The sequence below is a fragment of the Gorilla gorilla genome, chromosome Y (genome assembly GCF_029281585.2).
Source record: "Gorilla gorilla gorilla isolate KB3781 chromosome Y, NHGRI_mGorGor1-v2.1_pri, whole genome shotgun sequence".
Taxonomy (NCBI): Eukaryota; Metazoa; Chordata; class Mammalia; order Primates; family Hominidae; genus Gorilla; species Gorilla gorilla.
The window spans coordinates 52,379,578-52,451,666 of record NC_073248.2 but is presented as its reverse complement, the minus strand read 5'-3'; the positions used below and the strand labels follow the sequence as shown (position 1 = coordinate 52,451,666).

The following is a 72,089-nucleotide window of genomic DNA, read 5'->3' as shown; positions in this document are numbered from 1 at the left end:
ACGCAATGGGACGGGACGGGAAGGGACGGGACGGGACACGACGGGACGGAATAGAACGGAACGGAATGGAACAGAATGGATTCAACCCGAGTAGAATGGAATGGAATGTAATAGAATGGAATGCAATGGAATGGAATGGAATGGAATGGAATGGAATGGAATGGAATGGAATGGAATGGAATGGAATGGAATGGAATCAACCCGAGTAGATCGATGCGGAACATAGCAGAACGGAACTGAATGGAATGGAATGGAATAGAATTGAATTGAATCAACCCGAGTACAACGGAAGGGAATGGAATGGAATGGAATGGAATGGAATGGAATGGAATGGAATGGAATGGAATGGAATGGATTGGAATGATCAACCAGAGTTGAACGGAATGGAAAGGAATGGAATGGAATGCAATGGGATGGAATGGAATAGAATGGAATTGAATAAAGAAGAGTAGAACGGAACGGAATGGAAAGGAACGAAATGGAATGGAATAGAATGGAAATGAATCAACCCGAGTAGAACTTAATGGAATGGAATGGAATGGAAGAATGGAATGGTATGAACTCTAGTAGAACGGAATGGAATGGAATGGAACGGAATGGAATAGAATAGAATTGAATCAGCCAGTGTAGAACAGAACGGAATGGAATGGAACGGAAAGTAACGGAACGGAACGGAATGGAATAGAATGGAATGGAATGGAATAGTATGGAATTGAATCAACCGGAATGGAATGGAATGGAATGGAATGGAATGGAATGGAATGGAATGGAATGGAATAGAATGGAATTGAATAAACCCGAGTAGAATGGAACGGAAAGGAATGTAACGGAATGGAACTGAATGGAATGGAATAGAATGGAATTGAATCAACCCGAGTAGAGTGGAGTGCAGTGGACGGAAGTGGACTGGAGTGGAGTGGAGTGCAGTGGAGTGGAGTGGAATGGACTGGAATGGAATGGAATGGAATGCAATGGAATGGAGTGGAATGGAATCAACCTGAGGAGAATGGAATGGAAAGGACTGGAATGCAATGGAATGGAATGTAATGGAATGGAATGGAATCAACTGGAGTAGAATGGAATGGAATGGAATGGAATGGAATGGAATGGAATGGAATGGAATGGAATGGAATGGAATGGAATGGAATGGAGTGCAATAGAATAGAATTGAAAAAACCCGAGTAGAACAGAACGGAACGGAATGGAACGGAAAGTAACAGAACGGGACGGAATGGAATAGAATGGAATGGAATGGAATGGAATAGAATGGAATGATCAACCTGAGTTGAACGGAATGGAAGGGAATGGAATGGAATGGGATGGAATGGAATAGAATGGAATTGAATAAACAAGAGTAGAACGGAACGGAATGGAGAGGAACGAAATGGAATGGAATGGAATGGAATGGAATGGAATTGAATCAACCCGAGTAGAACGGAATGGAATGGAATGGAATGGAATAGAATTGAAACAACTCGAGTAGAACAGAATTGAACGGAATGGAACGTAAAGTAACGGAATGGAATGGAACGGAATGGAATAGAATAGAATGGAATGGAATGGAATGGAATAGAATGGAATTGAATCAACCCGAGTGGAACGGAACGGAACGGAACGGAAAGGAACGGAATGGAACGGAATGGAACGGAACAGAACGGAATGGAATGGAATGGAATCAACCCGAGTAGAATGGACCGGGACAGGATGGGACGGGACGGGACGAGACGGGACGGGACAGGACGGGACAGAACGGAACGGAATGGAATCAACCAGAGTAGAACAGAATGGAACGGAATGGAAGGAATGGAATGGAATGGAACGGAACGGAACGGAATGGAATAGAATGGAATTGAATCAACCCGAGTAGAACGACGCGGAACATAGCGGAACGGAACGGAATGTAATGGAATGCAATAGAACGTAATTGAATCAACCCGAGTGGAATGGAACAGAACGGAACAGAACGGAACGGAATGGAATGGAATGGAATCAACTCGAGTAGAACGGAATGGGACGGGACGGGACAGGACGGGGCGGAACGGAACGGAACGGAACGGAATGGAATCAACCCGAGTAGAACGGAATGGAATGGAATGGAATGGAATGGAGTGGAATGGAATGGAATGGAATAGAATGGAATTGAATCCACCCGAGTAGAACGGAACTGATTGGAATGGAACGGAATGGAACGGAATGGAACAGAACGGAACGGAACAGAACGGAATGGAATAGAATGGAATTGAATCAACCCGAGTAGAACGACGTGGAACGTAGCAGAACGGAACGGAATGTAATGGAATGCAATAGAATGTAATTGAATCAGCCCGAGTGGAATGGAACGGAACGGAACGGAACGGAACGGAATGGAACGGAATGGAATCAACTCGAGTAGAACGGAACGGGATGGGACGGGACGGAATGGAACGGAACGGAACGGAATGGAGTCAACCCGAGAAGAACGGAATGGAATGGAATGGAGTGGAATGGAATGGAATGGAATAGAGTGGAATTGAATCCACCCGAGTAGAACGGAACTGATTGGAATGGAACGGAATGGAAGAGAACGGAACAGAATGGAACAGAATGGAATGGAATCAACCCGAGTAGAACGCAATGGGACGGGACGGGAAGGGACGGGACAGGACACGACGGGACGGAATAGAACGGAACGGAATGGAACAGAATGGATTCAACCCGAGTAGAATGGAATGGAATGTAATAGAATGGAATGCAATGGAATGGAATGGAATGGAATGGAATGGAATGGAATGGAATGGAATGGAATGGAATGGAATCAACCCGAGTAGATCGATGTGGAACATAGCAGAACGGAACTGAATGGAATGGAATGGAATAGAATTGAATTGAATCAACCCGAGTACAACGGAAGGGAATGGAATGGAATGGAATGGAATGGAATGGAATGGAATGGAATGGAATGGATTGGAATGATCAACCAGAGTTGAACGGAATGGAAAGGAATGGAATGGAATGCAATGGGATGGAATGGAATAGAATGGAATTGAATAAAGAAGAGTAGAACGGAACGGAATGGAAAGGAACGAAATGGAATGGAATAGAATGGAAATGAATCAACCTGAGTAGAACTTAATGGAATGGAATGGAATGGAAGAATGGAATGGTATGAACTCTAGTAGAACGGAATGGAATGGAATGGAACGGAATGGAATAGAATAGAATTGAATCAGCCAGTGTAGAACAGAACGGAATGGAATGGAACGGAAAGTAACGGAACGGAACGGAATGGAATAGAATGGAATGGAATGGAATAGTATGGAATTGAATCAACCGGAATGGAATGGAATGGAATGGAATGGAATGGAATGGAATGGAATGGAATGGAATAGAATGGAATTGAATAAACCCGAGTAGAATGGAACGGAAAGGAATGTAACGGAATGGAACTGAATGGAATGGAATAGAATGGAATTGAATCAACCCGAGTAGAGTGGAGTGCAGTGGACGGAAGTGGACTGGAGTGGAGTGGAGTGCAGTGGAGTGGAGTGGAATGGACTGGAATGGAATGGAATGGAATGCAATGGAATGGAGTGGAATGGAATCAACCTGAGGAGAATGGAATGGAAAGGACTGGAATGCAATGGAATGGAATGTAATGGAATGGAATGGAATCAACTGGAGTAGAATGGAATGGAATGGAATGGAATGGAATGGAATGGAATGGAATGGAATGGAATGGAATGGAATGGAGTGCAATAGAATAGAATTGAAAAAACCCGAGTAGAACAGAACGGAACGGAATGGAACGGAAAGTAACAGAACGGGACGGAATGGAATAGAATGGAATGGAATGGAATGGAATAGAATGGAATGATCAACCTGAGTTGAACGGAATGGAAGGGAATGGAATGGAATGGGATGGAATGGAATAGAATGGAATTGAATAAACAAGAGTAGAACGGAACGGAATGGAGAGGAACGAAATGGAATGGAATGGAATGGAATTGAATCAACCCGAGTAGAACGGAATGGAATGGAATGGAATGGAATAGAATTGAAACAACTCGAGTAGAACAGAATTGAACGGAATGGAACGTAAACTAACGGAACGGAATGGAACGGAATGGAATAGAATAGAATGGAATGGAATGGAATGGAATAGAATGGAATTGAATCAACCCGAGTGGAACGGAACGGAACGGAACGGAAAGGAACGGAATGGAACGGAATGGAACGGAACAGAACGGAATGGAATGGAATGGAATCAACCCGAGTAGAATGGACCGGGACAGGATGGGACGGGACGGGACGAGACGGGACGGGACAGGACGGGACAGAACGGAACGGAATGGAATCAACCAGAGTAGAACAGAATGGAACGGAATGGAAGGAATGGAATGGAATGGAACGGAACGGAACGGAATGGAATAGAATGGAATTGAATCAACCCGAGTAGAACGACGCGGAACATAGCGGAACGGAACGGAATGTAATGGAATGCAATAGAACGTAATTGAATCAACCCGAGTGGAATGGAACAGAACGGAACAGAACGGAACGGAATGGAATGGAATGGAATCAACTCGAGTAGAACGGAATGGGACGGGACGGGACAGGACGGGGCGGAACGGAACGGAACGGAACGGAATGGAATCAACCCGAGTAGAACGGAATGAAATGGAATGGAATGGAATGGAGTGGAATGGAATGGAATGGAATAGAATGGAATTGAATCCACCCGAGTAGAACGGAACTGATTGGAATGGAACGGAATGGAACGGAATGGAACAGAACGGAACGGAACAGAACGGAATGGAATAGAATGGAATTGAATCAACCCGAGTAGAACGACGTGGAACGTAGCAGAACGGAACAGAATGTAATGGAATGCAATAGAATGTAATTGAATCAGCCCGAGTGGAATGGAACGGAACGGAACGGAACGGAACGGAATGGAACGGAATGGAATCAACTCGAGTAGAACGGAACGGGATGGGACGGGACGGAATGGAATGGAACGGAACGGAATGGAGTCAACCCGAGAAGAACGGAATGGAATGGAATGGAGTGGAATGGAATGGAATGGAATAGAGTGGAATTGAATCCACCCGAGTAGAACGGAACTGATTGGAATGGAACGGAATGGAAGAGAACGGAACAGAATGGAACAGAATGGAATGGAATCAACCCGAGTAGAACGCAATGGGACGGGACGGGAAGGGACGGGACAGGACACGACGGGACGGAATAGAACGGAACGGAATGGAACAGAATGGATTCAACCCGAGTAGAATGGAATGGAATGTAATAGAATGGAATGCAATGGAATGGAATGGAATGGAATGGAATGGAATGGAATGGAATGGAATGGAATCAACCCGAGTAGATCGATGCGGAACATAGCAGAACGGAACTGAATGGAATGGAATGGAATAGAATTGAATTGAATCAACCCGAGTACAACGGAAGGGAATGGAATGGAATGGAATGCAATGGAATGGAATGGAATGGAATGGATTGGAATGATCAACCAGAGTTGAACGGAATGGAAAGGAATGGAATGGAATGCAATGGGATGGAATGGAATAGAATGGAATTGAATAAAGAAGAGTAGAACGGAACGGAATGGAAAGGAACAAAATGGAATGGAATAGAATGGAAATGAATCAACCCGAGTAGAACTTAATGGAATGGAATGGAATGGAAGAATGGAATGGTATGAACTCTAGTAGAACGGAATGGAATGGAATGGAACGGAATGGAATAGAATAGAATTGAATCAGCCAGTGTAGAACAGAACGGAATGGAATGGAACGGAAAGTAACGGAACGGAACGGAATGGAATAGAATGGAATGGAATGGAATAGTATGGAATTGAATCAACCGGAATGGAATGGAATGGAATGGAATGGAATGGAATGGAATGGAATGGAATAGAATGGAATTGAATAAACCCGAGTAGAATGGAACGGAAAGGAATGTAACGGAATGGAACTGAATGGAATGGAATAGAATGGAATTGAATCAACCCGAGTAGAGTGGAGTGCAGTGGACGGAAGTGGACTGGAGTGGAGTGGAGTGCAGTGGAGTGGAGTGGAATGGACTGGAATGGAATGGAATGTAATGCAATGGAATGGAGTGGAATGGAATCACCCTGAGGAGAATGGAATGGAAAGGACTGGAATGCAATGGAATGGAACGTAATGGAATGGAATGGAATCAACTGGAGTAGAATGGAATGGAATGGAATGGAATGGAATGGAATGGAATGGAGTGCAATAGAATAGAATTGAAAAAACCAGAGTAGAACAGAACGGAACGGAATGGAACGGAAAGTAACAGAACGGGACGGAATGGAATAGAATGGAATGGAATGGAATGGAATAGAATGGAATGATCAACCTGAGTTGAACGGAATGGAAGGGAATGGAATGGAATGGGATGGAATGGAATAGAATGGAATTGAATAAACAAGAGTAGAACGGAACGGAATGGAGAGGAACGAAATGGAATGGAATGGAATGGAATGGAATTGAATCAACCCGAGTAGAACGGAATGGAATGGAATGGAATGGAATGGAATGGAATGGAATGGAATGGAATGGAATGGAATGGAATGGAATAGAATCAACCCGAGTAGAATGGAATGGAATGGAATGGAATGGAATGGAATGGAATGGAATGGAATGGAATGGAATGGAATAGAAGAGAATGGAATTGAATCAATCCGAGTAGAACGATGCGAAATGTAGCGGAACGGAACGGAATGTAATGGAGTGGAATAGAATGGAATTGAATCAACCCGAGTGGAACGGAACGGAACGGAACGGAAAGGAACAGAACGGAACGGAGTGCAATGGAACGGAATGGAATGCAATCAACCCGAGTAGAATGGAACGGGACGGGACGGGACGGGACGGGACGGGACTTGACGGGACAGAATGGAACGGAACGGAATGGAATCAACACGAGTAGAACGGAAGGGAACGGAACGGAATGGAACGGAGCAGAATGGAATGGAATGGAATGGAATCAACCTGAGTAGAACGGAACGGGACGGGATGGGACGGGACGGGATGGGACGGGATGGGACGGAACGGAACAGAATGGAATCAACCCGATTAGAATGGAATGGAATGGATTGGAATGGAATGGAATGGATTTCCATGGAATGGAATGGAATGGAATGGAATGGAATGGAATGGAATGGAATGGAATGAACAAGAGTAGAAAGGAATGGAATGGAACGGAACGGAATGGAATGGAATATAATGGAATTGAATCAACCCGAGTGTAATGGAATGGAACAGAATGGAATCAACCCGAGTAGAATGGAATGGATTGGAAAGGATTGGAATGGAATGGAATGGAATGGAATGGAATGGAATGGAATGGAATGGAATGGAATGGAATGGAATCAACCCGAGTAGAATGGAATGGAATGGACTGGAATGGTATGGAATTGAATGGAATGGAAAGGAATGGAATGGATTGGAATGGAATCAACCCGAGTAAAATGGAATGGAATGGACTGGAATGGAATGGAATGGAATGGAATAGAATTGAATAGAATCAACAAGAGTAAAACGGAACGGAATGGAACGGAGTGGAACGGAACGGAACGGAACAGAATGGAATTGAATAGAATGGAATTGAATCAACCCGAGAAGAACGGAATGGAATGGAATGGAATGGAATGGAGTGGAAAGGAATGGAATGGAATGGAATGGAATGGAAAGGAATGGAATGGAATGGAATGGAATGGAATGGAATGGAATGGAATGGAATGGAATTGAATTGAATCAAACCGAGTAGAATGGAAGGGAATGGAATGGAATGGAATGGAATGGAATGGAACGGAATGATCAACCAGAGTTGAATGCAATGGAATGGAATGGAATGGAATGGAATGGAATGGAATGGAATGGAATGGAATGGGATGGAATGGAATAGAATGGAATTGAATCAACCCGAGTAGAACGGAAGGGAACGGAACAGAATGGAAAGGAATGAAATGGAATGGAATAGAATGGAATTGAGTCAATCTGAGTAGAACGGAATGGAATGCAATGGAATGAACGAATGGAATGGTATGAAATCGAGTAGAACAGAATGGAATGGAATGGAATGGAATAGAATAGAATTGAATCAACCCGAGTAGAACAGAAAGGATTGGAATGGAATGGAAAGTAACGGAACGGAACGGAATGGAATAGGATGGAATGGAATGCAATAGTATGGAATTGAATCAACTGGAATGGAATGGAATGGAATGGAATGGAACAGAATGGAATGGAATGGAATGGAATGGAATGGAATGGAATGGAATGGAATGGAATGGAATGGAATGGAATGCAATAGAATTGAATTGATTCTACCCGAGTAGAACAGAATGGAACGGAACGGAACGCAATGGAACGGAATGGAATGGAATGGTACAGAATGAAACTGAATCAACCCGAGTTGAACGGAACGGAATGGAACAGAAAGGAGCGGAATGGAACGGAACGGAACGGAACGGAATGGAATGGAATGGAATGGAATCAACCCGAGTAGAACGGAACGGGACGGGACGAGACGGGACGGGACGGGACGGGACGGGACGGAACGGAATGGAAGGGAATGGAATAGAATGGAATTGAATTAACCCGAGTAGATCGATGAGGAACAAAGCTGAACGGAACAGAACGGAATGGAATGTTATAGAATGGAATGGAAAAGAATGGAATTGAATCAACCCGAGTACATCGATGTGGAAAATAGCGGAACGGCACTGAATGGATTGGAATGGAAAAGAATGGAATTGAATCAACCCGAGTAGAACGGAAGGGAATGGAATGGAATGGAATGGAATGGAATGGAATGGAATGGAATGGAATTCAATGGAATGGAATGGAATGGAATGGAATGGAATGGAACGGAACGGAACGGAATGGAATACAATGGAATTGAATCAACCCGAGTAGAACGACGCGGAACATAGCGGAACGGAACGGAATGTAATGGAATGCAATAGAACGTAATTGAATCAACCCGAGTGGAATGGAACAGAACGGAACAGAACGGAACGGAATGGAATGGAATGGAATCAACTCGAGTAGAACGGAATGGAATGGAATGGAATGGAATGGAGTGGAATGGAATGGAATGGAATAGAATGGAATTGAATCCACCCGAGTAGAACGGAACTGATTGGAATGGAACGGAATGGAACGGAACGGAACCGAACGGAACGGAACAGAACGGAATGGAATAGAATGGAATTGAATCAACCCGAGTAGAACGACGTGGAACGTAGCGGAACGGAACGGAATGTAATGGAATGCAATAGAATGTAATTGAATCAGCCCGAGTGGAACGGAACGGAACGGAACGTAACGGAACGGAATGGAACGGAATGGAATCAACTCGAGTAGAACGGAACGGGACGGGACGGGACGGAATGGAATGGAACGGAACGGAATGGAGTCAACCCGAGAAGAACGGAATGGAATGGAATGGAGTGGAATGGAATGGAATGGAATAGAGTGGAATTGAATCCACCCGAGTAGAACGGAACTGATTGGAATGGAACGGAATGGAAGAGAACGGAACAGAATGGAACAGAATGGAATGGAATCAACCCGAGTAGAACGCAATGGGACGGGACGGGAAGGGACGGGACGGGACACGACGGGACGGAATAGAACGGAACGGAATGGAACAGAATGGATTCAACCCGAGTAGAATGGAATGGAATGTAATAGAATGGAATGCAATGGAATGGAATGGAATGGAATGGAATGGAATGGAATGGAATCAACCCGAGTAGATCGATGTGGAACATAGCAGAACGGAACTGAATGGAATGGAATGGAATAGAATTGAATTGAATCAACCCGAGTACAACGGAAGGGAATGGAATGGAATGGAATGGAATGGAATGGAATGGAATGGAATGGAATGGAATGGAATGATCAACCAGAGTTGAACGGAATGGAAAGGAATGGAATGGAATGCAATGGGATGGAATGGAATAGAATGGAATTGAATAAAGAAGAGTAGAGCGGAACGGAATGGAAAGGAACGAAATGGAATGGAATAGAATGGAAATGAATCAACCCGAGTAGAACTTAATGGAATGGAATGGAATGGAAGAATGGAATGGTATGAACTCTAGTAGAACGGAATGGAATGGAATGGAACGGAATGGAATAGAATAGAATTGAATCAGCCAGTGTAGAACAGAACGGAATGGAATGGAACGGAAAGGAATAGAATGGAATGGAATGGAATAGTATGGAATTGAATCAACCGGAATGGAATGGAATGGAATGGAATGGAATGGAATGGAATGGAATGGAATGGAATGGAATGGAATGGAATAGAATGGAATTGAATAAACCCGAGTAGAATGGAACGGAAAGGAATGTAACGGAATGGAACTGAATGGAATGGAATAGAATGGAATTGAATCAACCCGAGTAGAGTGGAGTGCAGTGGACGGAAGTGGACTGGAGTGGAGTGGAGTGCAGTGGAGTGGAGTGGAATGGACTGGAATGGAATGGAACGCAATGGAATGGAGTGGAATGGAATCAACCTGAGGAGAATGGAATGGAAAGGACTGGAATGCAATGGAATGGAATGTAATGGAATGGAATGGAATCAACTGGAGTAGAATGGAATGGAATGGAATGGAATGGAATGGATTGGAATGGAATCAACCCGAGTAAAATGGAACGGAATGGACTGGAATGGAATGGAATGGAATGGAATAGAATTGAATAGAATCAACAAGAGTAAAACGGAACGGAACGGAAAAGAGTGGAACGGAACGGAACGGAACAGAATGGAATTGAATAGAATGGAATTGAATCAACCCGAGAAGAACGGAATGGAATGGAATGGAATGGAATGGAATGGAATGGAATGGAATGGAATGGAATGGAATGGAATGGAATGGAATGGAATGGAATGGAGTGGAAAGGAATGGAATGGAATGGAATGGAATGGAATGGAAAGGAATGGAATGGAATGGAATGGAATGGAATGGAATGGAATGGAATGGAATGGAATGGAATCAACCCAAGTAGATCTATGCGGAACATAGTGGAAAGGAACAGAATGGAATGGAATGGAATAGAATGGAATTGAATCAACCCGAGTAGAATGGAAGGGAATGGAATGGAATGGAATGGAATGGAATGGAATGGAATGGAATGGAATGGAATGGAACGGAATGATCAACCAGAGTTGAATGGAATGGAATGGAATGGAATGGAATGGAATGGAATGGGATGGAATGGAACAGAATGGAATTGAATCAACCCTAGTAGAACGGAAGGGAACGGAACAGAATGGAAAGGAATGAAATGGAATGGAATAGAATGGAATTGAGTCAATCCGAGTAGAACGGAATGGAATGCAATGGAATGAAAGAATGGAATGGTATGAAATCGAGTAGAACGGAATGGAATGGAATGGAATGGAATAGAATGGAATGGAATGGAATAGAATAGAATTGAATCAACCAGAGTAGAACAGAACGGATTGGAAAGGAATGGAAAGTAACGGAACGGAACGGAATGGAATAGGATGGAATGGAATGCAATAGTATGGAATTGAATCAACCGGAATGGAATGGAATGGAATGGAACAGAATGGAATGGAATGGAATGGAACGGAATGGAATGGAATGGACTGGAATGGAATGGAATGGAATGGAATGCAATAGAATTGAATTGATTCTACCCGAGTAGAACAGAATGGAACGGAATGGAACGCAATGGAACGGAATGGAATGGAATGGAACAGAATGAAATTGAATCAACCCAAGTTGAATGGAACGGAACGGAACGGAAAGGAGCGGAATGGAATGGAACGGAACGGAATGGAATGGAATGGAATGGAATCAACCCGAGTAGAACGGAACGGGACGGGACGGGACGGGACGGGACGGGACGGGACGGGACGGAACGGAACGGAAGGGAATGGAATAGAATGGAATTGAATTAACCTGAGTAGATTGATGAGGAACATAGCAGAACGGAACAGAACGGAATGGAATGTAATAGAATGGAATGGAATGGAATAGAATGGAATTGAATCAACCCGAGTACATCGATGAGAATATAGCGGAACGGAACTGAATGGATTGGAATGGAAAAGAATGGAATTGAATCAACCCGAGTAGAACGGAAGGCAATGGAATGGAATGGAATGGAATGGAATGGAATGGAATGGAATGATCAACCAGAGTTGAACGGAATGGAATGGAATGGAATGGGATGGAATGGAACAGAATGGAATTGAATAAACAAGAGTAGAACAGAACGGAATGGAAAGGAACGAAATGGAATGGAATAGAATGGAAATGAATCAACCCGAGTAGAACTTAATGGAATGGAATGGAATGGAAGAATGGAATGGTATGAAATCTAGTAGAACGGAATGGAATGGAATGGAATGGAATGGAATGGAATGGAATGGAATGGAATAGAATAGAATTGAGTCAACCTGAGTAGAACAGAATGGAACAGAATGGAACGGAAAGTAAAGGAATGGAACGGAATGGAATAGAATGGAAGGGAATGGAATAGTATGGAATTGAGTCAACCGGAATGGAATGCAATGGAATGGAATGGAATGGAATGGAATGGAATGGAATGGAATGGAACGGAATTTAATGGAATAGAATGGAATTGAATAAACCCGAGTAGAATGGAACGGCAAGGAATGTAAAGAAATGGAACTGAATGCAATGGAATAGAATGGAATTGAATCAACCCGAGTAGAGTGGAGTGCAGTGTACTGAAGTGGACTGGAGTGGAGTGTAGTGGAGTGGAGTGTAATGGACTGGACTGGAATGGAATGGAATGGAATGCAATGGAATGGAGTGGAATGGAATCAACCTGAGGAGAATGGAATGGAAAGGACAGGAATGGAATGGAATGGAATGGAATGGAATGGAATGGAATGGAATGGAATGGAATGGAATGGAATGGAATGGAACAGAATGGAATCAACTCGAGTAGAATGGAATGGAATGGAATGGAATGGAATGGAATGGAATGGAATGGAACAGAATGGAATCAACTCGAGTAGAATGGAATGGAATGGAATGGAATGGAAAGGAATGGAATGGAATGGAATGGAATGGAATGGAATGGAATGGAAAGAAAAGGAATGGAAAGGAATCGACTTGAATTGAATCAACCAGAGTAGAACGGAACGGAACGGAATGGAACGGAATGGAACGGAACGAAATGGAATGAAATAGAATTGAATTGAATCAACCCGAGTAGAATGGATTGGAATGGAATGGAATGGAATGGAATGGAATGGAATGGAATGGAATGGAATCAACCCGAGTAGAACGGTATGGAATGGAATGGAATGGAAAGGAATGGAATAGAATGGAATTGAATCCACCCGAGTAGAACAGAACTGATTGGAATGGAAAGGAATGGAATGGAATGGAACGGAACAGAACGGAACGGAATGGAATAGAATGGAATTGAATCAACCCGAGTAGAATGACACGGAACGTAGCGGAACGGAACGGAATGTAATGCAATGCAATAGAATGTAATTGAATCAACCCGAGTGGAATGGAACGGAACGGAAAGGAGCAGAACGGAATGGAACGGAATGGAATCAACTCGAGTAGAACGGAACGGAACGGGACGGGACGGGATGGGATTGGACGGGTCGGGACGGGACGGAATGGAACGGAATGGAATCAACCCGAGTAGAACAGAATGGAATGGAATGGAATGGAATGGAGTGGAATGGAATGGAATGGAATAGAATGGAATTGAATCCACCCGAGTAGAACGGAACTGATTGGAAGGGAACGGAATGGAAGAGAACGGAACGGAACGGAATGGAATGGAATGGAATCAACCCGAGGAGAACGCAATGGGACGGGACAGGACGGGACGGGACGGGATGCGACGGGACGGAATAGAACGAAACGGAACGGAACAGAATGGATTCAACCCGAGTAGAACGGAATGGAATGTAATAGAATGGAGTGGAATGGAATGGAATAGAATGGAATTGAATAAAGAAGAGTAGAATGGAACGGAATGGAAAGGAACGAAATGGAATGTAATAGAATGGAAATGAATCAACACGAGTAGAACTTAAAGGAATGGAATGGAATGGAAGAATGGAATGGTATGAACTCTAGTAGAACGGAATGGAATGGAATGGAAAGGAATGGAATAGAATAGAATTGAATCAGTCAGTGTAGAACAGAACGGAATGGAATGGAACGGAAAGTAACGGAATGGAAAGGAATGGAATAGAATGGAATGGAATGGAATAGTATGGAATTGAATCAACTGGAATGGAATGGAATGGAATAGAATGGAATGGAATGGAATGGAATGGAATGGAATGGAATGGAATGGAATGGAATAGAATGGAATTGAATAAACCCGAGTAGAATGGAACGGAAAGGAGTGTAACGGAATGGAACTGAATGGAATGGAACAGAATGGAATTGAATCAACCCGAGTAGAGTGGAGTGCAGTGGACGGAAGTGGACTGGAGTGGAGTGGAGTGGAGTGGAGTGGAGTGGAATGGACTGGAATGGAATGGAATGGAATCAAATGCAATGGAATGGAGTGGAATGGAATGAACCAGAGGAGAATGGAATGGAAAGGACTGGAATGGAATGGAATGGAAAGGAATGGAATGGAATCAACTCGAGTAGAATGGAATGGAATGGAATGGAATGGAATGGAATGGAACGGAATGGAATGGAATGGAATGGAATCGACTTGAATTGAATCAACCCGAGTAGAACGGAACGGAACGGAATGGAATGGAATGGAATGGAATGGAATGGAATGGAATGGAATGGAATGGAATCGACTTGAATTGAATCAACCCGAGTAGAACGGAACGGAACGGAATGGAACGGAATGGAACGGAATGGAACGGAACGGAATGGAATGGAATAGTAAGGAATTGAATCAACCCGAGTAGAATGGAATGGAATGCAATGGAATGGAATGGAATGGAATGGAATGGAATGGAATGGAATGGAATGGACTGGAATGAACCCGAGTAGAACGGAATGGAATGGAATGGAATGGAATGGAATGGAATGGAATGGAATACAAGAGAATGGAATTGAATCAATCCGAGTAGAACGATGCGAAATGTAGCGGAACGGAACGGAATGTAATGGAGTGGAATAGAATGGAATTGAATCAACCCGAGTGGAACGGAACGGAACGGAACGGAAAGGAACAGAACGGAACGGAATGCAATGGAACGGAATGGAATGCAAACAACCCGAGTAGAATGGAACGGGACGGGACGGGACGGGACGGGACGGGACTTGACGGGACAGAATGCAACGGAACGGAATGGAATCAACACGAGTAGAACGGAAGGGAACGGAACGGAATGCAACGGAGCGGAATGGAACGGAATGGAATGGAATCAACCTGAGTAGAACGGAACGGGACGGGATGGGACGGGACGGGATGGGACGGGATGGGACAGAACGGAACAGAATGGAATCAACCCGATTAGAATGGAATGGAATGGATTGGAATGGAATGGAATGGATTTCCATGGAATGGAATGGAATGGAATGGAATGGAATGGAATGGAATGGAATGGAATGGAATGGAATGGAATGGAATGGAATGGAATGGAATGAACCCGAGTAGAAAGGAATGGAATGGAACGGAACGGAATGGAATGGAATATAATGGAATTGAATCAACCCGAGTGTAATGGAATGGAACAGAATGGAATCAACCCGAGTAGAATGGAATGGATTGGAAAGGATTGGAATGGAATGGAATGGAATGGAATGGAATGGAATGGAATGGAATGGAATGGAATGGAATGGAATCAACCCGAGTAGAATGGAATGGAATGGACTGGAATGGTATGGAATTGAATGGAATGGAAAGGAATGGAATGGATTGGAATGGAATCAACCCGAGTAAAATGGAATGGAATGGACAGGAATGGAATGGAATGGAATGGAATAGAATTGAATAGAATCAAGAAGAGTAAAACGGAACGGAACGGAACGGAGTGGAACGGAACGGAACGGAACAGAATGGAATTGAATAGAATGGAATTGAATCAACCCGAGAAGAACGGAATGGAATGGAATGGAATGGAATGGAGTGGAAAGGAATGGAATGGAATGGAATGGAATGGAAAGGAATGGAATGGAACGGAATGGAATGGAATGGAATGGAATGGGATTGAATTGAATTGAATCAAACCGAGTAGATCGATGCGGAACATAGCGGAAAGGAACGGAATGGAATGGAATGGAATAGAATGGAATTGAATCAACCCGAGTAGAATGGAAGGGAATGGAATGGAATGGAATGGAATGGAATGGAATGGAATGGAATGGAATGGAACGGAATGATCAACCAGAGTTGAATGCAATGGAATGGAATGGAATGGAATGGAATGGAATGGAATGGAATGGAATGGAATGGGATGGAATGGAATAGAATGGAATTGAATCAACCCGAGTAGAACGGAAGGGAACGGAACAGAATGGAAAGGAATGAAATGGAATGGAATAGAATGGAATTGAGTCAATCCGAGTAGAACGGAATGGAATGCAATGGAATGAACGAATGGAATGGTATGAAATCGAGTAGAACAGAATGGAATGGAATGGAATGGAATAGAATAGAATTGAATCAACCCGAGTAGAACAGAAAGGATTGGAATGGAATGGAAAGTAACGGAACGGAACGGAATGGAATAGGATGGAATGGAATGCAATAGTATGGAATTGAATCAACCGGAATGGAATGGAATGGAATGGAATGGAACAGAATGGAATGGAATGGAATGGAATGGAATGGAATGGAATGGAATGGAACGGAATGGAACAGAATGGAATGGAATGGAATGGAATGGAATGGACTGCAATAGAATTGAATTGATTCTACCCGAGTAGAACAAAATGGAATGGAACGGAACGCAATGGAACGGAATGGAGTGGAATGGAACAGAATGAAACTGAATCAACCCGAGTTGAACGGAACGGAATGGAACAGAAAGGAGCAGAATGGAACGGAACGGAACGGAACGGAATGGAATGGAATGGAATGGAATCAACCCGAGTAGAACGGAACGGGACGGGACGAGACGGGACGGGACGGGACGGGACGGAACGGAACGGAAGGGAATGGAATAGAATGGAATTGAATTAACCCGAGTAGATCGATGAGGAACAAAGCAGAACGGAACAGAACGGAATGGAATGTTATAGAATGGAATGGAAAAGAATGGAATTGAATCAACCCGAGTACATCGATGTGGAAAATAGCGGAACGGCACTGAATGGATTGGAATGGAAAAGAATGGAATTGAATCAACCCGAGTAGAACGGAAGGGAATGGAATGGAATGGAATGGAATGGAATGGAATGGAATGGAATAATCAACCAGAGTTGAACGGAATGGAATGGAATGGAATGGAATGGAATGGAATGGAATGGGATGGAATGGAACAGAATGGAATTGAATAAACAAGAGTAGAACAGAATGGAATGGAAAGGAACGAAATGGAATGGAATAGAATGGAAATGAATCAACCCGAGTAGAACTTAATGGAATGGAATGGAATGGAAGAATGGAATGGTATGAACTCTAGTAGAACGGAATGGAATGGAAAGGAATAGAATGGAATGGAATGGAATGGAAGGGAATGGAATAGAATAGAATTGAATCAACCCGAGTAGAACAGAATGGAACAGAATGGAACGGAAAGTAACGGAATGGAACGGAATGGAATAGAATGGAAGGGAATGGAATAGCATGGAATTCAGTCAACCGGAATGGAATGCAATGGAATGGAATGGAATGGAATCGGAATGGAATGGAATGGAATGGAATGGAATGGAATTTAATGGAATAGAATGGAATTGAATAAACCCGAGTAGAATGGAATGGCAAGGAATGTAACGAAGTGGAACTGAATGCAATGGAATAGAATGGAATTGAATCAACCCGAGTAGAGTGGAGTGCAGTGTACTGAAGTGGACTGGAGTGGAGTGGAGTGGAGTGGAGTGGAGTGGAGTGGAATGGACTGGAATGGAATGGAATGGAATGGAATGGAATGCAATGGAACGGAGTGGAATGGAATCAACCCGAGGAGAATGGAATGGAATGGAATGGAATGGAATGGAATGGAATGGAATGGAATGGAATGGAATGGAATTTAATGGAATAGAATGGAATTGAATAAACCCGAGTAGAATGGAACGGCAAGGAATGTAACGAAATGGAACTGAATGCAATGGAATAGAATGGAATTGAATCAACCCGAGTAGAGTGGAGTGCAGTGTACTGAAGTGGACTGGAGTGGAGTGGAGTGGAGTGGAGTGGAGTGGAGTGGAAAGGACTGGAATGGAATGGAATGCAATGGAATGGAATGCAATGGAACGGAGTGGAATGGAATCAACCCGAGGAGAATGGAATGGAATGGAATGGAATGGAATGGAATGGAATGGAATGGAATGGAATAGAATGGAATGGAATGGAATCGACTTGAATTGAATCAACCCGAGTAGAACGGAACGGAACGGAATGGAATGGAATGGAATGGAATGGAATGGAATGGAATGGAATGGAATGGAATGGAATGGAATTTAATGGAATAGAATGGAATTGAATAAACCCGAGTAGAATGGAACGGCAAGGAATGTAACGAAATGGAACTGAATGCAATGGAATAGAATGGAATTGAATCAACCCGAGTAGAGTGGAGTGCAGTGTACTGAAGTGGACTGGAGTGGAGTGGAGTGGAGTGGAGTGGAGTGGAGTGGAATGGACTGGAATGGAATGGAATGCAATGGAATGGAATGCAATGGAACGGAGTGGAATGGAATCAACCCGAGGAGAATGGAATGGAATGGAATGGAATGGAATGGAATGGAATGGAATGGAATGGAATGGAATAGAATGGAATGGAATGGAATCGACTTGAATTGAATCAACCCGAGTAGAACGGAACGGAACGGAATGGAATGGAATGGAATGGAATGGAATGGAATGGAATGGAATGGAATGGAATGGAATGGAATCGATTTGAATTGAATCAACCCGAGTAGAATGGAACGGAACGGAACGGAATGGAATGGAACGGAATGGAACGGAATGGAATGAAATAGAATGGAATTGAATCAACCCGAGTAGAATGGAATGGAATGGAATGGAATGGAATAGAATAGAATTGAATCAACCTGAGTAGAACGGAATGGAGTGGAATGGAATGGAAGAATGGAATGTTATGAACTCGAGTAGAATGGAATGGAATGGCATGGAATGGAATGGAATGGAATAGAATAGAATTGAAACAACTCGAGTAGAACAGAATTGAACGGAATGGAACGTAAAGTAACGGAACGGAACCGAACGGAATGGAATAGAATAGAATGGAATGGAATGGAATGGAATGGAATGGAATGGAATTGAATCAAACCGAGTGGAACGGAACGGAACGGAACGGAAAGGAACGGAATGGAACGGAATGGAACGGAACAGAACGGAATGGAATGGAATGGAATCAACCCGAGTAGAATGGAACGGGACAGGATGGGATGGGATGGGACGAGACGGGACGGGACAGGACGGGACGGAACGGAACGGAATGGAATCAACCAGAGTAGAACGGAATGGAACGGAATGGAATGGAATGGAATGGAACGGAACGGAACGGAACGGAACGGAATGGAGTCAACCCGAGAAGAACGGAATGGAATGGAATGGAGTGGAATGGAATGGAATGGAATAGAGTGGAATTGAATCCACCCGAGTAGAACGGAACTGATTGGAATGGAACAGAATGGAAGAGAACGGAACAGAATGGAACAGAATGGAATGGAATCAACCCGAGTAGAACGCAATGGGACGGGACGGGAAGGGACGGGACAGGACACGACGGGACGGAATAGAACGGAACGGAATGGAACAGAATGGATTCAACCCGAGTAGAATGGAATGGAATGTAATAGAATGGAATGCAATGGAATGGAATGGAATGGAATGGAATGGAATGGAATGGAATGGAATGGAATGGAATGGAATGGAATGGAATGGAATCAACCCGAGTAGATCGATGCGGAACATAGCAGAACGGAACTGAATGGAATGGAATGGAATAGAATTGAATTGAATCAACCCGAGTACAACGGAAGGGAATGGAATGGAATGGAATGGAATGGAATGGAATGGAATGGAATGGATTGGAATGATCAACCAGAGTTGAACGGAATGGAAAGGAATGGAATGGAATGCAATGGGATGGAATGGAATAGAATGGAATTGAATAAAGAAGAGTAGAACGGAACGGAATGGAAAGGAACGAAATGGAATGGAATAGAATGGAAATGAATCAACCCAAGTAGAACTTAATGGAATGGAATGGAATGGAAGAATGGAATGGTATGAACTCTAGTAGAACGGAATGGAATGGAATGGAACGGAATGGAATAGAATAGAATTGAATCAGCCAGTGTAGAACAGAACGGAATGGAATGGAACGGAAAGTAATGGAACGGAACGGAATGGAATAGAATGGAATGGAATGGAATAGTATGGAATTGCATCAACCGGAATGGAATGGAATGGAATGGAATGGAATGGAATGGAATGGAATGGAATAGAATGGAATTGAATAAACCCGAGTAGAATGGAACGGAAAGGAATGTAGCGGAATGGAACTGAATGGAATGGAATAGAATGGAATTGAATCAACCCGAGTAGAGTGGAGTGCAGTGGACGGAAGTGGACTGGAGTGGAGTGGAGTGCAGTGGAGTGGAGTGGAATGGACTGGAATGGAATGGAATGTAATGCAATGGAATGGAGTGGAATGGAATCAACCTGAGGAGAATGGAATGGAAAGGACTGGAATGCAATGGAATGGAATGTAATGGAATGGAATGGAATCAACTGGAGTAGAATGGAATGGAATGGAATGGAATGGAATGGAATGGAATGGAATGGAGTGCAATAGAATAGAATTGAAAAAACCCGAGTAGAACAGAACGGAACGGAATGGAACGGAAAGTAACAGAACGGGACGGAATGGAATAGAATGGAATGGAATGGAATGGAATAGAATGGAATGATCAACCTGAGTTGAACGGAATGGAAGGGAATGGAATGGAATGGGATGGAATGGAATAGAATGGAATTGAATAAACAAGAGTAGAACGGAACGGAATGGAGAGGAACGAAATGGAATGGAATGGAATGGAATGGAATGGAATGGAATTGAATCAACCCGAGTAGAACGGAATGGAATGGAATGGAATGGAATGGAATGGAATAGAATTGAAACAACTCGAGTAGAACAGAATTGAACGGAATGGAACGTAAAGTAACGGAACGGAATGGAACGGAATGGAATAGAATAGAATGGAATGGAATGGAATGGAATAGAATGGAATTGAATCAACCCGAGTGGAACGGAACGGAACGGAAAGGAACGGAATGGAACGGAATGGAACGGAACAGAACGGAATGGAATGGAATGGAATCAACCCGAGTAGAATGGACCGGGACAGGATGGGACGGGACGGGACGAGACGGGACGGGACAGGACGGGACAGAACGGAACGGAATGGAATCAACCAGAGTAGAACAGAATGGAACGGAATGGAAGGAATGGAATGGAATGGAACGGAACGGAACGGAATGGAATAGAATGGAATTGAATCAACCCGAGTAGAACGACGCGGAACATAGCGGAACGGAACGGAATGTAATGGAATGCAATAGAACGTAATTGAATCAACCCGAGTGGAATGGAACAGAACGGAACAGAACGGAACGGAATGGAATGGAATGGAATCAACTCGAGTAGAACGGAATGGGACGGGACGGGACGGGACGGGGCGGAACGGAACGGAACGGAACGGAATGGAATCAACCCGAGTAGAACGGAATGGAATGGAATGGAATGGAATGGAGTGGAATGGAATGGAATGGAATAGAATGGAATTGAATCCACCCGAGTAGAACGGAACTGATTGGAATGGAACGGAATGGAACGGAACGGAACCGAACGGAACGGAACAGAACGGAATGGAATAGAATGGAATTGAATCAACCCGAGTAGAACGACGTGGAACGTAGCGGAACGGAACGGAATGTAATGGAATGCAATAGAATGTAATTGAATCAGCCCGAGTGGAATGGAACGGAACGGAACGGAACGGAACGGAACGGAATGGAATCAACTCGAGTAGAACGGAACGGGACGGGACGGGACGGAATGGAACGGAACGGAAAGGAATGGAGTCAACCCGAGAAGAACGGAATGGAATGGAATGGAGTGGAATGGAATGGAATGGAATAGAGTGGAATTGAATCCACCCGAGTAGAACGGAACTGATTGGAATGGAACGGAATGGAAGAGAACGGAACAGAATGGAACAGAATGGAATGGAATCAACCCGAGTAGAACGCAATGGGACGGGACGGGAAGGGACGGGACGGGACACGACGGGACGGAATAGAACGGAACGGAATGGAACAGAATGGATTCAACCCGAGTAGAATGGAATGGAATGTAATAGAATGGAATGCAATGGAATGGAATGGAATGGAATGGAATGGAATGGAATGGAATCAACCCGAGTAGATCGATGTGGAACATAGCAGAACGGAACTGAATGGAATGGAATGGAATGGAATAGAATTGAATTGAATCAACCCGAGTACAACGGAAGGGAATGGAATGGAATGGAATGGAATGGAATGGAATGGAATGGAATGGAATGGAATGGAATGGAATGGAATGGATTGGAATGATCAACCAGAGTTGAACGGAATGGAAAGGAATGGAATGGAATGCAATGGGATGGAATGGAATAGAATGGAATTGAATAAAGAAGAGTAGAACGGAACGGAATGGAAAGGAACGAAATGGAATGGAATAGAATGGAAATGAATCAACCCGAGTAGAACTTAATGGAATGGAATGGAATGGAAGAATGGAATGGTATGAACTCTAGTAGAACGGAATGGAATGGAATGGAACGGAATGGAATAGAATAGAATTGAATCAGCCAGTGTAGAACAGAACGGAATGGAATGGAACGGAAAGTAACGGAACGGAACGGAATGGAATAGAATGGAATGGAATGGAATAGTATGGAATTGAATCAACCGGAATGGAATGGAATGGAATGGAATGGAATGGAATGGAATGGAATGGAATGGAATGGAATGGAATAGAATGGAATTGAATAAACCCGAGTAGAATGGAACGGAAAGGAATGTAACGGAATGGAACTGAATGGAATGGAATAGAATGGAATTGAATCAACCCGAGTAGAGTGGAGTGCAGTGGACGGAAGTGGACTGGAGTGGAGTGGAGTGCAGTGGAGTGGAGTGGAATGGACTGGAATGGAATGGAATGCAATGGAATGGAGTGGAATGGAATCAACCTGAGGAGAATGGAATGGAAAGGACTGGAATGCAATGGAATGGAATGTAATGGAATGGAATGGAATCAACTGGAGTAGAATGGAATGGAATGGAATGGAATGGAATGGAATGGAATGGAATGGAATGGAGTGCAATAGAATAGAATTGAAAAAACCCGAGTAGAACAGAACGGAACGGAATGGAACGGAAAGTAACAGAACGGGACGGAATGGAATAGAATGGAATGGAATGGAATGGAATAGAATGGAATGATCAACCTGAGTTGAACGGAATGGAAGGGAATGGAATGGAATGGGATGGAATGGAATAGAATGGAATTGAATAAACAAGAGTAGAACGGAACGGAATGGAGAGGAACGAAATGGAATGGAATGGAATGGAATGGAATGGAATTGAATCAACCCGAGTAGAACGGAATGGAATGGAATGGAATGGAGTGGAATGGAATGGAATGGAATAGAATTGAAACAACTCGAGTAGAACAGAATTGAACGGAATGGAACGTAAAGTAACGGAACGGAATGGAACGGAATGGAATAGAATAGAATGGAATGGAATGGAATGGAATAGAATGGAATTGAATCAACCCGAGTGGAACGGAACGGAACGGAACGGAAAGGAACGGAATGGAACGGAATGGAACGGAACAGAACGGAATGGAATGGAATGGAATCAACCCGAGTAGAATGGACCGGGACAGGATGGGACGGGACGGGACGAGACGGGACGGGACAGGACGGGACAGAACGGAACGGAATGGAATCAACCAGAGTAGAACAGAATGGAACGGAATGGAAGGAATGGAATGGAATGGAACGGAACGGAACGGAATGGAATAGAATGGAATTGAATCAACCCGAGTAGAACGACGCGGAACATAGCGGAACGGAACGGAATGTAATGGAATGCAATAGAACGTAATTGAATCAACCCGAGTGGAATGGAACAGAACGGAACAGAACGGAACGGAATGGAATGGAATGGAATCAACTCGAGTAGAACGGAATGGGACGGGACGGGACGGGACGGGGCGGAACGGAACGGAACGGAACGGAATGGAATCAACCCGAGTAGAACTGAATGGAATGGAATGGAATGGAGTGGAATGGAATGGAATGGAATAGAATGGAATTGAATCCACCCGAGTAGAACGGAACTGATTGGAATGGAACGGAATGGAACGGAACGGAACCGAACGGAACGGAACAGAACGGAATGGAATAGAATGGAATTGAATCAACCCGAGTAGAACGACGTGGAACGTAGCGGAACGGAACGGAATGTAATGGAATGCAATAGAATGTAATTGAATCAGCCCGAGTGGAATGGAACGGAACGGAACGGAACGGAACGGAATGGAACGGAATGGAATCAACTCGAGTAGAACGGAACGGGACGGGACGGGACGGAATGGAACGGAACGGAACGGAATGGAGTCAACCCGAGAAGAACGGAATGGAATGGAATGGAGTGGAATGGAATGGAATGGAATAGAGTGGAATTGAATCCACCCGAGTAGAACGGAACTGATTGGAATGGAACGGAATGGAAGAGAACGGAACAGAATGGAACAGAATGGAATGGAATCAACCCGAGTAGAACGCAATGGGACGGGACGGGAAGGGACGGGACAGGACACGACGGGACGGAATAGAACGGAACGGAATGGAACAGAATGGATTCAACCCGAGTAGAATGGAATGGAATGTAATAGAATGGAATGCAATGGAATGGAATGGAATGGAATGGAATGGAATCAGCCCGAGTAGATCGATGCGGAACATAGCAGAACGGAACTGAATGGAATGGAATGGAATAGAATTGAATTGAATCAACCCGAGTACAACGGAAGGGAATGGAATGGAATGGAATGCAATGGAATGGAATGGAATGGAATGGATTGGAATGATCAACCAGAGTTGAACGGAATGGAAAGGAATGGAATGGAATGCAATGGGATGGAATGGAATAGAATGGAATTGAATAAAGAAGAGTAGAACGGAACGGAATGGAAAGGAATGAAATGGAATGGAATAGAATGGAAATGAATCAACCCGAGTAGAACTTAATGGAATGGAATGCAATGGAAGAATGGAATGGTATGAACTCTAGTAGAACGGAATGGAATGGAATGGAACGGAATGGAATAGAATAGAATTGAATCAGCCAGTGTAGAACAGAACGGAATGGAATGGAACGGAAAGTAACGGAACGGAACGGAATGGAATAGAATGGAATGGAATGGAATAGTATGGAATTGAATCAACCGGAATGGAATGGAATGGAATGGAATGGAATGGAATGGAATGGAATGGAATGGAATGGAATAGAATGGAATTGAATAAACCCGAGTAGAATGGAACGGAAAGGAATGTAACGGAATGGAACTGAATGGAATGGAATAGAATGGAATTGAATCAACCCGAGTAGAGTGGAGTGCAGTGGACGGAAGTGGACTGGAGTGGAGTGGAGTGCAGTGGAGTGGAGTGGAATGGACTGGAATGGAATGGAATGCAATGGAATGGAGTGGAATGGAATCAACCTGAGGAGAATGGAATGGAAAGGACTGGAATGCAATGGAATGGAACGTAACGGAATGGAATGGAATCAACTGGAGTAGAATGGAATGGAATGGAATGGAATGGAATGGAATGGAGTGCAATAGAATAGAATTGAAAAAACCCGAGTAGAACAGAACGGAACGGAATGGAACGGAAAGTAACAGAACAGGACGGAATGGAATAGAATGGAATGGAATGGACTGGAATAGAATGGAATGATCAACCTGAGTTGAACGGAATGGAAGGGAATGGAATGGAATGGGATGGAATGGAATAGAATGGAATTGAATAAACAAGAGTAGAACGGAACGGAATGGAGAGGAACGAAATGGAATGGAATGGAATGGAATGGAATTGAATCAACCCGAGTAGAACGGAATGGAATGGAATGGAATGGAATGGAATGGAATGGAATCAACCCGAGTAGAATGGAATGGAATGGAATGGAATGGAATGGAATGGAATGGAATGGAATGGAATGGAATGGAATGGAATGGAATGGAATGGAATGGAATGGAAAGGAATGGAATGGAATTCAATGGATTAGAATGGAATTGAATCAACCCGAGTAGATCGACGCGGAACACAGAGGAACGGAACGGAATGGAATGGAATGGAATGGAATAGAATTGAATTGAATAATCCCGAGTAGAATGCAACGGAATGGAACGGAATGGAATGAAACGGAATGGAACGGAAAGAACGGAACGGAACAGAATGGAATCAAACCGAGTAGAAAGGAATGGAATGGAATGGAATGGAGTCGAATGGAATGGAATGGAATGGAGAGGAATGGAATGGAATGGAATGGAATAGAATGGAATGGATTAGAATGGAATTGAATCCACCCGAGTAGATCGATGAGGAACAAAGCGGAACGGAACAGAATGGAATGGAATGGAACAGAATGGAATTGAATCAACCCGAGTAGAACGGAAGGGAATGGAATGGAATGGAATGGAATGGAATGGAATGGAATGGAATGGAATGGAATGGAATGATCAACCTGAGTTGAACGGAATGGAATGGAATGGAATGGAATGGGATGGAATAGAATAGAATCGAATTGAATAAACAAGAGTAGAAGAGAACGGCATGGAAAGGTACGAAATGGAATGGAATAGAATGGAATTGAATCAACCCAAGTAGAACGGAATGGATTGGAATGGAATGGAAGAATGGAACGGTATGAACACGAGTAGAACGGAATGGAATGGCATGGAACGGCATGGAATGGAATGGAATGGAATGGAATGGAACAGAATGAAATTGAATCAACCCGAGTTGAACGGAACGGAACGGAAAGGAGCAGAATGGAATGGAACGGAAAGGAATGGAATGGAATGGAATCAACCCGAGTAGAACGGAACGGGATGGGACGGGACGGAACGGAACGGAATGGAATCAACCCGACTAGAATGGAATGGAACGGAATGGAATGGAACGGAACAGAACGGAATGGAATAGAATGAAATTGAATCAACCCGAGTAGCTGGATGAGGAACATAGCGGAATGGAACAGAATGGAATGGAATGGAATAGAATGGAAAGGAATCAACCCGAGTAGAACGGAAGGGAATGGAATGGAATGGAATGGAATGGAATGGAATGGAATGATCAAACTGAGTTGAACGGAATGGAATGGAATGGAATGGGATGGAATGGAATAGAATGGAATTGAATAAACAAGAGTAGAACGGAACGGAATGGAAAGGAACGAAATGGAATGGAATAGAATGGAATTGAATCAACCCGAGTAGAATGGAATGGAATGGAATGGAATGGAAGAATGGAATGGTATGAACTCGAGTAGAACGGAATGGAATGGAATGGAATGGCATGGAATGGAATGGAATGGAATGGAATGGAATGGAATGGAATGGAATGGAATGGAATGGAATGGAATGGAATAGAATAGAATAGAAAGGAAACAACCTGAGTAGAACAGAACGGAACGGAATGGAACGGAAAGTAACAGAATGGAACAGAATGGAATAGAATGGAATGGAATGGAATGGAATGGAATGGAATGGAATGGAATGGAATGGAATGGAATGGAATGGAATGGAATGGAATGGAATGATCAACCTGAGTTGAACGGAATGGAAGGGAATGTAATGGAATGGGATGGAATGGAATAGAATGGAATTGAATAAACAAGAGTAGAACGGAATGGAATGGGATGGAATGGAATAGAATGGAATTGAATAAACAAGAATAGAATGGAACGGAATGGAGAGGAACGAAATGGAATGGAATGGAATCAACCCGAGTAGAACGGAATGGAGTGGAATGGAATGGAAGAATGGAATGTTATGAACTCGAGTAGAACGGAATGGAATGGCATGGCATGGAATGGAATGGAATGGAATGGAATGGAATGGAATGGAATGGAATGGAATGGAATGGAATGGAATGGAATGGAGTGGAATAGAATAGAATTGAAAAAACCCGAGTAGAACAGAATGGAACGAAATGGAACGGAAAGTAACAGAACGGAACGGAATGGAATAGAATGGAATGGAATGGAATGGAATGGAATAGAATGGAATGATCAACCTGAGTTGAACGGAATGGAAGGGAATGGAATGGAATGGGATGGAATGGAATAGAATGGAATTGAATAAACAAGAGTAGAACGGAACGGAATGGAGAGGAACGAAATGGAATGGAATGGAATGGAATGGAATGGAATCAACCCGAGTAGAACGGAATGGAGTTGAATGGAATGGAAGAATGGAATGTTATTAACTCGAGTAGAATGGAATGGAATGGCATGGAATGGAATGAAATGGAATGGAATGGAATGGAATGGAATGGAATGGAATAGAATAGAATTGAAACAACTCGAGTAGAACAGAATTGAACGGAATGGAACGTAAAGTAACGGAACGGAACGTAATGGAATGGAATAGAATAGAATGGAATGGAATGGAATGGAATAGAGTGGAATTGAATCAACCCGAGTGGAACGTAACGGAACGGAACAGAAAGGAATGGAATGGAACGGAATGGAATGGAACAGAACGGAATGGAATGGAATGGAATCAACCCGAGTAGAATGGAATGGGACAGGATGGGACGGGACGGGACGAGATGGGACGGGACAGGACGGGACGGAACGGAATGGAATGGAATCAACCAGAGTAGAACGGAATGGAACGGAATGGAATGGAATGGAATTTAACGGAACGGAATGGAATGGAACAGAATGGAATAGAATGGAATTGAATCAACCCGAGTAGAATGACGCGGAACATAGTGGAACGGAACGGAATGTAATGGAATGCAATAGAACGTAATTGAATCAACCCGAGTGGAATGGAACAGAACGGAACAGAACGGAACGGAATGGAACGGAATGGAATCAACTCAAGTAGAACGGAACGGGATGGGACGGGACGGAATGGAACGGAACGGAATGGAATCAACCCGAGAAGAACGGAATGGAATGGAATGGAATGGAATGGAATGGAATGGAATGGAATGGAGTGGAATTGAATCCACCCGAGTAGAACGGAACAGATTGGAATGCAATGGAATGGAAGAGAACGGAACGGAATGGAACGGAATGGAATGGAATCAACCCGAGTAGAACGCAATGGGACGGGACGGGACTTGACGGAACAGGACGCGACGGGACGGAATAGAACGGAACGGAATGGAACAGAATGGATTCAACCCGAGTACAACGGAATGGAATGTAATAGAATGGAATGGAATGGAAAGGAATGGAATGGAATGGAATCAACCCAAGTAGATCGATGCGGAACATAGCAGAACGGAACTGAATGGAAGGGAATGGAATAGAATGGAATTGAATCAACCCGAGTAGAGTGGAGTGCAGTGGACAGAAGTGGACTGGAGTGGAGTGTAGTGGAGTGGAATGGACTGGACTGGAATGGAATGGAATGGAATGCAATGGAATGGAGTGGAATGGAATCAACCTGAGGAGAATGGAATGGAAAGGACTGGAATGGAATGGAATGGAATGGAATGGAATGGAATGGAATGGAATGGAATGGAATCGACTTGAATTGAATCAACCCGAGTTGAACGGAACGGAACAGAATGGAATAGAATGGAATGGAATGGAATGGAATGGAATGGAATGGAATGGAGTGGAATCAACTTGAATTGAATCAACCTGAGTAGAACGGAATGGAACGGAATGGAACGGAATGGTACGGAACGGAATGGAATGGAATAGAAAGGAATTGAATCAACCCGAGTAGAATGGAATGGAATGGAATGGAATGGAATGGAATGGAATGGAATGGAATCAACCCGAGTAGAAAGGAATGGAATGGAATGGAATGGAATGGAATGGAATGGAATGGAATGGAATTGAATCAATCCGAATGGAACGGAACGGAACGGAACTGAATGGCATGGAATGGAATGGAATGGAATGGAATAGAATGGAATTGAATCAATCCGAGTAGAACGGCGCAGAATGTAGCGGAACGGAACGGAATGTAATGGAGTGGAATAGAATGGAATTGAATCAACCCGAGTGGAATGGAACGGAACGGAACGGAAAGGAACGGAACGGAACGGGATGGAATGGAATGGAATGGAATGGAATCAACCCGAGTAGAACAGAACGGGATGGGACGGGACGGGACGGGACGGGACGGAATGGAATGGAACGGAATGGAATCAACACGAGTAGAACGGAATGGAACAGAACGGAATGGAATGGAATGGAATGGAATGGAATCAACCAGAGGAGAATGATGCAGAACGTTGTGGAACGGAACGGAATGGAATGGAATGGAATAGAATGTAATTGAATCAACCCGAGTGGAATGGAACGGAAAGGAACGGAACGGAACGGAATGGAATCAACCCGAGTAGAACGGCACGGGACTGGACGGGATGGGACGGGACGGTTCGGGACGTGACGCCACGGAACGGAATAGAACGGAATGGAATCAACCTGAGTAGAACAGAATGGAGTGGAATGGAATGGAATGGAATGGAATGGAATGGAATGGAATGGAATGGAATAGAATGGAATTGAAGCAACCCAACAGATCGACGCGGAACATAGCGGAACAGAACGGAATGGCATGGAATGGAATAGAATGGAATTGAATCAACCCGAGTAGAACGGAACGGAATGGAACAGAACGAAACGGAATGGAACGGAACAGAACGGAATGGAATGGAATCAACCCGAGTAGAACGGAACGGGACGGGACGGGATGGGACGGGACGGAACGGAATGGCATCAACCCGAGTAGAACGGAATGGAATGGAATGCAATGGAATGGAATGGAATGGAATGGAATGGAATGGAATAGAATGGAATTGAATCAATCTGAGTAGATCGATGCGGAACATAGTGGAACGGAACGGAATGGAATGGAATGGAATAGAGGGGAATTTAATCAACCCGAGTCGAACGGAAGGGAATGGAATGGAATGGAATGAATGGAATGGAATGGAATGGAATGGAATGGAATGGAATGGAATGGAATGGAATGATCAACCAGAGTTGAACGGAATGGAATGAAATGGAATGGAATGGGATGGAACGGAATAGAATGGAATTGAATAAACAAGAGTCGAACGGAACGGAAAGGAAAGGAACGAAATGGAATGGAGTAGAATGGAATTGAATCAACCCGAGTAGAACGGAATGGAATGGAATGGAATGGAAGAATGGAACTGTATAATAACTAAAATCTAATATATTATATAATACATAATATCTAATATATAATACTTTATATAATTTATAATACATTATGTAACGTATAATATATATAAGATATATTATATAATATGTAATATATTATATATTACATATTAAATATATTATATATTACATATTAAATAATAAATAATATATTATGTCATATATAATATATAATATATATGACATATTTGTAATGATATATAATATTATAGTATGTGTACTTATAATACAATATAACATATATTATGATATATTATATATAATCTAGTATGATATATTATATATAATGTTTCACATAATCATTTACAATACACTATTATATATTATACAAATTATACAACATATATAATATGTATCATATATGATATATAACTTTTATCAGAGATGAAATATACTATATATCATATATGATATATTATATACCATATGTGATATATTATATGTTAAATATATATCATATATACTATATTATGTGTAATATATATCATATGTTATATATATACTACATTACATATAATATATATCATGTTATATATAATATATGTCATGTGTTATGTATAATATATATCATATATATTTTATAGCATAAATTATATGTTTCATATCATATGTTATATATAATATATATGATATCTTATATATGTATCATATATTATATAATATATATCATGTATTATATTGTATATCGTATATTATATTATATATCATATATTACAGAATACATATCATATATTATATGTTTCACATATTAAATATATATCATATATTATATAACATGTATCATGTTATATATTGTATATGGTATATATTACATATAATATATAATTTACATATCATGTAATATTTATATATCATATAATAAATTATATCTTTTATTTAACATATATTATATATAATATATCTATCATATATTTAGTATATAGAATGAGTATTTAATATATATTATATACATTATATATATTACAAATATTATGTTATATATAATATATATCATATATTCAATATACTTAATATATATTTAATATGTAATATATGTAATATATTATATGCAATATACACTACATGTCATAAAATATAATATATATTATATGTCATTACATAGTATATTTTATGTAATATTTTTCTTCATATTATATATACTATATATTATGTGAAATATAATATATTATATATTATATGTAATAAATATTATATATTGTATATATTATATATAATGTGGCAAAATATATACTAAATATTATTTATATTACGATATATTATATATTATATATATTATATGCAACATCTATAATATATTACATAATATATAATGTATATATGATTTATATTATATATATGTAATTTATTTTTAGTCAGGGTCTTGCTCTGTTGCACAGGCTGGAGTGCAATGGCGCCATCTTGGCTCACTGCAACCTCTCCCTCACGGGTTCAAGTGATTGTTCTGCCTCAGCCTCCCACGTAACTGCTACTACACCGCACTGGGACTACAGTAGCTGCCAACATGCCTGGCTAATTTTTTGTATTTTTAATAGAGACAGGGCTTCACTGTATTGTCCACGATGGTCTTGATCTCCTTTCCTTGTGATCCTCTTGCCTTGTCCTCCTAAAGTGCTGGGATAACAGGCATGAGCCAAGACACATATTTTTTAAATGAAGAAAAATTTCAAAGGTACTCTGCTTGGTACAATAATCAAATATATAAATTCAGGAATGAAACCTAATCATGAAACATATTTATAACTGCAGATGGAAAATACAGAGGACAATTGTTTAAATAACATATTTCAAAAGCATTAACTAGTAATTTGAAGAGTTCGCTTTGGACAGGCTAGTATGAACATACCTTGAATGCAGCAACACAGGTTCCCCACAAGAAAAGTCAAAATCAGGGAAAATGAAACCACAGAGGTTCAATCTGCTCTGACCTTCCAAAAACTCAGCACAGACAGTGGCACTTAGGACCAAGGGCAGGAGATCCCTAACGCCATCACCATGGCGATAGGGCATAAACATTCCAGGGTGAAGGTACAACCCACATTGTGAGGTCCAACTGCTGCCAGGAAGACAGCAGTGCTTTTACATGTACAGAAAGGTCATAGAAGGCTCAGTATTTTGTTTCAAAAACTGAATCCCAAGCCCACATATTACTATGCTGTGCTTCTTGAAATAAGTTATGAGATGGGAAATAGGGCAACCTCAAATATATATATATACATATATATATGTGTGTCTGTGTATATATATATAATTATATATAATGTAATATATATAACATATATAATATGTATAATATATATAATTTCCATTTACATCCTGCATCCTTATATTACATATAATATATTATGAATAATATAATATATAATTAATACATAATTATTATTTTTAATATAATACATATAATACTATATAATTATGATATATTATACAATATATATAATTACTTATATAATTATATAATTATATATAATTATGTATATAATATAATAATATTTAATATACATAAGGTATAATATATAATATATAACATATTGTATAGTGTATAATAACTAAAATCTAATACATTATATAATACATAATATCTAATATATAATACTTTATATAATATATAATACATTATGTAATATATAATATATAAGATATTTTTTATAATATGTAATGTATTATATATTACATATTAAATAATACGTAATATATTATGTCATAGTATAATATATATTATATATGACATCTATGTAATATGATATATAATATTATAGTATGTGTACTAATAATATAATATAACATATATTATGATATATTATATATAATCTAGTATGATATATTATATATAATATTTCACATAATCATTTACAATACACTATTATATAATTATACCTATTATATAACATATATATGTATCATATATGATATATAACTTATATCATACATGAAATATAATATATATCATATATGATATATTATATATCATAAATGATATATAATATATCATATATATGATATATTAAATATATATCTATATATAATATATTACGTGCAATATATATCATATGTTATATATATACTATATTACATATAACATATATCATGTTATATATAATATATGTCATGTTATGTATAATATATATCATATATTTCTTATATCATAAATTATATGTTTTATATCATAGATTATATATAATATATGATATCTTATATAATAGGTATCATATATTATGTAATATATATCATATATTATATTGTATATCATATATTATATTATATATCATATATTATGTAACATGTATCATATATTATTTTATATATCGTATATTATATTATATATCATTTATTACAGAATACATATCATATATTATATGTATCACATGTTAAATATATATCATATATTATATAACATGTATCATTTTATATATTGTATATGGTATATATTACATATATATAATTTACATATCATGTAATATTTATAGATCATATAATAAATTATATCTTTTATTTAACATATATGATATATAATATATCTATCATATATTTAGTATATAGAATGAATATTTAATATATATTATATATATTATAAGTATTATATTATATATAATATATATCATATATTCAATATACTTAATATATATTTAATATGTAATATATGTAATATATAAAATATACACTACATGTCATAAAATATAATATATATTATATGTCATTACATAATATATTTTATGTAATATATTTCTTCATATTATATATACTATATATTATGTGAAATATAATATATTATATATTATATGTAATAAATATTATATATTGTATATATTATATATAATGTGGCATGGGACTTTCTCTACCAGGCTCATTTGTTGGACCTGATGTTCTCCAGGTTTCTTCATGTGGCTGCAGATGGCAGGATTTCCCAAAGCTTTATGGCTGAAACATATTCTGTGGTGTGTCTGTATGGCAGTTTCTTCATCCCTGCAGCTGTGTACGGACAGGTAGGTTGGTTTTGTACCTTGGCCACAGTTAGGAGTGCTTTAGTACCCATGGGAAGGCGGGTAACTCTCTGCAACCTAGGGATTTCAAGTGCTTTAATTGTGGAACCTGTGATGGGGCTTCTAGCTGACTTGGTAGTTGTACTGTGAATTTTTTCAGGAACCTCTAGCTGTTTTTCATAGTGTGTATACCAATTTACATCCCCAGCAATAGCATTTAAGAGGTTTCTCTTTTGTAAGTCTACACTGGCTGTCACCTTTAAAAATTTGTGTTTTGTTTGTTTTTGGTAATATTCATTCTGAGTGGAATGAGATGGACTCTTAGTGGGGTTTTTGTGGACATTTTTGTGAGGATTGGCGATGTCAAGAAAGTTATTTGAGAAATCCCCACATCGTTTTCTATGGTGTCTGAACTAGTTTGCATTTCTACCAACAGCAGACCAGCATCCTCTCCTCCTCTGCCTCGCTGGCATTCATTCTTGTGGACTGTGTCATAATTGTCATTCTGACCAGTGTGAAATACTATCTCATGGGCCTTTTGCTTTGCATTTCTCTGATGATTACTGAGGTAGAGAAATGTCCTATAAACCTTCCTTTGCTATAAACCTTCCTTTGAGATGTGTGTTTTCATGCCCTTTGCCCTTTCTTCACTGAGTTTTCGTTTTGCTGATTTATTTGCTTAACATTTTTGAGGAAGATCCTGGATATCAGACTTTATGAGATGCATACGTGGGGACATTTTCTCCCATTGTGTAGGCTTTCTGTTTACTCTGTTGGTAATTTCTTCTGCTGTTCAGCAGCTCTTTTGTATATTAGGTCCCACTTGTCAATAATTGTTTTAGTTGCACTTGCTTTTGGGGACTTAGGCATATCCATGCTGTGCCAAATCCTCTGTCAGGAAGTGTATTTCCTAGGTTCCCTTGCAGGCTTTTAATAGTTTGAGGTCTTGCATTTACAGCTTTCATTCATCTTGAGTTAATTTCTGTACATGGTGAGACACAGGGGCCCACTGTTTTTCTTCTGCAACTGGCTAGCCATTTTATCCCAGCACCTTCTATTGAGAGGAGGGAGTTCTTTCTCCAAAGCTTGTTTGTGTAGTTTTTGTTGAAGATCAAGAAACAGTGTCAACCTGGTGTTTGATGTCCAATGTTCACCAGGCTCCAGGTGGACACCTCTAGAAATAGATCTTTACAGATGAGAATCTGGAACTGGTTTGCTGACCTGTTTTAGTCGGAATGAATTCCTGACCTTCTTGTCAGGAGGAGACAGAAACCTGATCATCTGTAGTGTATGGTGGTATTGTGATTACTTAAATCATCAAATGTGGTTATTGGGAATGATGTGTTTTTTCAAGTGGTATATGAGAGGTAAAATTGCTATTGTAGTTGACTGTTGCAGTTATAATTTTGTCAACATGGTCTGTAAGAGTGCAATGGAGTCGGCCCGGCGCGGTGGCTCACGCCTGTAATCCCAGTACTTTGGGAGGCCAAGGCGGGCCGATCATGAGGTCAGGAGATGGAGACCATCCTGGCTAACACAGTGAGACCCCGTCTCTACTAAAAATACAAAAAATTAGCCACGCGTGGTGGCACACGCCTGTAGTCCCAGCTACTCGGGAGGCTGAGGCAGGAGAATGGCGTGAACCTAGGAGGCAGAGCTTGCAGTGAGCCGAGATTGTGCCACTGCACTCCAGCCTGGGCGACAGAGCAAGACTCCATCTCAAAAAAAAAAAAAAAAGAGTGCAATGGAAAGCTGGTAGAAAATGGACATTGTTTAAAGACCAAAACAACCACACTACTTTGCTAATCCCTATCAGCTAAAGCCTAGAGAATATATGAGGCATAGATTTACATGGTGTTTGACTAAGGCATGCAGAATATAATCTTGACATAGGCTAAGTTTATCAACATGTACACATAGATATTCTGAAGTTAAACTCTTAGCTCAAGAAGTTAGAAGGGATGCTCAAGTTTGTCTGACAGAAACTGTGAATCCACACTGGCCTGCTTATTTTGAGGTTGTGTTGCCAGAGCTTTCCTAGCATAATAAAGAGAGGTGCATACAAAGGAATAGGAATAGTAGGAGGTGGGGGTAAAAATATCAGGTGAGATCCACATGACAAGCCGACCCCCACTGTGTCCCACAGGAAGCCCCAGAAGATATTTCTCTAAAAAATTAAGGATTCGTTTTTTGGGGAGGGCTGCTGGCATGCTTGAAAATTACTGTGACAGCTGAATTTTGTGGGCTTGGGGAGATTGCGGGTTCTCTGATTTCAAGGGGAATGATGTGATCCTAGAGTTGCAAAGAACAAGTGACAGTGGAGGCGCTTATGCTTTGTGACTGCACTCGAGACAAGGAAGACACAACTAGAATAATGGGGAGCAGGAATGGAGTGGCCAACAGAATATCTGACTGTTAGGGATCTTTGATGAAGGCTGATTCTCAGGGAGTGAACTAGACCAGTGACCAACTATTTGTCTTTATATAACTGGATAATGTGGATGGATTCTAATAAAGGGACTACTTACAGCACAGCAGGAAAGACACAAAGGAACCAGACAGAAGAATGTAAGTAGTAAGGGGCCAAGCAGTCACCTGACTAGAGACAGTGCCAGCTTGCCAAGAAGGCCCCAGACAGAAGCTGTGATCTTCAGCAAAGGGACACAGTCTGCCTGTGCTGACCCTGCAGGGGCAGAGGTGGGGGATAAACACACTCTTCTCTCACCTATCTTCTGCCACCCCCTCCATTAGCTGAACCCCAGTAAAAGCATGAGGGTAAGGGAGATCTCTGCAGTATCCAATTCAGGTGAGCCTCCTAAGGAAGAAAGCAGAACGTAGAAAAATTAAGAGTGGGTCTAGGGAATAAAATAGAGATATGCACCAGAGTATGATGATGTGTCTGGGAAAGAATATACAAATACTTTTAAAATTACTAGACAATAAACCTGAGATGACACTAATACATGTAAATCTCATTTAATGGTAATATATTCCAAGAAATGCATCGTTACATGATTTTGTGGCTGTGCGGACACCATAGAGTGTAGTTTATACAAACCTAGACAGTGTAGCCTACTACATACCTAGGCTATATCCTACAGCCTATTGCTCCTGGGCTACACACCTGTGCAGCATGTCACTGTGCTGAATACAGTAGGCCAGTAGTCCCCAATACCCAAGCCATGGACCAGCACCGGTTCGTGTCCTGTTAGGAACTGGGCACAAAGCAGGAGATGAGTGGCTGGCCAGCTGAGCATTACTGCCTGAGCTCCGCCTCCTATCAGATCAGCAGCAGCATTAGACCTTCACAGGAGCGCAAACCCTATTGTGAACTGCACATACAAGGGATCTAGGTTGTGTGCTCCTTATAAGAATCTAACTAGGCTGGGTGCTGTGGCTCACGCCTGTAATCCCAACACTCTGGGAGGCCAAGGCAGGTGGATCACAAGGTCAAGACAATCCTGGCCAACATGGAAACCCCGTCTCTACTAAGAATACAAAAATTAGCTGGGTGTGGTGGCGCATGCCTGTAGTCCCAGCTACTCGGGGGGCTGAGGCAGGACAATCACTTGAACCCGGGAAGCAGAGGTTGCAGTGAGCCGAGATTGTGCCACTGCACTCCAGCCTGGCGACAGTGGGAGACTCAATCTAAAAGAAAAAATAGAATCTAATGCCTGATGATCTGATGATGTGAGGTGGAACAGTTTCAGCCCAAAGCCATCCCCACTCCGTGGAAAAATTATCTTTCACAAAACCAGTCCCTGGTGTCAAAACTTTGGGGACCACTGCTGTAGGCAGTTATATCACAATAGTAATATCTAAACATGGAAAAGATACAGTAAAAACATAGTACATTGGGAGACCGAGGCGGGCGGATCACCTGAGGTCGGAAGTTCGAGACCAGCCTGACCAACATGGAGAAACTCCATCTGTACTAAAAATAGAAAATTAGCTGGGTGTGCTGGCGTGGGCCTGTAATCCCAGCTACTCGTTAGGCTGAGGCAGGAGAGTCACTTGAACCCCAGAGGCAGAGGTTGCAGTGAGCCAAGATCGTGCCATTGCACTCCAGCCTGGGCAACAAAATAAAACTCCTTCTCAAAAAAAGAAAGAAAGAAAAATATATATATATATTACAAAAGTTAGAGAGAGTGGTACACCAGTATAGGACACTTAGCATGAACAGAGGTTGCAGGACTGGCAGTTGCTCTGATGAGTCAGTGAGTACTTGGTGAGTGAATGCAAAGGCCTAGGATATTACTGTACATAACTATAGACTTTATATGCACTGTACACTTAGGCTACACTAAATGTATTTAAAATTTTTCCTTCTTTAACAAGTTCATCTTAGCTTATCGTAACTTTATAAACTTTTAATTTTTTTAACTTTTTGATTCTTATAACACATCTTAAAAAAAACACATTGAACAGCTGTACAGAAATACTTTATATCCTTATTCGATAAGCTTTATTTATTTTTATTTTTTATGTTTTAAACTTTTTTGTTAAAAACATACAAACACACACACTAGCTTAGCCCTGTAAGGGTCAGGATAATCAATATCACTGTCTTCCATCTCCAAATCTTGTCCCAGTGAAAGGTCTTCAGGGTCTTCAAGGGCAATAACATACATGCAGCTGTCATCTTCTATGATAACAAGGCTTTCTTCTGGAAGAACTCCGGAAAGACCTTCCCAACGCTGTTTTATAGTTAATTATTTTTAATGAGTAGAAGTACTACACTCTAAAATATGAATAAAATGTATAGTATTGTAAATACTGTTGATCCTTGAACAGTGCAAGGGTTAGGGGACCAGCTCCTGTGCAGTTGAAAATCCATATATAACTCTGGGCTATCCCCAAACTTAACTACTAATAGCCTATTAACTGCAAGCTTTGCTGATCAAATAAACAATTAATGCATACTTTTTTAATTGTATACTGTATTCTTATAATAAAGAGAAAAGAAAATTCTATTAAGAAAATCATAAGGAGGAGAAAATATGTTTACTGTTCATTAAGTGAAAGCGGATCATCATAAAGGTCTTCGTCTGCATATTCATGTTGAGCAGCCTGAGGAAGAGAAGAGGAGAAGTTGATCCTGTTGTCTCAGGGGTGGGAGAAGCAGAAGGAAATTTGCATATAAGTGAACTTGTGCATTTCAAATCCATGCTGTTCAAGGAGCAACTGTACATAAACTAGTCACATGGTCATTTATTATCATTACCAAATATGACATATGGTACATAATTAGATGTGCTAACCTTTAATGCCACTGACAAATGTAGTGGGTTTGCTTATACCAGCCTCACTGCAAACACATGAGTAATGCGTTGTGCTATGATGTCATCATGGCCACAGTGTTACTAGATGGTAAGAATTTTTCAGCTCTGTTATCTTAAGCGACCACCATTGTATGCAGTATAGCATTTACCAAAAAACCATTATGCCACACAGGACCATATTTGGGGCTTTTAGTGTCCCCTGTCCCCAAGATCCTTCTATTCAAAATGTGAGCTCATGCATGGTTTAAAATTTGTGATGGTGTGCAGTGGACACATGGGGGATTGACATATTTTTTTCTTTACTTTTGAATAGTTGGATTTTTTTTTTCAAGACAGAGTCTCACTCTGTCGCCCAGGCTGGAGTGCAGTGGCACGATCTCAGCTCACTGCAAGCTCACAAGCTCTATCTTCTGGGTTCATGCCATTCTCCTGCCTCAGCCTCCTGAGTAGCTGGGACTACAGGTGCCCACCACCAGGCCCAGCTAATTTTTTATATTTTTAGTCGAGACTGGATTTCACCGTATTAGCCACGATGTTCTTCATCGCCTGACCTCGTGATCCGCCCACCTTGGCCTTCCAAAGTGCTGGGATTATAGGTGTAAGCCACTACGCCCAGCCAAAGATGACTTCTTAAAATAGACACTAAGTATGAAAATACTTGTAGCCCAAGTAAATTCTTATTAGAGGGAATCCACTGAAGAGGAGTAATCATATGCATACAATGACATGTTATATAATAGATGTTAGTCAGCTGATACTTGTTCAATGGGCTCATGGACAAATGCACATAATATTAAGGTTAGAAGGTATTCACGACTTTACATAATCAAATTGTATCTGGACCAATGTAGAACAACTAAGGCTAATATGACAGCCTTCCCTCAGGGGCTACCCAGTCAACTTGCAGATTGACGACATTGAAACCCATCCCTCAGGGATTTTGTTCTCACTGAAATAGACACTTATTCTGGGTACGAACTCACCCTTTACATTTGCAATTGTTCTGCTGGTACTACCATGAGTGAACTTAAATAATTTGTTATTCACAATCATGATATCCCATACAACATTGTTTTTGACTAAGGAATTCATTTCACTGCAAAAAAAAATATGGTATTAGGCTCATGTTTGTGCAACTCATTGGATTTACAACATAATCCCCATCACCTAGAAGAATCTGACATGATGGAATGGAGTCATGTAACTCAGTTAGTGCTCCCAGCTGGTAAACAACACATAGTGAGGTTGGGATGTTGTCTTACCGTGTGTGGTATAAACTTAGAGTCAGTGACCACCATGTAGTGTTATTTATCTTACAACAAAAACACATGAATCTGAAAGTCAAGGGGAGGGGGCTCCCTGCACTATTATGCCTAATTTGCACTTGCAGACTTTTTCTTCCCTTTTGTGAAACTTTGGGTTCTCCTCATTTAGAGATACTGATTCCCCAGGGAGGAAACTAACTTCTTTTTTTTTTTAGTTTACAAAAGGTAGGCTACGTTTATTAGAGTCACACACAGTTGACTGTCTCAGTGTGACTCAAGACCACAAAAAAACCATTTTTCCTTCACTTCTGAGTCCTGGGGTTAAGACCTAGACCAGCAAGCATACTGCTTGGGGTCCCTTCACTGGTTTACAAGATTTTCATTGAGGGCAATCTGTGACTGTGTGAGGTTGGCCAGGTAGGTCACCATCAACAGATCATTGATGTTGCTGTGGAGCATGATCTCGAAGTCATCGGGAACTATTTTTGGTACTTGGTTAACCAGGCTCATCAGGAAGTGGCCCACCTTCCTGATGGTATTGTCAGATGACACCTTTCCAGATAGTATATCCTCTGCATATTGCAACACTATGCTCAGGGCATCCTGGATGCGAGCTGATGCCCCTCCTACTTGCTGCAAGTCACTTGAGAGTCCAACCACTCTGTTGGGGCTAAAGCAGGTCTTCATGATCAGGTCAACTCTGATGCATTCCGTGTCATAGTATGCGTATTTCACTGTCAGAGGTGTGAACACTCCCACGGTCCTCCCAGGGACACCCGTTAAAGTGCTGACATAGGCTTCGATGCTCATATGGCCGTTCTGGAGACTTGTGTCCACAGTGAGGTGGATGGGGTTGGGGGCCTCTCGGCTGTAGTACTCATGGATCAGCACAGAGTGCTCTGTGATGTCATGGCCTGCAGTGTACCACCCCAAGATGAGCTCATTTGGAGAAACTTTTTTATGCAGTTCATACATGTTCTTAGCAAATTCCATGTCAACAGCCACTTCATCTGACTCATTGTGTGACACTGAAAAGCAATTGGTGACCTCCACTGAGTGTTTGTTGACAGTTCCCAACAGGGTCCCAATAACTCGGGCAGCACCCTTGTTGCGTCTCTAGTAGCTGTCCACAGTGGAGGCCAAAATGACTGGGTGCAGCCTGACCACACGGCCACCAGGGAAGGGCCCTGGAAGAGCAGGACCAGGCAGAGTGGGCGCTGGGGTCTGCACTGGAGCTGGCACTGAGGCCAGGGTCTGGCTTTAGATGACAGGTTTCATTAAGTGGAAGCTGAAATACCATTTGGGGATATTTAGTTCTTCTTGAAACTAACGGTAAAGAAAACAGCAGACCTATTAACAGATAATTGATCTAGAGATAGCCAAGGTGAAATTGGGTTTCTGTATTCAGTAGGGGCAGGGAGGACTATGTGTGGAACACAGGATTATCTCAGTCATTCCATGTGTGCTGGTACATGAAAGAGATGAACAGTTGTAGTGCTGTTCACTGTGCAAAAATATCCCTTCTTCCTAACGTGGGAGGGCTGCTTTTGCAAATATGTCTGTGCTATTTCTCACTGGTCCTACCTCTTCTGTTCTTGGAATCAAACTCAGTCCATGACAGATCCCACTACTAGCTGAATTTCTTTATTAGTCCTATCACAAATAAAATTTTGTATTAGGACCTCAGGGGATTTCTTTAATTTTGCAAAAGTATGTCATCCTAATTTATTATTTTTTTCCTAAGATCTGGCAATGAGGATCGGTTCTCTGCTTCCTATCTTACCCTGCTCACTCACAGCTGCTTCAGGTGACCTCCTTTTTAGGTTCAGAGTTATGGCTGGCCTCTGCTTTAATCAAAACGAGTGTATTTTGGTTTCTCATTTTGTTTATTGCTTCTATCTTCCAATTACAAATCCTAGAGCTAATTAGATTTACTTTTATGTTTATTTTTGAAAGAGCATCCTGCTCTGTCACCCAGGCTGGAATGCAGTGGTACAATGACTGCTCATTGCGGTCTTGACCTCCTGGGCTCAAGTGATTCTCATGCCTCAGCCTCCTGAGTAGCTGGGCTTACAGGCACCTGCCACCACACCTGGCTAATGTTTGTATTTTTAGTAGAGACAGGGTTTCACCATGTTGGCCAGCTGGTCTCGAACTCCTGATCTCAGGCAATCTGCCCCCCTTGACCTCCCAAAGTGCTGGGATTACAGGTGTGAGCCACCGTGCCCAGCCGATTTTTATGACCATGAATGGGGACAGATTTCTTAAACAGATCACAAAGAGCCATAGTTTTAAGGGAATAAATTGATAAATTAGACTATATTCAAATTAAGAATTTCTGTTTATTAAGAGACACCACTAAGTGACAAGACAAGTTGCAGAGTGGAAACAGATCTATGAACCCATAGAACTGACAGAGGGCTCACATCAACAATATGTAAAGAGCTCTTAAAAATTACTAAGAGAAAGAACAATGGGTAAAACACTTAAATGTGTAATTTATAAAAGCAAAACTTGAATGTGTTCAGCTTTCTTAATATTCATGTAAATGCAAATTAACATCACAACAGGATAACATATCCTCCAAAACGGCTAAAATGTAAAAGATAGAACACCAAGTGTTGGAGAGAATCTGGAGCAACAAGAACTCTCATCACTGCTGGAGGGGATACTGTGTTTGGCATTGAATAAAGGTTCTAGAAAGGAGCACATTTAGGGCTCAGGTATTTCACTCTTAGGATAACAGAAATGCATGCACATCTGCATCAAAAGACATCTATGGAAATGTGTGTGGCATCATTCTCTGTCATTGGAAAAATATCTTGAAACAAAACCCAAATGTGACTTCTGTTTTCCAGCTTGGAAGCTGTCACTCCTGTCCTCACAATAACAACAAAAAACACCTTGAACAAACTGAAAATTACAACTTTTCTTAGATCCATCAGAGACTTGAGGTTATCAGGGCAAACCGTTGTCCCCCAAATTGGAGAGGCAGTGAGTCCCAGCCTAACAGGATCAGAGGCTGGCCACTGGAGCCAGAACCACGGTGGGAAGACTTACATGTAAACAACAAATCGCTGGAGGCTCCATGCACATAAACTTGAGAATTAAGAATTAAGGGAGCCCAGTCTTAGGGGGCCCTACACTTTCATGAACCTCCAAGAGCTCTGCCAGACGCTCTTATGCACATCACAGAAAAATTCCCTCCTGCTTCCCACAGGGAAGGGGAAAAGTAACTACTTTGAAATACGCCCTGGGTGTTCCGTTCTCCTTAGCAAAAGCCTGCCCCAGGGAAAGTATTTCACAAGAGTCTAACCACCTTGGGCTTTAGCAGGGCCTAACACATGTTAGAATAAGAATAAAAATTGCATCAAACTTTTCTTCAGAACTCATGCAAGCAAGCAAGAAAATTCCACCAACCTAAAATTCTGTATCCTGCAAAATTATCTTTCCAAAGTGAAGAAAAATAAAGACTTTCTCAGAGAAACACAAATTTGCTGTCAGTAGATCTGTCAAAATATTAAAAGAAGTTATCCAGAGAGAAGAAAATGATATAGGCTAAAAACTTGGATCTACATAAAGAAAAAAGGTTTTAGAGAAGGAAGAAAGGGGCTTCCTGCCTCCCTCCTCCATTGGGCTCTGGTGCTATGCCCAGCTCCCAGATGCCCATACCCAATGCTGAATAAGAACACAGAGCACCGTGAATGGCTGGCTCTAAAAGGAAAAGTGGAAAACTTGTGTTCTCAACCCACAGCTGCTACTGCTACATTTAAAGACACTGCAGTGAACATTGTAAGTTCTCTGGCTCATGGAGGGAGGAATCTATTCCAAAGACTCTGAGAAAAACTGTAAATTAAACACAAATATGGTGAAAGCTGGTTCCTGAGCTTTATTGATGTTAATAATGCACCTTATTGGCCAGGCAAAGTGGCACATGACTGTGATCCCAGCACTTTGGGAGGCCAAGGTGGGAGGATCACAAGTTCAGAAGATCGAGTCCAGCCCGGCCAACATGGTGAAACCCTGTCTCTACTAAAAATACAAAAATTATCTGGGTGTGGTGGCACATGCCTGTAATCCCAGCGACTCAGGAAGCTGAGGCCGGAGAATCGCTTGAACCCGCTGGTAGAGGTTGCTGTGAGCTGAGATGGCACCACTCCACTACAGCCTGGTGACAGAGGAAGACTCTCTCTCAAAAAACAAACAAACTAAAAACAAAAACAAAAAACAAAAACAAAAAAACAAAAAACTTGTCACCTTTTCACCATATACAAAAATTAACTCAGGTTGGATTAAAGATTTAAATTTAAGACCTCAAACTACAATAATCCGAGAAGAAAAACTTCAAAAGTACCATTCTGGATATGGGCTATGGGAAATAATTCATGACTAAGTCTTCAAAAGAAATTGCAACAAAAGCAAAAGTTGACAAATGGGACCTAATTAAACTAAAGAGCTGCCACACAGCAAAGGAAAACATCAGCAGAGTAAACAACCTACAGAAGGGGGGAAATTATTCACAAACTATGCATCCAACAAAGGCCTAATATTTAGAATCTATAAGGAACATAATTCAACAAGCAAAACACAACCCCATTAAAAAGGGGCAAAAGACATAGACACTTCTCAGAAGGAGACATACATGCAGCCAGCAAACATGAAAAAAATGCTCATCATCACTAATCATGAGAGAAATGCAAATCAAAACCACAATGAGATATTATCTCACACCAGTCAGAATGACTATTTTTAAAAAGTCAAAAAAAAATAGCAGATACTGGCAAGGATAAGGAGAAAAGGGAATGCTTATACACCTTTGGTGGGAATGTAAGTTAGTTCAGCCACTGTGGAAAGCAATTTGGAGATTTCTCAAAGAACATAAAACAGAACTAACATTCAACCCAGCAGTCTCATTACCGAATATGTAACCAAAAGAAAACAAATCATTCCAGCAAAAAGACATACGCACTTGTATGTTTATTGCAACACTATTCACATTAGCAAAGACATGGGATCAACCTAGGTGCCCATCAACAGTGGACTGGATAAAAATGTGGTACATATAGACCATTGAATACTATGCAGCCACAAAAAAGAATAAAATTATGTTCTTTGAGGGAAAATGGATAGAGCTGGAATCCAGGAAGTGAACTAATGTAGTCACAGAAAACAAACGCCTCAGGTTCTTATACATAGGAGGTAAATTCTGAGTACCCATGGACATGAAGATGGTGACAATAGACACTAGGGACTGCTGGGGGGGGGGGGGAGGAAGGAAAAGGTTGAAAAACTGCTGAGTACCATGTTCAGTACCTGGATGTTGGGATCATTCATACCCCAAACCTCAGAACCACACAATATACCCAGGTAATAAACCTCCACATGTACACCCTGAATCTAACATAAAAGTTGAAAAAGAAAAAACAGAATGGAATCTCTGTTTATTCTCAACGTATCAGTGGTGCCACTCTTCAATTTGAAACTCCCACTATTGGCTATATTTGGGGGTACCCTATTTCCCATCTCATAACTTATTTTAAGAAGCACAGCAAAATAATGTGTGCGCTTGGGATTCAGTTTTTGAAACAAAACACTGAGCCTTCAATGACCTTCCTGTACATGTAAAAGCACACCTGTCTGCATGGCAGCAGTTGGACTTCACAATGTGGATTGTGCCTTCACCCTGGAATCTTTATGCCCTATCGCCATCGTGATGGGATTAGGGATCTCCTGCCCTTGGTGCTACGTGCCACTGTCTGTGCTGAGTTTTTCAAAGGTCAGAGCAGATTGAACCTTTGTGGTTTCATTTTCCCTGATTTTGATTTTTCTTGTGGGGAACCTGTGTTGCTGCATTCAAGGTATGTTCATACTGGCCTGTCAAATGCAAACTCTTCAAATTACTAGTTAATGCTTTCAAAATATGTCATTTAAAAAATTATCCTCTGTATTTTCCATACGCAGTTATAAATATGTTTCATGGTTATGTTTTATTCCTCAAATTATATATTTGATTATTGTACCAAGCAGAGTACCTTTGAAATTTTTCTTCATTTAAAAAACATGTATCTTGGCTAAGGCCTGTAATCCCAGCACTTTGGGAGGCCAAGGCAAGAGGATCACAAGGTGAGAAGATCAAGACCATCCTGGCCAATACAGTGAAACCCTGTCTCTACTAAAAATACAAAAAATTAGCCAGGCATGGTGGCAGCTTGTGTAGTCCCAGTGTGAATTGGGATTCAGTTTATTCCCAAATTAAATATATATATATATTACATATATTTTATATAGAATATATATAATATATAATATATAATATATAAAGATATAATTGTGTATATAATTATATAATATATAATACATATTATATATCATATATAATATAGATTATATAATATATATATTATATATTATTTATACATTATATATAATTATATATAATACATATATAATATATAATATACATATAACATATATATAATTTCCTTTTACATCCTGCATCCTTCAACGTTCCATCCCCCACCCCACAGATTAATTATTCCCTAGGGGAGAATATGGCAAAGTTTTTAACCTAATTAAGAACCCATGAAATCATCACTTTCCAAAACTTTGGAACAAAGCCACAGTAGTATGGATGGGTTGGAGGCTTTTCACACCATAAAATGTACCTATCTTAGTTTTTAACATGTTTTTCCCTTCCTCTCTTCTTTTTTTGTGAAATGTGTATTTAGTTTAATAAATTTGTAGTAAGTCATTTCCATTCACATATTAATTTTTTAAAGTAATAAGAACGTGTATTGTCTACGTGTGAAATAAAACTCACATTTAGTTTTATGCTTTTAGAGTTATCCAAAATCATGGAATTGTCAATCACAGTCAATCACCCAACCTACTCACCTTTCCAGTGTAATCTTAGTCAAATTTTTTTTGTTATCCAATGAGTTGCAGTATTTCAACTCAGAAAGATAAATAGAATGAATTGGTAGAGACTATTAACTAAGAACATACAGTTTTATTTATACTCAGAAGCAAGTAGATTATGTACACAAATTTGAAGATAAAAATTAAAAGGATAATTGTGTAAATTTGCATGTAGAGAGCTTTGAAAGCCTGTTTACTTGTTAATGCTGTTTTGATGTATTGTGTGACTTTGTTCTCCCGACCCATCATCCAGAGCTCTCTGCAGGAGCTAAGTGCTCATCAGTTCCATGACTTGGAAACTGTCTAAGTTTAGAGGCACTTGTATTTGTTAGTAAATAAGGCAAGATGATATTGTTTCACAGGTTTTAGTGCAGAAGACTGAATAGATAAGCTGCTCCACCCAGTACACTGGTGTTCATTTCATGGTCATCTCATCTGTTAACCATGGATAAAAAACACTTATCTTCAATGATCTTCCTGTACATGTAAAAACACACCTGTCTACATGGCAGCAGTTGGACCTCACAATGTGGATTTTGCCTTCACCCTGGAATGTCTATGATGCCCTATCGACCATGGTGATGGGATTAGGGATCTCTTGCTCTTTGTTCTGCCACTGTCTGTGCCAGCCAGGCCACTGGGCCATTGTGGCAGATGGTGATGCCCTTTATGTGGAGCGCACTGAGTGTGCCCTGAGGCAGACACAGTATTTTTGACAACTTTATCTGCTTCTTTCAAAACTGGGTCTGCATTATGATAAAGTGGTCGGTTTTAGGCCAAGCAGGTGTATGTCATAGAACAATGACTTGTGAGTTCAGAATCCTGGGCGTGAATAAGCCTCTGAGCCTTATTAAGCTGTGAAATCTAAAGCAAGACATTTCCCTGATAATTAAGCTTCATGAGCACTTATACTGTACACTTTACCTACATCAAATCATTCGGCCATCACCACAGACAAATGGCATGATTGATTTACTATCACCTTTCCCTGGGCAGAAAAAGACAGAGATGAATGTGCCCAAGCTTATGAGCCCCTCATCAAAAGAGCCAAGATGGGAACCCAAGCATACAGCCCCAATGCTGAGGCTCTGAACTACTGACCTGCCCTCAGCACTCAGCCTTGGGATCATGAGTCACTGTGCAAGGGAGTTCCAACATCTGCATGTATGTCTGGAATGATCTGAGCCTGTAGAATTCCTACACACTGGCCACATTATAGGGTGGTATCTGTGGTCACACAGCTCAGGGCAGGTATTAGTACATGAATAGCTGAGCGGTGTCATAGTCTTTATGTGATAGGCTCATAAAAGCCCAAATGCTTTTGAACTGGTTGCGGATTTTGAGTTGGAGGACAGCACTTGGGACAACCGATCACATTCCTTCAGTGCGTGGCCACTCCTCAGCACATATCCCAAAGCCGGTAAATAATGGGAAGATCCTGTACTGATGTTTGATGGTGTTATGAACTTCAAATGACCCCTATAGAAATGTTAAAAAAAAAAAAAAGTCTGTGAGCTACACAACCTGGGGACAAGACAAGTAAGAACACAAAATATCACTAAATAATGAGCCTCATGTGTCACCCTGCTTGCAACTCCCTCGGCAGCTGGTTTGAAGAGCCTCAGTGCTCACCAGGGGCCATCTCCCTGCTCTGTCCTCTTTCACTGTGGGTTGCCTGGGCGGAACATAGGCAGCCCCTCACATGATGACTGCAAACACAGGGCAAAGGAAGACTGAACGGAAAATGTATGGTTATAGTGGTTACTTTGAAATATAAGTATTTCAGTATTTTCTAATCTTTAATGATCATTTTTAGGGGAGGTTTTTTTTTTTTTTGAGACAGAGTCTTGCCCAGGCTGGAGTGCCATGGCATGATCTCAGCTCACTGCAACCTCTGCCTCCTGTGTTGAAGCGATTCTCCTGCCTCAGCCTCCCGAGTAGCTGGGACTACAGGCACGTGCCACCACACCTGCCAAAGTTTTTGTGTTTTTAGTAGACACGGGGTTTCACTCTGTTAGCCAGGATGGTCTCAATCTTCTGACCTCATGATCCACCCACCTCTTCCTCCCAAAGTGCTGGGATTACAGGCGTGAGCCACCACACCTGGCCTGATTTTGTATTTTTTATTTTTTTGAGATGAAGTCTCTGTCACCCAGGCTGGAGTGCAGTGGTGCAATCTCAGCTCACTGCAATCTCTGCCTCCAGGTTCAAGGGATTCTCCTGCCTCAGCCTCCTGAGTAGCTGGGTTTTTTTGTTTTTTTTGTTTTTTTGTTTTTTTTTTTTTTAGTTGAGATGGGGTTTTACCATGTTGGTCAGGCTGGTCTCGAACTCCTGACCTCAAATGATCCACCCACCTCCACCTTCCAAACTGCTGGGATTACAGGTGTGATCCACTATGCCTGACTGATTATTTTCATAACCAAGAAAAGAAATAAATACAATTAATGCTGGTGCATGGTATTAAATCTAGTTTTTAAAAAATTCACACATAAACAAGGCAGAACCCTATACCCTCCATGATAAATGCAGTAGCAGTGTATGTGGGTCTGTGGAGGTTGAAAGGGACTTGGTAGATGTCAAGAAGGTAGTGGCAGTCTTGCTGGGCTTTTAAAGGGTCTGAAGAAGTGACAGGATGCTGTGGTTGAATCCTAGCATGTATTTTAGCATTTGTTCATTTGGAGTTTGATTATTTCACGTTGCTTTCCTTTGCCATTACCTGGAAAGCCAAGGGCTCTACTCTCATTTCCTTGCTACTGTTTCTTTGCCTTCCTTGGTCCGTGAAGAAGATGGTCCAGGAGAAGCTCATTCCATGCTTGTTAACCAGGCACACCCCTAAGTTCCAGTCCCTGAGTCATTCATGAGTAACACTGCCAATGAACTGACAGCCATGCTGTGTCCCTCCGCATCCCCTAGGTGACTCGAAGAAGCCTTCCAAAAAGCATGTGAAAAGGGAGCCCTACTCTACTACCAAGGTAAAGTAGCCTGTCTTTGCCTAAGATGTAAATGTTGTTTTCTTGGATCCTGTATTTTTCAGTTGATATCAGCTATGGGAAAATTATCCACTACATTATAGATGTTAGATAATATTTCCTTGGGGATGTAGGAGGTGTATTTTACCAACTGACACCTGATTCCAGAGGACATGCAAAATTGGCAGTGTCAGATAATACACTGCGTGTTAAGGGATGTTTTCTTCAGGAACAAGCTTTCCACTTCAGATAAGAATTCTTCAATTGCTACTCAAAAATTACCTAGACAGAAACATTCTTCAAGAAAAGCTCCTGTGCTTTCCTAAGGGAACTCTATTCTAGAGTTGGGGCTTTTGACTTGAACCTTATTTCCAATCTTGGTTACCCAGAGTTTCCAAGTGAACAAAAGACCTGTGTGAGCCATCCATAGCATAGCCTGATTCTCAGAGTGTTTTCCTTCTCTAATTACAGGTGACTTCGGGGAGCACATTCAATGGTACGTATTCTGGAATCACTCACTGGTTGTTAGAAAAGGATTCTACAGGAAATCTGGAGCTTAACTGCTGGCTTTTGTCTGGAGAGCCTCCACGATCCAAGATATCTGGTGGGAATGAGGATGTGGGGTATAGTAAAAGAAACTGGTTTTCCAGGTGACATACTCTTTTTATCTATGTATAGTTTCTGGGAACGTGTTCACATTAGGTTGTGTGTGGGTATGTGTGTATTAGGGCGGGGGTGGGGTGAGGTGGTCTGTGTGCAAGTCTGCATGATTTACTTGTGAATGTGTGTCTATGTGTGTTTTCCCTAGGAAAAAAATGTGTTTACCCAGCACAACTCTCAGTGCCATTTTTCTTAATTTAACAAATCAGACCACATACTTTACTTACATTAGTTCACACCTCATCATCATCATGCCCATATGTTGTGAGCTTGTATATTGAGCCCACATGCCAGATGGAGAAACTAAGCCACATAAATAAATGTGCCCTGGTTCACTTGCTGCATAGTGAAGAGTCAAAATGTTTACTCATACGGTGCTAATGTTGAAGGTCTGAACTACTACCTCTATTTATCAGCCAGTGAAGAGATCACTATTCACCATGCAAGGGAGTTCCAGCACCCTCTATGCCTGGAATTACCCACACCTGCAGAGATCCCAAACACCACCCCTCACATAAGAGAGCCTCATGATCTCATAATCCAGGTAGCTATGTAGACATCTTCCTGCAGGTGTCACATAGTCCTTAGTGTGAAACCAACATAGAAAGCCCATGTTTCTGATCAAATCACAGGTTCTGAAACACTAAGGGAGGCACTAAGTAGGACAATGTGGTGCCTGCGTGTCATAGCTGGGTCTCCTCAAGACATGGATCAAGTCCAATAAGAATTGGGGAGATGCTTTAGAGTCTTGATGGAGTTATCACCACAAGCCCTTTGAGCTACACACATTAGGGATCATGACCATTAAATACTCAAATTACCATTTGGTTGTTATCCGGGTATCTGTCGTCCTTGTGGCAACTCTCTTGTGAAGCTGGTGTGGACAGCCTCAGTGCTGGAGCTGTGCCTCCCTTCTGAGTGGACCCTTTCTGTGTTAGCAGGTGGGTACAAGCATGGGGGTCAGCACACTCAGTGGATTTACACACACAGCATTGAAGAGTAAGGCTGGGCTTCGTTATTTATACATTTTCAATAAATGATCTTCATAACATAAAATCAATGATGTAGTACACTAGAATACTGTCCCTAGTATTGAATCTTGTCTCTCAACAAAGGGTTGCTTAAAGTCACATGACAGATTCCATTCAACTGATGACACATGCTGTAACAGCAGTTAAAGCAGTCATTTGAAAAGGCTTTTACTATAAACTTATGTGTGAGCCTGAAGTGGAGGATAAAAGAGGTGATTAGCTCCCCTGTGCCATGTTTCTATTATGTGCGTGGTGGAGGAAAATTACACAGGAAGGTGATGGAGAGAACAGAGCAAAGGATTGGACAGGTCCATTGAACCCATAAGACTATGTTGAGGTTAGTGAATGAGACTGGTCGTTTTAGGTCAAATTTTACCCAGAGCTGGTGCAGCCACTGCCCATTCTTAGCCAGACCTTATTGCAGGCAGCTCTGATCAATAGTCAAGGAGGCAGTGGGGGTTGCAGACTTAATTCATTAAATCACCAAAGCACCAGCCCACACTGCCACTTTTCCAGTTAATTCACAGTAGCTTGCATATTCAGGTTTGATCAGTGGAAGCGAAGTTACTCTTTGCAGACCCATCTTTTGACAATCATTTTGCAGTGTCAGAAGGTCTGAGCAGCCTCGGGAGGCAAGCAGTCCCTGGTCCCTCAGTGTAGTCACTGGAGGAGGCAGTCACTGAGAGGCAGCTGGCAGGGTGAAGGGAAAGGGGAGGCAGGCCACAGAGATGACAGCCTTTAAGCTGTCATACTGGGGAAGTCAAGGATCTGAAAGAGGAAGGAGAATTCTTTATCATTGAGGACCTTTCCTTATCTCAGGCATTTCCTCCAGAGCATCACCTTTGTCCAGCCACACACCTTGGGCTAGGAGGACTGGAGAAAGACAGTGAAGGGTCTCTTGGGTCTCTGGCACAGGGCGTGATGAAGAGGTGGCAGTTTTTCAGGAATCTCTCTCTCTAGGGAACCAAATACATTTCCCATCTCAGGTCCTTCACTCAGCGGGGTTGAGGTTCTGCTTGTCACTTATCATCTCTGAATGTCAGCACCCTGAAGTGTAAAATCTCAGCCACAGCCCCTCCTCTGCACCCCCTGCAGGGCTGATGTTCTCCATAAACCATAAGGCATCATGCCCACGGAAAAGCTGAACAGGAAAGCATGCTCCACTGCCCCAGAGCCATCCAAGTTCCCCCTCCATATTCCGCCACTGCTAAGTGTCCAGCTTATTCCTCCTGGCATGTAGTAAACACTTAGAGAACATTACTGAAGTACCAGTCCTCTCTAAGGTTTTCCTGTGTTTAGTGATTTTTTAGCCCTGTACTGTGATACTAAGAAGTAGGGCCTAAATAGGGCTTAAAAAGTATTGCTAAAATTACATTATGACAGTGCAGAGAACTGAGGGCAGAGGAACGACATGAGCTTGCTAGGTCCACATGGCTTAGTGGAATTTGAATCCGGGCCCCCACTCTGCATCAACCCTGCACTCACAGTCATCCTGCTGTGTTCTCCTCTCCAGGAAGGCACTGCCCACACAGTCTGTCTGATAGAGGTGTTGAGTGCTCACTGAACTCCGTGATCTTCCTGAAACCCAACTTTGATTCAGTGGGCTCTGCTTGGAAGCCTGTAAAGAAAAGCATCATAAGTTTAAACTTAGAACAGATTATCACTATTTTCCCTCTGGTCTTCTGTCAGCAAGATGTCAACAGCCCTATCTATTGTAAATGCATTAACCAGCATCTTCTCTGATAGAGAATACAAGAAGATATGCTGTGCACACCAACCAGTGTCAGAGACCTCATGGCTCCCCGGTAAAGAAGAAGATGTACCCACAAGAAGGTACTGTGGAAGTTCATTAATTAACTTGCTTCAAGAATTGCAATTGCGGGGAGTATTCAGTGTCCCATATGTAAGAGGAAACTATGAAGAGACTAAGCCATATTTTTTAATGTGTCAGGATTCTAATTTGCGTGGTCAGTAAATATTGCTACAACCACAAAAGTAAATATCTACTTAAAAGTCAATTTTGGTTCATGTTTAATGATAGACAATGTTTCAAGCTAATGTCTAGAACTTACCTGGTTGTTAAACATAAGCATAGATCTCCCTGAAAGAGTGGTGCTATATTATTATTTTTCAATTAATATATTTCTTTAGAGAGTTTTAAATTGACATAAAAACTGAGCATATGGCCAGGCGTGGTGGCTCACGCTTATAATCCCAGCACTTTAGGAGGCCAAGGCAGGCGGATCATCTGAGGTCAGGAGTTGGAGACCAGCCTGGCCAACATGGTGAAACCCCATTCTCTACTAAAAATACAAAAAAATTAGGCGGGTGTGGTGGCAGGCGCCTGTAATCCCAGGTACTCAGGAGACTGAGGCAGGAGAATCGCTTGAACCCGGGAGGCAGAGGTTGCAGTGAGCCAAGATCATGCCATTGCACTCCAGCCTGGGTGACAAGAGTGAAACTCCATCTCAAAATAAATAAATAAATAAATAAATAAATAAATAAATAAATAAATAAATAAATAAAAATTGAGTATATAATACACGAAGTTCCCATATTATTCTGTCTCCTCACCCTCACTTCCTAATTTCACCTATTAGTAACATCTTACATTACTGTGGTACATTTGCTAGAATAATGAGAAAATATTGATACATTATTATCTGAAGTCTACATTTGCATAATGTTCATTCTTTCTGTTATACATATATATGAATTTTGAAATATTTAAAACATTATGTTCACCCTTATGGTCTCATAAAGAAAATGTTCACTTCCCTAAAAATCCTCTCTTCTCATTAATCTCTGTCCTCTTTCTCCAGAAACCTCGGCAACTATTAATATTTTTACTATCGCTTCAACTTTGCCTTTTCCAGAATGTCATATAGTTGGAATCATGTATTATGTAGTTTTTTCAGATGAATTTATTGCACTAAATTGATGTACGCTTTAGCTGCTTTCATGTCTTTTTTATGCCTTAATGGCAAAAAATGGCACATTAAATCACCAAATAATATTGCATTAAATGAATTTTTGTCTTTTTATTCACCTGTTGAAGAATTCGGTAGATTTCATGAGAGAAACCATCTGGGCCTGGTGCTTTCTTTTTCTGAATGCTCTTAATGTGAATTCAACTTATTTAATAGACATAAGTTTATTCAAATTAGGATTCTAGCGTGACCTTGGGAAGATTGCCTTTCAAGGAATTGATACATTTCACTGAGGTTATCAAACTGCGGTCATAGAACTGTTCATAATATTCCTTTTAATGCCTAACAGTTCAGTAGAGATGGCTCCTCTTTTATTTCTGAAATTGGTCATTTGTGTTATGTTCTTTTTCTTGGTTAGCCTGCATATCAATTCATTCATTGTAATGAGCATATCAAAGAACCAGCTTTTGGTTTTATTGATTTTCTGATGATTTCAGTGTTTTAATTTTATTGATTTCTGTGATGTTGTTTATTACTTTTATTTTCTTTCCATTGCATTCCTCTATTTTCTACAGTTCCCTAATTGAAACATGATATTACTGATTTTAGGTCTTGTGATTTTTAGTATATTGCATCCAATGCTATAGATTTCCCTCTAAGGACTGCTTTTGCTACATCCAGAAATCTTGCCAAGTCACATTTTCTTTTAATGTAGTTAAAAGTATTTTTAATTTTCTATTGAGACTTCTTCTTTAACCCATGAGTTATTTAAAAGTGCATTGCTAATTTGCAAATATTTGGGGATTTTGTGGCTCTTTTACAGTTGTTGATTTTTTGTTGTCAGGTATGTGTTGCAAAAGAAGTTGTCTACCTCATCTTGCCACCACCCAAGATGGCCCAGGATGTGGGCTCTCCCTGAGTGAATCTTTGGCAATCTGCCAACCTGATGTGGTCGGCCTCCTTCTTTAGTCTGAGCTTGCCTTCTGCTTAGAAAGGGCCATTCTCAGTTCTGGCAGGGAGTTTTCCCAACATTGAGAAGGTGGCATTCTTACTCCCCAGTGCAGCCTGCACCTCTGACCGGTGGTCAGCAGACAGGACAGAGGTCCTCATTAGACAGAGTTCAGCGGGGTCTCTGACCAAAGTGCATCTTCAGAGTCTGCACCTACCCACTGTGACCACGGGCAGGCTCTGAGTCCTAAAGCAGGAGGAACTGTGCGACCATCCTGATTGGAAATTTGTGAGGATCACCATGTTACTCAAGTAAGGTCTTTGGAAAGTGTTGTATTACTACTGTTTGTGAACTGCTTGTTGGTGGCCTGGCTGAGCCACACACTTTATGAAAACCAGGGCCCCTCAGCTGGTGTGGGTGTCTATGCAGCCTGAGACCCTCATGTGAACAGCTTTGTGGCAGCTGTCTTTGCCCCTTGCCACCATCAGTGCCTCCTTGTTCCTGGGCACGGCTTTCTCTGATGGTGCTCCATTGTTTTCCTGCACCTCAGTGTCTACAGCTTGATGTCTCTTCTGCAATCTAGGTGAGGAGGCATCAATAATATTTCTGCTGTGGCACTGCCCTCCTTCTTAGCTTGTCTTGCTCTGTCTTAGTCTCCCTCAAAGATCCCACCCTTCAGGTTCTTCCACAAGTTTCTTATTGAAATCCGAGCAGAAAACTATGACCAATATGACCAATCCTATACCCACTGAAGACGTGAATGAAGAATTAAAACAATTCTCCATGGACTCTACCATATAGATCCCTAGAAGTAATTTCTAAAAAAAAAAAAAATCAAGGAAGATGTAATAGTTTTCCATAAATTAGAATACCCTACATGTACAATTAAATGAAATGGCTAGTATAGTCTTGAAACCAAAACCAGATAAGGTAAATTAAATTCTGTGATATTTTAAAATACTTTAAATTCTGACTAATGTGAGTTAATCTCAAAATATGAAATAGATTAACATTGAAAATTCAATAAATAAAATTAGCTACCTCAACAGTTTAATGGAAAAAATGTGATTATTGCAATAGATTCAGGAAATTCATGAATAACATTCACCCTATATTTGTAGGACAACTATCTGATTAACTTTAAGTGACCTGTGACAACCATTTGAATTAATGCTGCTTTCACAGCATATCTCTTGGCTTGTTAAAAACCCGACAAGAATTTCCGTAACATTAATTTATTTTTAACATCTATATTGGGTGTGAACCCACCATAAAGTTTGCCCACTGAAAAGGTCTGCAATTTGATGCTTTATTAAATTGATACTGTGTGCACCCAACACCACGATCTAATTTAAATATGTTTCCCTCGCCCAAGTTCTCGCTTGCGCACTGGCAGTTAATCCCCACTCCCATCTCCAGCCCTAAGCAATACTGCTGTGACATTCCATCTCCATAAATTTCCCGCTTGCTTTATAGAAATGGACATATATATATATTTGGAACCTGACTTCCTTCATTTAGCATACTATGTTTGAAGTTAATTGACGTGTTAGCACGTGCTGGTCATGTGTTTTCCTTCATAGTCTGCTGTGTTTATTCATACAGATAGTGTTTATTCATTTATCAGTTAATGGACATTTAATTATTTTGTTATTTTCTTTGATGAGTAATGTAGCTTTGAGCATTCATATACAGTCATGTAATGCATAATGACATTTTGGTCAAAAAAAATTTTTTTTTTCTGAGACCCAGGCTGGAGTGCAGTGGCACAATCTCGGCTCACTGGAACCTCCACCTCCCAGGTTTAAGCAATTCTCATGCCTCAACCTCCCGAGTAGCTGGGACAACTGGCACACCCCACCACGCATGGATAATTTTTGTATTTTCAGTAGAGACAGGATTTTGCTGTGTAGGTCAGGCTAGTCTCAAACTCCTAGCCTCAGGTGATCCGCCCACCTCTGCCTCCCAAAGTGCTGGGATTATAGGCATGAGCCACCACACCCAGCCTAATTTTTTTAAGAAACGAGAACTATTTTCTAAATTACTTTTGCCAATTTATATTCCTAACATGATGTATAGTACTAATTTCACTGTACAATGTATGGTAGGCCCCAATATGTAAGAAATGATGAAAGTAACACATAAAGATTAGTACAAAACAAATGAGATTATCATTGTTGCTATCATCTTTGTCAAATTCTGAAAACAATCTGAGTATATTTTTATGTAAATATGCTCGGCAACATAGCTGAAAAAAGCATTATCAGTTACATTTATCAGTAACAAAGACATAAATTTGAAGGGGGAAAAACACTTGTACTAACAACGCAATGTCAGAATTAACATAAAAATTCTGCTGGTCACTTTGGAATATTTAATTGCCTGGGGCAGTGTTTAGTAGACAAATGAGCATCTATGGAGCACCCAAAGTAGGGGAATCAACAGAACTTGGGTTTCAAAAGTTATCTGGGTTTAGAGCATGAAACTTTGTTAGAGGACACACCCCTTGCATGAGCGAGGTGACTTGGTGTGTGTGGACGAGTTGGAGGCACAGCATAATGGTGGCTTCCTCCAGAAAGGGACATTTGGGGTGGATTCATTCCATCTAGACAACACAGCCTGATGTGGCATGGACATGAACGGAGGTGAAATGGTCAGTAGTTGAGAGGATCAGTCCTGACAAGGGCCGAGGTGAAAAACCTGGGAACCCCTTCAGGTGCAAAGTCTTCAGTTGAAAAAGGAGGTGGTCACAGGAAATACTGAGACGGGTCAGCAATGCATGGGAGACAGAGTTCTTGGCCCTGCAGGGTGAGTAGTGTGGATTCTCAAGTTTTCTCCTCTCTCCATTAATTTCTTTCCCAATGCAGATGACTTCCATCATACAATCTTCAGCAATCTTGAAAGATTGGACAAGCTTCAGCCAACTCTTGAAGGTAAATGAAGGCAGCTAACAAGACTGGCATCTGGGCTTGGCTGTGCGTGTTTTCTATCGTGGGGAAATATATATAACACAATATTTATCATTTGAACCTTTTAACCAAAGTGTGCACTCCGTGGCATTCAATATATTCACAGGGTTGCATAACCAACACCACTATCTACACCCACAATTTTGATGATTTCTTACAAAACCTTGTCCACAATAAGCAATATAGCGCCTTCCCCCTATTTCCAGCCCATGGTGATTCCTATCCCACTTTCTCTTGTATGAATTTGACTATTCTAGGCACTTCATGTAAGTACAATTATACAATATATTCCTTTTGTGTCTGGCTTATTTCACTAAGCATAATGTTCTCAATGTCCACCCATGTTGTATCATCTACCAAAATTATGTTCGTTTTTTTACAGATGGATGATGTAGCATTGCATGTAGACCACCTTGCTTTTATTACATTCATTTGTAAACTGATGGTTGGATTATTTCCACCTTTTGGCTCCTGTGAAAAGTGATGCTATAAACATTAGTATACAAACATCTGTTTGATTTCTGTTCTCCATTCTTTGGGGTGCCTCAGAGTAGAGTTCCTGGGTCCAACAGGAGTTCTATATTTAACCTTCTGAGCCACTGCAGACTGTTTCTCACAGTGGCTGCAACTTTATCCATCTCTACCATCAATGTATCAGGGTTACAATTTCTTTACATCCTTGTTCATACTTATTTTCCTTTAAATCATCCTAGTAGGTGTATATTGGTGTCTGCTTGTGTTTTTCATTTTCATTTCCCTAATGACTAATGATCCTGAGCAGCTTTTCCTGTGCTACTATCTGTGGCTATATCTTCTTTAGGGAAATATATGTTGAAGTCTTTTGCCGATTTTTAAGAAGTTGTCTGATTTTTATTTAGTTAGTTTGTTGCTGTAGATGTTTGAATATATCTTAAATATATTTAAAATATATTCTAAATTTTAGTCTCTTACAAGATAAATGATTTGCAAATATTTCCCCCTTTGTGTAGAACTTTAGATTCACAAACTTCATTAATTTGTAAGAAATCCTCAGCAGTTGACCCCAAACAGATAAGACTGAAGCAGTATTTTAGGAATAGTTGAAAGTACGATCACCACAAAACATAAGCGTAATCAAATCCTGCAAGCTACATGTAAGGCACAATGACAAATAAGGCAGCAAAGGGCCATCTGGTGATTAGTTCACCACACTTGTTGCAACTGTTTGTGCTGAAGAATTAAAACATACCAGCATTCAACCCATGTCTCCTCTCTTGAAGTAAACTGTCGTATGTTGGCTGGCCTGAACAAGTGTAGATATTCTCCATCCTCAATTAATATGCATGCATGACAAAGAAAAGGAGGCCTGGATGAAAAAATATCGTGTGATTAATAATTATGCTTTAATTAATTTTAAAGGATATAATTTCAGTACTTCTAATTCTCCCATCAGCAGTTATAACAAAGGATTAGTGAATAAATACCATAGACTGTTTTGCCTAGAATTGAATCCAATCTGTCTATTAAACTTTGCTTTTATTCAAGTGCAAAATGCTAAAACACATAATAACTACAGTGACAGCCACTGTGGATCCTCAGAGGTAAAATTAGTCTTGGGACATAAATCCTACAAGCTAATATTGTTTTTACAGGGTTTAGAAAACCATTTAACTGGGTTTCAAACCTCACAGTGTGAGCAGTGGGACTCTCTTCAAACTATAGCATGTGCTTCAGTACCATTTGTAGACTGACTCATTCCCATTGCCTTAAGTTGCCATCAGCAAAATGCCAGGGACTCTATTTCTTGCTCCTTAGCTCCTCGTTCTTGCCTGTCTTTCCACGAGGGAAGATTTTCTAGCAGGAGCTCAAGCTGTGCTTTTAATGAAACACATCCACACACACTGTCCTGTTGTCCACATTAAGCAGAGCTCCCTGAATAACTCATGAACAAAAGCATCTATGACTAACTGTTGCTGTGTGTCCTCCTAGCCTCTGAGGAGTCTCTAGTTCAGAAGGACAGAGGAGATGGAGAGACGCCAGTCAATGCGAGGGTAAGGTTGCCTTGCTTTCTCTGAAATAGAAATGTTCCTTTCTTGGTGTCTTCCTTTTTCAATTGACTTTACATGTGAAAAAATGACAATGTCCATGACAGGTATTAAATGCAGTTTTCTGAGGGGGAGGAAGAAGTGACTCTTAGCAACTGATATGTAATCCAAAATGGCATTTAGTTATGACGGCTTCAGGTTGTAGACTGTATCCTTGGGATCCTTGTCCTTGGAAGCAATGTCTACTCCTTGGATTCAGTATTTTGCACTTGCCAACCTACGTGGACCTGAGAGATACACCATCCAGAAGCTGATGTCTTTTCCAGTGTGTATCCTACGCTTGTCTTGGAGGCCTTGAAGTTTACTACACTTTCTGATCAAGTTTTCAGTATTCATTGAGAGAAACAGAGCCTTGTGCAAATAATCCACAACATGACATACCCCTCAAAAAGTTTTGTTTCTGTATTGCTGGTGGTGCAGGTGGCCCCTCTGAGGCGTGAATCTAGTAAGTATTCTGGAATCACTTGCCAAGAAAACAATCTGGATGTCAAGAAACGTGTGGCATCCTTGCCTGGTTTCAATGTGAAGAGCCACCCTGATCCTGGGATTGTGATAGGAATAAGTATAGGGGAAGTGTTTTTTTTAAACCTGAATTCCCCAGGGAAAAATTATGGCCAAATTTTGAGGAAGCAGCTGTGCTCCCTTTTGGGTGGTGCTGAGTTGGGTGCTTGAGGATTGGTGGTGTCTTGTGTGAGGCTGCATCGTGTGGTGTGAATGTGTGTGTTTCTGTACAGGTGAGGCTGTGTGTTTTCTCAGGAGAGATTTCCCACTTATACAACCCAATCACCAGTGTCCACTTCTAACAATAAAATCCACCGCCGCTCTACTCTCTCTGTACAGTGACTCCTCCACCCTCACCAGAGCCATCCCCGGGTCTGCCTTATTATCCCAACTGCTCAGGTGGAGAACCTGAAGGGCCAAGGGAGTGGCCCCAGCTCCTGAGTTCCTGAATGAAAAAGTGAAAACACGAACCCAGGAGTGTGGGCCAGTGCTGACACTGACATGCACTTAGTCATGGGGTGTTCACCACCACACAGGGAGTCCAGCATTCATGTATAAACCCAAAAGCAACGAGCCCAAAAGGCCCCAGACACTGCCCATCATCATAATGTGGCCTCCATGGTCACACAAACCAGGGCAGTTATAGGCTCATCTCCCCACGGACAGGCATAGTCATCAGTCTGTCAAAAGCACAAAGATCCCCAGGTGTTTGGCTCAGCTCACAGATTTTTTTTTTTTTTTTTTTTTTACTTTTAAGTTCAGGGGTACATGTGCAGGATGTGCAGGTTTGCTACATATAGAAATGTGTGTCATGAGAGTTTGTTGTACAGATTATTGCATCACCCATACATTGGCCTAACATCAGTTATTTTTCCTGATCCTCCCCCTCCTCCCACCTCCCACCCTCCAGTAGGCCCCACGCACACAAATTCTAAGAGGAGTGGGGGACCACAAAGGCCAGTGTGGCCCACATCAGTTGTGAAGTTAATTTGCTCAGCAACTGGCCAAAGTCTATAAGGATGGGTGATGTATTTTAGTAGATTTAGTAATACTATCTTCCCAAGCCCTAAAATGCTCAAATCCTGCCAGCCAAAAATGGTGAGGAGGGACAGATAGGAACTCTGTGTAGCATTTGGTTATTAGCCTGGCTTCCATCCCTTAGTGGCAACTCTCTTGTATATGTGGGTTAAAGACCCTCAGCATCAAGCCAAGCCTCCTCCATGAGGAGCCATCTCACTATTGACTGGCTAGTGCTGGGTATGGCCACCAGCCCAACTGAAACAAAATGTTGCCTTAAAACAAGTGTAAATCTCATACAACAGGCAAATGCAGAAGCAGTGTGGTCTCGCAAGTAGTAAAGAGGACAGTCGCAATTTTGCTGGACTTCAACCTGGGTAGAAGACATGAGGGAACTCTGTCACTGAATCACGGCAGAGTTCAAGGCCACTTGTAGACTATTTCGTGTTACGGAAGGTGACCTTTAGCTACTAAGCAAAGGCCTCAGTTTCTCATTTCTTTCCTGTTCATCTTCTTGGTCATCCTTCTTCCACAAGGGAAACGAGCCCAAGCAAAAGGCAGTTTCAATATTAATTTGACCGGGGTTTTGTGCAGTTTATTATCATCCAGGTAATCAGGTGCAACCCAGTCTGCCTAGCAGCCCCCCTATCTCTGCTCTGTGTTTTCATTTAATAAACATTTTGGTCTACTTACTATGTGCTAGATTTTCTCGAGACCAAGTAAATGAGAATCTTTATGTTGGCAGCTAAGTTAGATTTAACATAACTGACAAAAATTAAAATTTCTGATTTCTTGTAAAAATATTTTGTATGTGTGAATGCATACTGAATGTAAAGTGGATAAAAAAATCACACTTGCACTCTTGGAAGGCTTTTCATGAATTTGTCAATTTCTAGTTTTTATATTTCCCCACTTCACCGGATAATGCATACCTGAACCTGGAAACTGATTCCGACTGCAGAAAGTGTTCTGAGACATATCCCTTAGCTTCACTAGTGCAGGTCTACCTGGGAGTATGTCCCAGCATCAGCTTGGCCCATGCTGTGATAAGCCAACTCCATGCACCACACCAAGCAAGCCCCTGGGTGATTCACAGTCTCCACCACCAGGGAACTGACCTTTATTCTGTGTTCTTCAAGCTCCCCATGGGGACACCGTCCACGACATCACGAACGAGGACGCTGTCCACGACACTGCCAACGAGGACACCTTCCACGGCACCGCCGACGAGGTCGCCATCCACGGCACCACCAACGAGGATGCAGTCCACGGCACCGCCGACGAGGACGCCGTCCAGGGCATCGCCGACGAGGACGCCATCCACGGCGTCACTGACTGGGATGCCATCCAGGGCCTCACTGACTGGGACCCCGTCCAGGGCCTCGCTGACTGGGACGCCATCAAGGGCATGGCTGATGGGGACGCCGCCCAGGGCATCGCTGAAGGGGACGTCGTCCATGGCATCACTGACGGAGTCGCTGTCCAGGGCATCGCCAACGAGGATGCCGTCCAGGGCATCGCCGACGAGGACGCCGTCCACGTCATCACTGACTGGGACGCCATCCAGGGATTCACTGACTGGGACGCCGTCCAGGGCCTCGCTGACTGGGACGCCATCCAGGGACTCGCTGACTGGGACACCGTCCAGGGCCTTGCTGACTGGGACGCCGTCCACCGCTTCGCTGACGGGGACGCCATCAAGAGCATTGCTGATGGGGATGCCACCCAGGGCATCGCTGAAGGGGACGTCGTCCATGGCATCACTGACAGTGTCACTGTCCAGGGCATTGCTGACGAGGACGCCGTCCAGGACATCACTGACGAGGATGCAGTCGAGCTAATCGTTGACGAGGACCCCGTCTGTGGCATCAGTAAAGAGGATGCCGCCCAGGGCTTTGCAAACAAGGACACCGCCCAGGGCATTGCTAACGAGGACGCCGCCCAGGGCATCGCTAACGAGGAGGCCGTCCACGGCATCCCTAACGATGTCGCCATTCAGGGCATTGCTAACGAGGATGCCGTCCAGGGCGTCGCTAACGACGATGCCATCCAAGGCGTCACTAATGAAGATGGATTCCACAGCATCAATAACGAGGACGCCATCCAGGGCATCGCCAACTGGGACGCCGTCCACGGCTTCGCCGACTAGGTCGCCTTCCACGGCATTGCCGACGGGGACGCCGCCCAGGGCATCGCCGACGGGGATGCCACCCAGGGCATCGCCGACGGGGACGCCGTCCAGGGCCTCGCCGACTGGGACGCCGTCCAGGGCCTCGCTGACTGGGACGCCGTCCACCGCTTCGCTGACGGGGACGCCATCAAGAGCATCGCTGATGGGGATGCCACCCAGGGCATCGCTGAAGGGGACGTCGTCCATGGCATCGCTGACAGTGTCACTGTCCAGGGCATCACTAATGAGGACGCCGCCCAGGGCATCGCCAACTGGGATGCTGTCCAGGACATCGCTAATGAAGATGGATTCCACGGCATCGATAACGAGGATGCCGTCCAGGGCATCGATAACGAGGACGCCGTCCAGGGCATTGCCAACGAGGACTCCATCCAGGGCATCACCACCTGGGACGCTGTCCAGGGCATCGCCAACTGGGACGCCGTCCACGGCTTCACCGACGATGTCGCCTTCCACGGCATCGCCGACGGGGACACCGTCCAGGGCATCGCCGACGGGGACGCCTTCCACGGCATCACCGATGGGGACGCCGCCCAGGGCATCACAGACGGGGTCGCCGTCCAGGGCATCGCCGACGGGGACACCGTCCAGGGCATCGCCGACGGGGACGCCGTCCAGGGCATCTCTCTCGATGACGCCATCCACGGCTTCGCTAACGAGGATGCCACCCAGGGCATCACCAACTGGGATGCTGTCCAGGACATCGCTAATGAAGATGGATTCCATGGCATCGATAATGAGGATGCCGTCCAGGGCATCGGCAACGAGGACGCCGTCCAGGGCATCGCCAACTGGGACGCCATCCAGGGCATCGCCAACTGGGACTCTATCCATGGCTTCGCCGACAGGGTCACCTTCCATGGCATCGCCGACAGGGACGCCGCCCAGGGCATCGCCTATGGGGATGCCGCCCACGGCATTGCCGACGGGGTCGCCGCCCCCGGCATCGCCGACGGGGACGCCGCCCAGGGCATCGCCGACGGGGACGCCGCCCAGGGCATCGCGGATGGGGACGCCGCCCAGGTCATCGCCGACTGGGACGCCATCCACTTCTTCACCGACGGGGATGCCGCCCAGGGCATCGCCAATGGGGACGCCACCAAGGGCATGGGCAACAAGGTTGCCGTCCACGGCATCGCTAACGAGGACGCCGTCCACTGCATCGCTAACGAGAAAATCGAATGTTAACCAGCAGTGACCTGCTTCAACACCATCATCGGAAGTCAGAAGTTGAACTCTTTTTTGATGTTTAAAGCCTGCATAATATTCGCTGTATTATTATTCAGCATATTACTATTTCCTTCATGATGGAAATTTGGTTTATCCCAATTTTCTATTCTATCAAAACACCACTACATAGAAAATCCCCATGCACATATTTCTCCTAATTGTGGAAATATTTTACATAAAAGACTCTAGACATGGGATGAAATTCCCAGGTTACTGGAATTTTAAAATAGATAGGTACTTCCAAATTGACCTCTTAAAAATTATATGAATTCGTAAGCTTCCAACAGTTATGGAGTTACCCCTTTTGAGAAATCTGTGCTAAAAGGACCCAAACAATGCTGATGACAATGATCAGGATAATAAGTACGCTGGGAAGACAACAAAATGATTTAGATCTTAGACAAGTCATTCTAGGTGTCTCCACTGTTTCAGTTCTTGCATTCGTTCATTCTTGTGCTTTTTCATTTTACCAAATAAAATAGCTCCTTGATGTCATATGAATCCACGCTATGCTTAATGAGTGTTGGTTAATAAAATGCCTATAACTAGTAATCTTCATCTGTGCAATTAAATATTAATTCATAAAACACTTCAAATGTAAACAATAATTAGTAAATGAAAAGTACATAATACCTCGATTAGAAAAAAATCACTCCATTAAAAAGACATTATTTGTGTGATAAAAGAGTTTGCCATTTTTGTATTTTTCTACAAGGTTAAAGAAAACTAATTCAACTTATACAAGTGAATTTTAAAAGACTTTAGGGCGGGCGTGGTGGCTCACACCTGTAATCCCAACACATTGGGAGGCCGAGGAGGGCAGATCACCTGAGGTCAGGAGTTCGAAACCAGCCTGACCAACATGGTGAAATCTCATTTCTACTAAAAATACAAAAAAATTAGCCCAGTGTGGTGGCACATGCCTATAATCTCAGCTACTTGGGAGGCTGAGACAGGAGAATAGTTTGAACCTCGGAGGTGGAGGTTGCAGTGAACCAGGATTGCACCATTGCACTCCAGCTTGGGCAACAAGAGTGAAACTCCATCTCAAAAATAAATAAATAAATAAATGAATAAATAAATAAATAAATAAATAAAAGCCTTTAACCCAGAATGCAGAGTAAATTGGCCAAAAATGGTAACATATGCATTTCAATACTATAGGAGTTGCGTAGGTAGAAATAACTAGATGAAATACTTCTGGTATTTCACCTTCCCAACTCACACAAGCCAGTGTTTTTCTGTTAATAACAAAAACAGTAGAATTTACTTGCCTATCCATAAGAGGTTACCACTTCTGTGTGTTCCTCTGAAACAAGTGGTGGCTGGGTGAGAAGGTGGACAGCACTAGGGTAGGAGATGGGGGCTCCAGTATCGTGGGCGAGCTTCCTAAACCTCTGCAACTTTCAGCCCCTAAATGGGATGAGCCATCAGAATTTTTAGCACAATGCCCAGAACAAAGTAAGGATTTGACAAATGACGCCTCTCTCCACATTGTTCTGTCATCAGCCACCGCATCCTGTACCTCCAAGCCCACTGGGCTCCGGCTGTTTCCATCACATGGAGAATGACTCAGAGCCTGGCCTCCAGCCACCCTCCTGGCCTTTCTGCTTCTCACTCTGCCACTGGCTCCTCATGGACCAGCCTGGGTGTCCTCAGATATACTGCAAACTTCACTGTGGGAGTCACGCATCCCTCACTGTTCCTTCACCAGGGAGCCATGGGGCTTTCCTCCTCAGGAGGACTCTGCAAGCAGCTGGGTGAAGGGCCCTCCCATCTCTCATCCTTCCTTAACTTTTGTCACAGTTCTCCTTCCTTCCACTCAGTGCTGCGCACACTGATTGATCCTCCATCTTCCCCAAAAGACAGGAACAGCATGAGCAGTAGAGAGTAGATTCCAATGATAGAAAAAATAGTCAGTGATTTCTCATTTCCATTGATCATCAATGAAGAAAATGTATCCTGAAGGTCATGTATCTCCTATGGGACTGCTGCATCCTCAGCCTCCTGAATTTCAGCCCAGCACCTTCCTCCCCAGCACGGCAACAGGTCAGCCCTTACCAGCATCCCTCTCTTATTGCCTTTGTGCACAGCCAGCACCAGGGCCGGGGGAGGCCTTGGGATTGTCCCTCCCCAACAATCTGTGAAACAATCCTTTATGTCACCAACAAAGCACAGCCTTATGCATTGGTGATCAGTCCCTCCCAACACCTCTGTCACTGTAAAGCTGGCAGGCAACCCTCCAAGGTTGGCCTTCCCAAGCACTGCACCTCTAGGTGACAGAGCACGTCCTTACCTTGAGGCCTGGGCGCCCAGTCTATCCTGTCTAATGAGCGAGCTGTGGAGAAGGGGGTATTCCGGGTTAAGGGGAGACTAGCAGGGCTCCTGTTTTTATGTTGCCCTGTTGGGAAGGCTATTAAACACAAAGTGCTAAGCAGTGGGGATAGAACATGTTTTCATTGTTTAAACCAATACATTCCACAGATGGAATAATAAGAAATGCTACAACCAAGCTAACTGAATCCAACAGCATATCAAAAAGATAATCCACCATGATTCAAGTGGGTTTCATACTAGGGATGCAGGAATGGTTTAACATAGGCAAGTCAATAAATGTGATCCGTCACATAAATAAAACTAAAAACAAAAATCACATGATAATCTGAATAGATGCAGAAAAAGCCTTTGACAAAATCCAGCATTTCTTTATGATTAAAACTGTTCATCAATATCAGCATAGAATGGACATAATAAAAGCTATCTATGACAAACCCACAGACAACATTTTCCTGAATGGGGGAGAGTTGAAAGCATTCCCCCTGAGGACGGGAACAAGACAAAGATGCCCACGTTCACCACTTCTTAACACAGTGCTGTTCACTACAGCATTGGTTATAAGAGCAAGACTGGAAACAGAACGAATGGATACCCATAGCGGGGTGCTTAAGTAATTTTGTGAATAGTCATAGGGTGCAGTAATTTATAGCTCTGAAACAATACAATGGATTTACATTTGAAATGTGGAATGATAACTAAGGTGCATTGCCCAGTGATATATGCAGAGGTGCAGAGGACTTTGTGTAAACACGATCACACATCAGCATGTATTCCAGGTGCATGTTTCTATTTGCACATAGATTGCAGGGATGATAGGCAAACAAAAATGTTGACTTGGTGTTTGGAAGTTCAGAGAGGAAGGGAAACTTCCTTGCTAACCTTTTATGATATTTAGAGTTTCTAAATGTGAATACGTAATACATTTAGAAATCTTAGTTAATAAGAAAAGCCTCTGTTCCTGGCCTCTTGCTGGCACATGTCAGGTGGAAATGGGGCTGTCATGCTAATGTGTGCAAACAGAAAAATCCAAGAATGGGAGTCTGCTTTTTTCATCATACAAATAATTGTTAATAGAAACAGTATGATAATTGCTCATTGATATACCATGCATATTCTATTAGATAATAAATTTCTGAAATTTGAACTATACTTACACATGGAAATTGAAATATATGGATGAAACATTGTGGCTTATATAGGCAATTGTTTTATTGGCATTTTACAAACATCATCATTCCTCATGGCACGGGTCTATGTGATAGCTTGTTATGCTTGGGAAAGGCAGTGATGACCACAAGAATGACTTCAAGTACTAAAGTACAATGGAGATTTCAACAATGTTTTGTTTAATATTTAAATATTTCATTGTGCTCCCAGGCTTTTTCTCACCCTAATAGCTCTCATCCATATCATGTGGGTCCCATTAATACAGATACCTCCGAATGCACCACTCTTCCATTATATCCAGTCAATTGCTGGTTACCTTGGGCCTACAACTGGGGGAGGGCAGGGGCTGCTGGCCACCTCCTCATCTACAGTAAGAGTCAATGAGCAGTTAAGTGGATACTGAAAACCATTTATCCTGCTGGCGTGAGAAATAAATGGTTTCTTTCAACAGCGTAGTAAAATGCATCTTTTCCAAACTATTTATATGACTCAAGGCCCATCTCAATTTCAGATGTGGTTAGCCTCAATTCCTGATTCTCACCAAGGTGTGCAATGTCATCCACGGCCCAGTGCAGAGGAACACAGGTGCTGCCGTCAGACTACCAGGGTCTGATCCCGCCTCCTTACTCACCCCGGGAGATCCCTTTAAGCCGGGAGTCAACAGTGAGGATGGAAACATGAGTGCTTTTTAAAGTCCTGAAAGTTCAGAGGCCGACGGTCAATTTCTCCTCCACCCCTGGGCACACACCAGGAGAACTCTGTCTCCAGGTTGAAGGAAGTGCCTGTGAGAGAGTTGTGTCCCTCAGATTCTGTTCACCACAGGTGACACTCGATGCAACCCCAAACCTTTTGTGCACAATCCCAAGGGGTGCTGACTAATCCAACCCAAAGGCTGTGATGTTTGGCAGAGGCAGAAAAGAA

General features: G+C 42.0%; 2 protein-coding genes and 1 pseudogene across 2 annotated transcripts; 2 read left to right on the top strand and 1 right to left on the bottom strand.

Annotated features, from left to right (window-relative positions):
* Positions 1–42,575: 42,575 nt before the first annotated feature.
* LOC129530385 (eukaryotic translation initiation factor 3 subunit F-like) lies at positions 42,576–47,545 on the bottom strand (annotated as a pseudogene).
* A 506-nt stretch (positions 47,546–48,051) lies between these two features.
* LOC129530384 (uncharacterized) lies at positions 48,052–66,392 on the top strand (the record flags this gene model as incomplete). Its single annotated transcript, XM_055377165.1, has 10 exons — positions 48,052–48,073; positions 52,047–52,105; positions 52,574–52,598; positions 55,540–55,626; positions 60,540–60,605; positions 62,610–62,676; positions 63,118–63,170; positions 65,383–65,595; positions 65,719–65,783; positions 66,135–66,392. Coding segments are annotated over 10 exons (915 nt in total), but the record flags the coding sequence as incomplete, so codon positions are not given.
* A 4-nt stretch (positions 66,393–66,396) lies between these two features.
* Positions 66,397–67,668, top strand: LOC129530383 (uncharacterized protein DKFZp434B061-like; the record flags this gene model as incomplete). The annotated part of the gene is given in 3 exon segments (XM_055377164.1): positions 66,397–66,611; positions 66,756–67,457; positions 67,539–67,668. Coding segments are annotated over 3 exon segments (1,047 nt in total), but the record flags the coding sequence as incomplete, so codon positions are not given.
* Between the last annotated feature and the right edge of the window lie 4,421 nt (positions 67,669–72,089).